General features: G+C 47.7%; 1 protein-coding gene, 1 long non-coding RNA gene and 1 pseudogene across 2 annotated transcripts; 1 reads left to right on the top strand and 2 right to left on the bottom strand.

Moving 5' to 3' along the window:
- Window positions 1-13,923: 13,923 nt before the first annotated feature.
- Window positions 13,924-15,128, bottom strand: LOC120677557. The gene is made up of 2 exons (XR_005676360.1): window positions 14,214-15,128; window positions 13,924-14,097 (listed from the first exon to the last, which is right to left on the bottom strand). It is a non-coding gene; the product is annotated as an uncharacterized LOC120677557 (long non-coding RNA).
- A 4,456-nt stretch (window positions 15,129-19,584) lies between these two features.
- On the top strand, window positions 19,585-21,936 carry LOC120677556 (ACT domain-containing protein ACR8-like). Its single transcript, XM_039958713.1, has 4 exons — window positions 19,585-19,973; window positions 20,050-20,232; window positions 20,340-20,987; window positions 21,096-21,936. Exons 1-4 carry the CDS (start codon window positions 19,875-19,877, stop codon window positions 21,459-21,461), a joined length of 1,296 nt encoding a protein of 431 aa, XP_039814647.1. The 5' UTR covers window positions 19,585-19,874; the 3' UTR covers window positions 21,462-21,936.
- Window positions 21,937-46,558: 24,622 nt separating this feature from the next.
- LOC120679743 lies at window positions 46,559-49,054 on the bottom strand (annotated as a pseudogene).
- Between the last annotated feature and the right edge of the window lie 23,035 nt (window positions 49,055-72,089).

Here is a 72,089-nt window from a genome sequence, read left to right as displayed (position 1 = left end):
GTACACTCACTAGTTTCGCTAAGCTAACTTTGCCACAAATTGAGATCTTAGGAATAGTAGGTTTGTTGGCATTTGTTTCTACTCCCGACCGTCACCGCGGGGGTAGTGTGTGTTTAAAATGTTTTGCAGGCATGAAGAAGCGCTCCCATGAGTTCAAGACCAAAAGAATTTCAATCAAGATCGTCAACATCGTCGAAACTCGAGAAGGACGCAGTTGTTTTCATCAATTTGAGAACATGTTCAGAGCTGTACAAGAAGCAAAAAGTTGATATTCATAAGCTCCATCAAATTCCCATTCCAACGCATTCAAGATCAATGAATTTCAAGACCCGAACAAGGAGATATGGCAAGAACATTGGACGTTGCACGTTCTGAAATTCGTCGGGACAGATTGCAGCGCTGGGATAAAATGGACACAACTCTCTTGTTCGGAATCAATTTTGGGCGAATAAGGACTCGTTGGAAAGGAAAATTCGTGCACTTCGCAATGGAGCAAGGTTTCAGTACAGGTTCTGTTCTGGAAATTGAAAGAAAAATTCGTGAAGATGCGGAAGCAATGGGACAACGGGGAATTGAAGGAGGCGACGACAATGAGAAGCAAAGATTGGGACCATGACTTAGTACAAGAAGAAGTTGAAGGAAATTGAGGCAACAAAGGTGAAGACACATTGAAGATGATATTCATACACATGAGGGAAGGACTTCAAGAATTTCAAGATGTTCCATCTTCTCCTTCCACGCCTAGCATCATGCTAAGCATGGGGGAGGATTTCGTGGACAAGAAAGAAAGACCTCATGGAGTAAGATAATCACGGTTGCCACAAGATGCTCATGATTCTTCTTTCATGCTTAGCACAATGCTTAAGTATGGGGGAGGCCGCGCTACACTTCATTACGAGCATCGAGAAGGACGGTAATTCTTCCCCAACTTTCTCTTTTTCTAAATGCTTGTACATATATGCCTTCAACCATAGATGCAACCTTTGTATATTTCTCTCAACCTATCACATGGCTTCTAGGAGGACAACCTAGTTTGATTTTTGTTTTCAATAAGTGTAGGATCACCATCACTTTGAGCTCACCACATTGATACATTTTGGCAATGCCTTATGCTTATGGAAAAATGATGAAAGTTGCTGCTTTGTTTTACCTACGCTATGTTGTATATGACTTGACCATTTGCTCTCAATTAAATGGAATTAAAATGATTAAATACCGGCTCTTTTATTTGTGGAGGTTAAATGACTAAATTCTCAACCCACATATTCTATGTTGCTCTTTGATTTAAGTCTACCGATGACTTTACACCTTGTGATTGCTTAATTTGAAAACTTAATTCCTATTCTATCTACATTTGTGAATCTCTTGCAAAGTTCTACCTACCAAAGCCTATACATACATATTCTTCCATGATGAAACCTTTAGATTGCAAACTTATATTTTGATGAGTTGGATTAAGATTGATTTCTTTGGTATGAGACTAAGAAGCTGGTCATTCCGTTTTTTTGTGTAACCTTCTTTTTGCTAGCCTATTTATCCATGCATTGTGAGTTTCTACTTCGGGAATCTTACAAACCTCGCTGGATATCCACCCTAAACCAAAAATATCTTTTTGTGATTACCTCCTTGACCACAACCCAATTTGAGCATGGATTATCATTTCGACGGAATCAAAAGAATCAAGGGCACCATATAAAGAAAATTTTTGGGAGACAAGGCTCTTCGGAGATTCAAGAGGTTCTATGAAGAAGAAGGTGAATTTGAGATACTTACCCTAGCTAGTTGGTTCTCCCACTATTCATACTCGAGGACGAGCATTCGTTCAAGCATGGGGGGATGGCTGGGTAAGTATTCTATGCTATCAAAAGTTCTAAGGAGCAGAAAAATAGAAAAATGAAAAAAAGGAGAAAAGAAAAGAAAAATGAAAGAAAAAAAAGGGAAGAATAAAATGCTCCTTAGTTCTTTTTGGTTTCATTAATTTTCCAAGTTACTTTGAAGAATTATTCCATACTCAAATCTTCCAACCATGTGCAATCCGATAACGAGAACTTCATTTGTGTCTCGGGATCATCCATTTGCCACTTACACATGTCCACCTATCTAAATGTGTGTGTTTCATCTTTCCCCCTCTCCAACATTATTTTCCAATGGCCTTTTTGACTAGTCTCGGTAATCCCATTAGATCTCTCTCTTAGTTTGATAATATTTCAAGTATAATGTTTTGCTAGTATTGTTTTTACCTACCAAGCTCCACATAAGCCTTCCACTTTTATATATGAGTAGAATAGGTTGAAAACAATCTAATGTAGACTTGAGCGACTTGATGAGATGAGTATTTCCATGATCTTTTGCAAGAGAACCTTACTTATGTTTGATATGCATTCTTTTGAAAACTCTTCACGATGAAACAAGGTAAAGGTTTGAAGTTCGCTTAAGTTTGAGAGCATTGCATTTATTTATTATTGTGGCTTGTTCTTTAATTGCTAGTCTATCTTCCATAATGAAAAAGTAGCCGGTCACAACATGAACTTAAATGCTAAATACTTGAGAGAGCAATATGTCTTGTTATGTATGGCTAAGTGCAGAGAGGACATTGAGGGGCAACGCTGATTTCTTTATAAGCAAAGCTCCTGGACTTACTCGAGGACGAGCAAGGTTTAAGCATGGGGGGAATGTTGGCGCTCCTTAAGTGTCCGTTTTATCCCTTGTTTATCCTTGATAATGGCATGAATTCAATATCAAAATCACTAACCGTCATAACCCCGGCCTAATTATTGGTCATTTTCACACTTGCACATATATTTTGGAGGAACTTCGTTTTTGCAGGTTTTTGGCCTATTTTGAAGCATGAAATGATGGGGCCCGTGATTGAGCACTAACACAGAGAAAGACGAAGGCCAAAACCCAAAAGGGAGGACCAAAGCCCATGTTGATTCGAAGCCCATTCATGCACATCCATCCTCCAAGAGAGCCCAAAGGACCGAGCCCACGACGATGAGATCAAGATACTTCGGGATTAAGCAAAGCAAAAGAGATATTTAAGGAAGGATTTTCCATCCTATCCTTCTCCTCGAAGAAATCTCGAAGATAACGACGTCTAAAGGGGTGCAATCGTGAAGGACAGAAACTCTAGAAGATGCGAGGAGTCTACACGCCAAAGATGAGACCGAGGCGATCCCGAAAAGGGGTAGGCCGGCCGGCCTAGGCCCATGGGGCCGGCCGGCCGGCCTAGGCCCATGGGGCCGGCCGGCCCAGCCCTTTTCTGAGGCGGTTTGCCTTCTCCTTCGACTGGTGGCTTCCTCGGCTTATAAATAGCTCGCACCTTATTCAACTCGAAGCATCCATCCAACCAGAACTCGACGAAAACCTAGGGCCAAGACCGGAGGGAGACGACGGCCGCCGCAAGTCTTCGAAGTTGTCTAGGAGATGGCTTAGGCCATCCCTAGCCGCCATGGCCTCCCTGCGTGGTTGTGTCATGGTGGAGTTCATGAGCTAGTTGGAGTCGTCAATGGTGTATATGCGGTGGTGACGATCCAAACGAATCTATTATGTGAGTAATGTCTTCATGTCATCCGATCTATTTAGCGATCATGTCTCTCCTCTTTCGATTTTGTTCTTGCTTTGGGTGCGCTTATTCCTAGATCTATTCTCGAGATAGATTGCATGGGGTGTTCTTGTAGCTATGGTGGCTAGGAGTTCATACCGAATCTACCCAAAGGGGGTTCGACTTGCTTCAGGGTATCCCGTTGAAAAGGGGGGCGTTGTGACAGGCCGTCTCCACAGAGTAGGTTGGGTATCGAGGGATCGGATTGGAGGTTTTGATTTAAAGAGGCTTTGGATGAGATGCATGTTGAGCTTACTCGTTTAGCTAGAACTACAACTAGAATGCGTGTGATAGGTTTAGTCATGCCTTCGGTCATGCTTTATCCTTACCGATGTTCATGGATGAGATCAACCTTCATACATCACTCATATCTATCAAAGGTTCACCTTTTATATGCAATTAATGCTTCATGTTAGGATAGATCCATTAGATTAGATAGAAAACCCTAGTAAGTTCATTGTCAATCCACGGATTGATAAACCTTGGGGGAATACTCTAAGGGAAAAGCTACCACGAACCGTGCGCTTGCGGTATACAAATCGGGGGCGTTAGTGAACGTCAACACCCTCATTTTCTTCCATCTCCATTGCGGTTTGGTCTTCTACCTCCATCTCGTCCACAATGCTATGTATCCTCTCTCCCTTATCAACAAGGCCCTGTGGTCCGATGTTTTGGTTCTCTATCTCTTCTGACTCATCTTGCTCAACATAGTTGGTCTCTCTTCGAATACTCGGAGTTGCTTGATCTGCACCATGTTGGATTTCATTTTGTGTCTTCTCCCGGGTTTGAACAGGAATGGCCAGAGGCCACCCACGCTCTAGAGCTGCTTGCATGTACTTCTGCCAGTCATTAGTGCTGTGTATCATCATCAATTCCCATAAATCACTTTCTACCTCCCAATTAACAAGAGACTGGACGGTAATCACATGTGTCTCCGGATCAACACGGAACCCACGCTGCAGCCACTTATATATGGAACCAAAACTCCTCTCTAGAGGTTTATCTATGGCGCTAGATGTGCACTTAAAGGTAGAAAGGTCTACTCCATTTGGCCCATACAAAACATTGTAGTCACCAAAAAATACTTGAAACTGCATCTTGCTCGACATATCTGTATATCACAAAATACTTATCGAGTTATACTCTTTACTTCACTACCTTATTCAATAATTCGTAAAAACTAAGAATGGATTTCAACTACAACATATAAGTATTCATAACTACGTGATGACACTCAAATTCTATACTGCATATGTGAAATTCTATTCTAAATCGTAATTAATTTATAAACACGTCTCTAATAGTACTGCAATTGTAATAATAAATGCGTAGTACTAATGTTCTAAACTAATTTACTACTACGTAACTAAAGTATCATTAAACTCCTACTTAAATGGTTCTACTATAGCACTAATTAAATTAAATTACTCTATAATACCAATGGAAAAATACATAAGTTAAATGTACTTAACTGCAGATCACAAGTGCGCAATCCGGCAAGGCTTCGCCGCTTCCCTTCTCCTCACCCCGCTCTTTTTTTCTGGATTTTTGGTGGAATTTTTGGGCTCAAATGAGGAGGGAATGGGGTCAAGGGCTTATATAGGGGGGCAGAGCCGGTCGCCCGAGGGGGGGTGACAGGCCCCCCCTGTCGCCCGGGGGGGCGACAGGCCCCCCTTGCCCCCACGCGCCCCCGGCCAGGGACCTCTTTGGAAATTAGAAGAAAAAAATTACATTAAGGTCTTGTCGCCCCTGGGGCGGGCGACCGGGGTATATTTTCAAAAATTTTCGAAACAGACATATATTTTTGAAATTTTATTTTTTTTAAAATATAAAAAAGAAAAAATTCCTCTATGGGCATTTGCTAGTGTTGTGATTGATAGGGGAATGAGGCTTGCTGTAGGATAGAAGGAGAGGGAGCTAGGCTGCTGGCCGACCAATCCGGCGAACGGTCGGGGTCCCACGCTTTTTTATTTGCAAAATTTTTTATCGGTCGCGATCGGTCGAGTGCCGGGCTGAAAAACACTCATTGGTCCCGGGTGCCTGACCCGAGATTAAAGGCTAGGCGGATCTTTAATCTCGGACTGGTGGCCCTGATTGAGAAACCGAGACAAAAGGAATTTCTCAACCGGGATTATAGAGCTGGTCTATATTAGTGAACATCAAACTATGGGCATGTTTGGATACGTATGGATGTTTGTTAGGCTTTGGAAAAATTAGCCATCAAAATAGAAGGACTAAGCATGTGATCTAATTGTTAACCAACCTAACATAATTATCAGCCAATTAGCAATCGATATGTGTTCATTTTTTCTTGGACCAGGTTGTTTTTATATGAAGTTTTTTCTTTTTTCTTTGCCTCATGTGGGGGTTTTTATTGTTTTCAACGGCAGTGTTTGTAATGGATGCCGAGAGGAATGACTCCAGTGGTCAAGGCAGTGACAATTCACGCCTAGCTCGGGGTACTGTATGTAGTTCCCCCTATCTTCGTGCCCAGAATAAGGAGAAGAGCAATGAGAAAATGAAGTTGAAGATTAGGAGGAAAGTTCTAAAGCTCAGCACTCCTGCTCCACCCAATACAGGAAGCCAGGATAATGATGAAGGAGATTCCAATTATGCGCCAGCTTCCGATGATGAGGTTGGTGATGCAGCAGAGGGGAGCAATAGAAAGGGCCTCCAAAACTAGTCGCGCGGTCTTGCATCTAGCCCCGCCGCAGCCCCCCTGGTGTTGCTATTGGCGCTGGTGCTGGTGCCGCAATTGACCCGAAGAAGAGGCTGCCTCCATTCGATGCTCTTCTTTAAAATTCAAAGAAATTGTCATAGCTCCTGATGATAATCTTAAATACAAGTTACTCAAAATATGCTTCATGTTATTCAAAATTACCAACCAAAGAAAAAACAAAGATAACATGAAATAGTGGGGCATGTGCCCTACCCCACAACATCAAACTACGACATATTTAGATACATATAGATGATTGTTAGGCTTTGAAAAAAATTAGCAATCAAAATAGGAGGACTAAACATATGATCTAATTGTTAACCAACCTCACCAGCCAATTAGTTATTACCTTCATTCATGCTGAACGACCCGATGAATCTGTTTTAACTACTTTATCATAAATTTTGTTAATTTGACCTTAAGAGAAATGACACAGTTTTATCTGTTAATGATCTGGTTATTTCTTGGTTTGTATGGAAAATGGTAAATTTGTTGGATAGATTTGTGGAAGGCAAGGTATGTGCAACAAGTCCCTTCATTGAGTTTTTTAGGCTTGTTGATGGCTCAATTAACAATTTCCTCTTAAGAAGGAGATGAATTTGAAGTTACCTACAAGATCATATTAGATTGTTGAGTCTGCATTTGGATATGGAAATTTCAAAGTTGCTCAACAAGCAGATTGGCCTAATTTCAAAGTTGCTCAACAAGCAGATTGGCCTGGCATATATTTTACGTTTTGCTTCTCCAAAGATGATGCTGATTTGTTAGAGAAGAAAAGTTAAGGAGTTGGGCTGACATTTGCGCTGGTGATCGTGGCCTAGCAGCAGGAGTTGAAGCCCGCTTAGCATGGACGAAGAAAAGGTTTTCCCGGGCCGGGGCAGACCACCACCGGCCTGACCTGAAATGAAACCAGCCTTGCCGAGCTGACGATGCCGAGGCAGGCAGAGGTGGCGTGCAGCTGTGGCTGCCGGCTGCTGGCTGCGAACCCCTCTCCCTCTACGGGGAGCTCACAGCTTAGCTTCTCCGTCCCCACTCCCTAGCACAACTGCTAGCTTTGGACCCGGGCTCATCTTTGCCTGCTTGGCAGCTGGGCTGTCGACCCAAAAACCGCTCACGCCCAGAGGAAGTGGTGGTGGTAGCTAGAAAAGGGCCGGCACGCCGGCCGCCGTGGGCAGGCCGTACGGTCGGCATGGCCGAGCATGAGCCGGCACGGCTAGGGAGCTGCCTGCCCCGGCTGGAAAGGTCCACCAGGACTCGAGGACGATGACTCGATGAGGATTGAGGACGGGCGGAGCCGATGGATCTTTGCCTGCCTGCCGGTCGGGTAGGCCGGCCACATTATGCTAGGCGTGCCTGCTTCATTCCACATCTGCTGCTGCTACTAGTCCTGCTTTTCCCTGGGACCGCCGCGGCGGCCTGCTGTTCGGCTGGAACGAGCAAGCCATGAGAGCAAGACTAATAGTCCCAGCCGGCTGCGGGCTGGGAGCACATGCTCACCAAGTCGCGGCGCGCCCATTCAATGCGTTGCAATGAGAGCGCAAGTGTTTTCGCCGGCTCCCAGCGGGCGATTTGGCAGACGCCTGCTCGCGCTCTCTCCTACCCACGTCGGATCCCAGCTGGCTCTCAGTCTCTTGTTATACTTGCTCTGAACGGGGCCGGCCGGCCGTGGAGCCGTGGAGGCGCTCTTGGCCGTGGCATCGCCGCCGTCGGCCCCACCGCTCCGCTCCGTCGGCCACCACGCATCAGCAGGTGGACCCGTGGCGACGTGCACTTGACAAGCAGGCCGGCAGAAAGCGGGCGCCGCTGCTCGTCAGCTAGCGATTCTCGACCCGAGTGGCCCTGCTTGGGTGGGTGCTTGGCTAGGCGCAGGTCCAGAGACAGAGACAGAAAACGTGGCGCCTGCCTGGTGACCGGGCGGGCACATGCCGTCCGCGTGCTCCTTGCTGCGGCGCGGGGCTGCCCACTCACCAGGCGCACCAGCTGAGGAGCACAGCACCGGCGCCGCGCGACGGAAAGCCTCGAAACCCGAGTGCTGCCGGCCCCCGGCGCGGCGACCGACCACTGACCCGACCGGACGGCAGCAAAGCGGGAGCCCAACGACCAACTGCCCGCCGGGAACTGATGAGGCCATCGATTGGGGCCTCCAACGGACCGGCGGCGCAGGACGCACGCCACCGCCGTTCCAAGTACGGGCACGGGCACGGCACCCAAGTAGGAGCTCACATGCCAAAGCCAGAGCCTGCGCTGCGGGCTGACGACGCTACGAGTAGCTGTGTCCACACCACCACGAGCCTACCCACCCTGGCCTCTGGTCTGTGCTCTTCTTCCTCTCCACTTCGGGTGGGGTGGTCACGGGAACGGGCGCTCGTGCACTGTAGCACACCACTCCTAGGAGGCTAGGACACGCCGGAAGAGGCGACGCCGATGCCGACGCCGACGCTGGTGGTGGACCGACACGCCGGCTGGGCCGGGTCGGTCTGCAACGCCACGTGGCACCATGTGTTGCAGCAGCCCGTTTGAGTTTTTGGCACCAAAGCGGAAGCAGGTCGACCACGCCACGCGGCCGGACAGGGGACACAGGCGTTGTTTGGTTGGTGCTAGAATTTTAACATGCTAGGAATAGTAACAACTTTGACCGTTAATTATGGTGTCAAACAAAGTCAGTTTACAAAATCAACTTCAAAACCTCTGCGCTAGTGACTATGAAGAATCTAACGATGCCTTTGACTGTGCAATTAGAGGATGATTACTGTAGCGAAAAGTTATACTCATATTAAAAAAGTTTTACAAATAGACTTTATTTAGTGCTTCGAGATTTTTTTTTGAAAAACGTGCACGCGAGATTCTTGCGGAACCAAACAAGCCACAGGACAGGACAGGCTTGCGATTTGAACGCCTGACGGGGGGGTCCGGCCAGGGCTCCGCGGCGGTTTTGGCGCCAACGCCCCTCCGCGCGCGCGGAGAGGCGTTGGCAGTTTTGGCGCCAAGAAACAGCAGTTGAGCAGCGCGAGGCGGGGTCAAAGATAAGATGGATCGGGAGTCGGGACTGGATCCTGCCGCCCTATAGCCCGCGTGCGCCCGTCGTCCTGTCTTGTCCGGGGGACCAGGTGCCAGCGCCGGCCGTGGCCCCGCCGGCGTGCTCCGCGCCGCCCGTGCTATCGGGATCCACACCTGGCCTGAGCTACTCTACCCGCCTACTACTCCAACGACCACTGCAGGCAGCAGCGGCAGCAGCAGTAGGGATGAAAACGGTCGGTAACAGTCGGAAAAACCCCTCAACCGTTCCCGCAACTGTATTTTTTTGGTCGAGAACAGAAACGGGAATGGGAAAATCGGACGGGAAAACGAAATCGGTATTACGGGATATCGGGAACGAAATCAATCGGTCGGGAGCATGCCGATTACGATCGGGAATCGATAACTCAAAACGGAAAAATACATACAACCACTTCAAACATTTAACTTGATAAAATAATTACAACTATACATAAATAACATGGAAACAAGACTCGTATAACTAAGAAACACAGGTAAAGTGAATCACGAATTCACAATTCACGTTGGAACACATGCAAACAACAATTCACATTTCCAACACAAGTAACACAGCCGACTACGACAAATATGGGAATTCCCGCGGGAATTTTCCCGGCTGAAAACGGGAACCGTGAAAACGGTCGGAAAAACACCCCAACCGTTCCCGTTCCCGTTCCCGTTCCCGTTCCCGCCTGTTTTTCCGTTTTGTTTTCTCATTTTCTCATTTTTTTGCGAAAACAGTTTACGGTCGGTTTAAACGGTAAACGGAGCCGGTCGGGGCGGGATTTTCCCGTCCCATTTTCAACCCTAAGCAGCAGCTGGAATAGTGATCGAGCAGTCGGGCAGCACGACGACCTGGCAGTCCGCCTCTCCGCTCGCCGGAGATGCGCTGTAGGGCTGGCGGCACTGTATCGTCTCGACTGCGATGGCGAGCGATCGCGCCGATGCCCGGCCGGATGCCGGGATTCGTCTACGGCTCTACGCCATGGCCCACGGGCCACGGCTGTGACGCGGCGCGTCCACGTGGCGAGGAACCAACGCTGCCCGCCGCGAGATCAGAGTCAGGCAGGTGCCTGTGCAAATGAATCCCGTCCATGGCGGCCGTGCCGTGCGTCCGATCCACCGCCGGATTGGGCGATGGGTGGTGAAGTACTCACTACTCAGCTCGTAGCTAGCACTCCATGGCGAAATCATGGCCGCGCATTCATGCCGATCCACCGCTGGCTCGGCTGGGAGAGCAGCAGCCGCCCTTGAGCGCTCGAGGAGCCGCACGACGAGCGTTCGGTGTCTGAACACCTAAAGTTCAGTCCCCCCGCTACAAAGCGGATTGAGATCCTCTCTATTCGGCTGGCTGCTGCTGGAGGCTGTTGCTGATTTATTGTGAGAGAAAAATACTGCTAGCTGGTTGGTGGCTGGTGCTGGTTTGGTGTGAGAGAAAAATACTGTTGCCTGGTGCTGGAGCAGACCAGAAAAATACTTGTACTGCAGAGAGAGAGGTGAAAGGGGTGAGAGCCGTCCGATCCGGAATGGAGGGATGGGATCGCATGCTACAGCGTGAACAGTAGATAAACAGTAAACATAAACAGTAGCTCAAATACTGCTCTTAAGAGTTTCTGCTACGCGCGGAACACTGTAGCACAAGACTCATTTTACTGTTTTGATTTGAGTACTGCAGCGGATCCGGTTCTAAAGAGCTAATGTGACCGAGACGTGCCGCGAGCCTGCGACCAAGTGAAACCATGCTTAAAGCTTGAGCCTGGATGAGCACTTTAAAAAATAAAAAAAGGTGAGAATAAATTTTGGTTTGTCAACAAGTTTGAAGTAGTGGGATCATTGGCCCGGAGAGTTGAAAACAGACGCGAGTCAAACGATAAACAAGTGTGTTCCGAAAGTCAGCTATGTTTTTTCTCGGGTAATAGAGAGCTTTATTGATTAATTGAAAGGATAACACTCGTTGCTGAGGAGGTCTTGCACGCGCCCTCGCCAGATAGTTATAACTTATATGAGTATTCCTTCAGGCTAAATGAGCTTAACTCATCATAATAATAACTTTGTAAGATTTAATTTTGTTTTTTTTGGCTCTCCTGCTAATCTAGCTATAGAAGTTGAAAAATTGTAATAATTAAAAGCTGTGTACACTAAACCGTAGAGGTCGGAAAATTTCATTATTTAAAAAAATGAGCTCAACTCATACCTTGGCTATACTTACTATGTAACAAGGTCTTATTAAAAAAAGTTTTTCCAGTTTTTTTTTGAAAAGATAATAAAAGTTTTGTCCAACCCCAACGGGGTGTTCTGATCTGGTTCGGTCGGAATGAAATGTTTTGCTGCACGGCTCCTCAGTCTTGACAGGGCAGTCGTGACCAAGTAGTGCTTGGCAGCTCCGGCCAGACAACGAGCACGTCCCTCCACGGCTTGACGCCGGTGAGGTGAGGACGTGAACGCTGCCGAGCCAAGCGGCAGGTTTGACTTGGAGATCCCGAGGTCTGGCGGCAGCCCGTCGTCGCCCACCGACTCCCGGCTCTCCACGCAGCAAAAGGTGGGAGCGGATTTTCAGCCCCCCGCGGCACGTGCGCCGGAAATCTGGACGACCGAGATGGCGCTGAGATTAGCGATGTGCGGGTACGGAAGGCACAGGTGGGCCGTATTTGTTAACAGTTGCTTCTATTTTTTGGCAGCAAAATACATTTTTAAAGCAGCTCGTTCCAGGCGTCCAGGTGACCATGTGGTTCGGCCAGCAGTACCCAAAGCCTTCCGGAGAGAGAATCTTTTAGAGAGAGAATCTCGGGCAGTAAAACTGTTCTTGTGCTCAGCGGTTCATCTTTCCCATTCACGAACAGGTTGCACACAACAACAAAAAAAGGTGCATGTCTATGAAAATAAACTCAAACTGATACACAAATTTTCTTCAACACAACAGTAAATCTTAAAATTCTTCAATTTAAAATATGAACATATTTCATATTTGAAATGTGAAATTTACCGAACTTGGTAGTGCTACAGCAACTAATTTTGTGCATTTTCAAATATAAAATCCGAAACGGTCCTTACACAAACAATCATGAAGATGCACACATTCTGTACATGAAGATGCACAAAAGATGCATTTCTGTATATAAACTTAAATGAAAATTTCATTACATAAAATAGATGCACACATTCGGATGCAATAATTCTTTTTAATGCATATTACAGTGTACTACACAACTAAACATATTCACTGTGTTCATCTGGCTATTTTTTTGTAAGAGAAAAATACTGCTAGCTAGCTAGTGCTGGTTTTGTGTGAGAGAGAAATACTATTGACTAGATGCAGCGAAGATGAACCGAACAAAGCCATTACACATGCATATATCATATCCTTTTGTATGAGTGCATTAGGTAGTTAATAAAAAAGTACAATTTAAGATATCAATTAGATTCATATCACCTTTCTATGAGTAGGTCGAGTACTCCAGTACTTGCCTTGCACACCTGACTTGATGCAACTATAAATAATAGTAATATAAAAATGCACATATCATTTTGCACAAAACAAAAAATATAAAAAAACATCGGGAGCTAATATGTGCATATTTTAGTGCAGATAGAAAATGTCAAAATTATTGAGATTTTCTGTGCACATACCCAAACATGCAATTAGCATGTGCACCAATACATAACTAAAGTTATATAATAAGCAAAAAGAAATTGTGAAACCATTAAGCATATAAAGATGTTCTTTGTGCTCATAGACCATCTCGAGAAATATTTACATCATGACGCACAAGTTTCTTCATATACAAGTACATGCACTGAAGTTTGTATCTCTCTCTCACACACACACACAGCAAATAATCTTACAATTTTAAATATAAGGATGCACATAGTTCTGTGCAAAAAACACAACTAATAGGTTGGTCAATACACATCACCAACTGAAGACAAATAAGTTGAATCGCTAAACAAGTAGGAGATCATCACAGAGCTCCAAAAAATGTGAAGTAGTTGTTGGGATTTGACTAAGCTAAATAATATGATGCTGAAATAGAAATCAAGCTAAATCAGGATAACATGTGAAATACATAAGGATGCACAATTAACTTTGCTCAATCGCACACGAAATCAGATTGACCAATGTGCAAGCACCGAATCAATACCTCATAGTACAGAGAAAGTTTATCTATCTAGAACTAGAACGAGAATGTGCAATTAGCATTGGCGCTAATCCATGATGAGTGCAATGGATAATCACTTTGCCTAGTAAACATTAGAGGAACATATCTCGAAGGAAGCCTGGACTGTTAGATAATTAAACATGAACAGATATTTGTATACATCAAATATTTGCAAATTCATGTTGTGATGCACATATTTTTTTGCATGCCAAATAATTTTTTTATGTTAGTCAACGTACAAGGCAGTGTTTGCCATTCACGATCAAATGACATCAGCCAACGATAGCTTAAAGTCTGCACACTAACCACACATGTACAACTAAACTTGCTGCTGCCACTAAATTTGCATCAATTAGGATTAGGACCGACTCGATAAGTGCATCTTAGTCCATCGAATAGGAAAGAAGTAGAGAACAAAAAAAGATCTTTAGCTAGCAAGCAAAGCAATGTCGCGGTGCAAACAGTCAGGATCTCGTCACCTTGAGCCGCCAGTGCACCTCATCTCCGCCGCATGAGCTGCCTGCTGATGCACCTCATCTCCGCCGTCATGAGCTACCTGCTCCTCCTCCTCCATGCTGCTGCTGTATTGAGTTACCAAATCATGATAGGACTCGACTCCAAGATCGAGATCAAGCCCCATCGATTCATCTTCAGCATGTGAGATTTCTAGCATGTAGGAGATAAAACAATCATGTACCTTCACTGGTTCATGATGTTGGATCTGCAAGCGAGGCTACTCTGAGCCACCACACACGCTCTCCCTGCCTCCCTGGGTATGCGCCTGCGCCGCTGTTGCCAGCTCTGGTGGCGGCGTCTCCACCGGGTCAAGCGCCGCTCAGCTAGCCCGCGTCGCCTCTGCTTCCTCTTCCATTGCAGGGCCGCCGCAGCCACCGCAGGTCCTCTTCCCTCCGCGAGGTCCACGAGGTGCGGGTCGGAGGGAAGGTGGGCGCGCGGGCAGGGGCAGGGAGATGGCGTTGATGCAGGCGCCACGGCTCGGGGGAGGAGCAGCTCCATGGCCTGGGAGGTGGGGAGGCCCAGCAGCGCCGTGAAGGAGCCCCTGCGTCCTCCTCTTCCTCCTCTACTGGCAGAGGACAGGATGGAGGAGCCTTGTACCATGGCGGAGGGGATCAGCGCCGCCTGGATCTCAGCTCCGGCAGCGGTAGCGCCGACGTGCAGCACCACCGCGCCCAGGCCGAGTCAAAGAAGGCGTCTTCTTGCCAGGCTCCCTGGTCTACGACACCGAGCGGGCGAGGAGGTGCCCGCACGCCGCGTCGGCAGTAGCAACTCCCTAGGGGCCGCGCCGAGCGGGCGAGGAGGTGCCTGCGCGATGGCCGCACGCTGCCGCGACGGGACTCCCTAGGAGAACTACAAGATCCCCTCCGCCTCCATGGATCCCAGCCATACACATCACCAACCTGTACTGCCGCTCCAATCCAGCCTCCAGGTGAGCGCTCAAACATGTTCACCCTACATCCGGTGAGCACAGATTGGCCGTCCACTCTGCTACCGCGCCAAGATCCCATGGCACCCCTCCGCCACGGATCTGATTGATCTCCAGTGCATCCATCGGACAGAGGATGGGAGGAGACGGAGACGCCTATGTCGCCGCCGCTGAAGAGGAAAGAGCAATATGATTTCTTCCAAACTAGGCCGCTCCAGCACATGGTCCTTGGAATAATTATTTATGCCTCGTGTGGGACCATACCCCACCGTAACTTCATTTTGCGCACACCCGTATATCAATTATTGTAAAAACAACCTGAGGCGGTACCCCCATCCCGAATGTTCCGGCCCACGGGCCTGCCGCACTCTCCGCCGCTCAGATATCCGGCGCACATGCCCTGGGGGGCTGGAGTGAATTACCGAGCAAAAGGTCCCTACCTGCTCTGGCTCCGGTAGCTGTAGCAGAGTACTACTCCTACTACCATACCTGCTCCACCACCGCGGGCGGGGATCACGGGGCGACCGACCGACCGACGCTCTAGCAGTGGCGGAGCCAGGAATTTGAGGCTGGGTATGCCAAGTTTCAAAGTAAATACACAATATAATAGACAATAAGTTATAATGATCATAACAAATCCATAATAGTAACCAAAATTTAAGTTCTAAACATGAATAATTAAACAATATTACAGAACAGTGGTCCGAGAGGGCCACCGGTCAGAGGAGGGCCTTGGACGTCGTTGTCTTGGCCGCCGGTGCCCGGTGGGCTGGTGGTAGGCACCTTCTATTCTTCACAACTCGCGCTAGCAGGAGAGGACGCAAGCCATGGCCCATGTGGGCGAGGACATGAGGTCGCGAGGCCGTCAGGTCTCCGATTGCCGATCACCAGAGTGGGGGAGCATCCGAGCGGAGAGCCACCGTCCCGTCGAGCACCGAGCACCGACTGGACGCGACTCGCATAGCAGGACATGAGCGGTACTCCACAGCGTTGAGATCACATGAGGGACGTAAGTTTCTGCATTTCTAGGCTTGGTTCGTGAGCTTTGGTGTATTGAGCCAATGAACCATATTTGGCAGTATAAGAGCAACTCCAAGAGACTCTCTATATCTTTCTTCTCATTGCTAGGAATAGAGATTTTGATGGAAAAATACCCTACAACAGTTTCTCTAAGTGGTTATCCAAATGTAGCCATCCCCTGTTCTGTATTTCTTGCTAACTAAAGATAGATAACGAAAATGGCTTTCTAGAGTGTACACAAGATATATAAAAGCTGTTGGAGAGTGAAAACATATAGAAAACAACTTTGATGTAGAAGGCTCTTCAAATGATAATTTAGATAGTGTGTTTTAGAAAGACTCTTGGAGATGCATCTATATATCTTTACTAGTATTTCCTTCCAAATCTTGGGTATGCCAAGGAATACAGGGGCATACCCCTAGCTCCGCCCATGCGCGCTAGCCCTGCTAATGGGGCTATACCCGCCCCAAACCCATTCCATCCCACGAACAAATGAAGTGAAAATTGCAACCCGCCCCTACCCATCCATTCAGTATCATTACCCGCCCCAACCCGCCCCATTGACGATGGGTAACCCACCTCCTCACCTATCTCCTCCCGAGTCCTTGCGCTGGCCATGCCGCCTCTGGCCGGGTAGCCCTGCTGTGCTTGCCGTCGCCGGCACCGAGCTCGCTGCAGCCGGCACGAGGCTGGGCCGGCCGTCTCCCCGCGCTCGGCCTCGCTCGCCGCTGCCGGCACGTCGCGCTCGTCCGCCCGAGGCCAGGCCGGATGTCCGCGTCGCGCCGCCGCCCCGCCATTGGCTGCGCCGCCGTCCGCGCCGCGCGCACCCGTGCACTGCCGTCGTCCGCGCGCCGCTGCCGACCGCGCGCCGCCGTCGTCCACGCCACGCGCGACCCCGCATCGCCGTCGTCCGCCGCCGCCGTCTACTCTGCTGCGTGTGGCCTAGGCGAAAGACTTGAGCCGGCTGCCGCCCTCCCGCTTCTCCGTCGAGGGCGAGTCGACGACCGAGTTGCCCCACTGCCGCCGGGATCTGGAGGACGCTGAAGCTGCGGTGTGCGGTAGATCCAGACCGCCGTCCGAGCCCGGGCTCGTCGAGACGGTGCTGCTCGAGCCGCCAGCTGCGGGTGAGGGGGAGGAGGAGCCGACGGGCAGGAAGAAGCAGTGGCGGCGGAGGAGGAGGAAGGGACGGAGCCCGAGGGTGGCGGGGACGCCGCGCCGTCCTCCGCGAAGGCCCCTGCGGCGACAGCGGCTGTGCGGGAGGCGGCCGAGCGCTCACCCATTCGTCCCCCATTCCAACCCGCCCCGACCCACAATTCCATTCAACCCAACCCGCCCCGATCCGCAAGCCTCTGAAACCCGCTCCCTCCCGCCTAGACACACTCCACAGCAAAACCCGACCCAAAAAACCCATCACGCCCCGACCAGTTAGCAGGCCTACGACGCGCACGTCGCCGCCGCCGCCGCGCCGGTCACGCGACGCCACGCCCCCGCGCAGGTGGTGCGCCGCACGTCGCCGCCGCCCAGCCCACGCCCACGCCCACGCCCCCTCCGCCGCGCCAACGGGCGACGGATCTCCGCCGGATCTCGGAAATCGCTTACCAAACACCACGTCGCCGCCGCAATCTGAATGGCTTCGCACGAACGAGCTGACTTTACTACGTCTACGTGCGATCCGATCCGACGGGTCCCCTCCCCGACATGCTCGGCCGTGACGGATCCGCCGCCGATTAGGTGTCCGGCGCACGCACCGCTCCGTCGTGGCCTCGTCGCCCTCCGGCCGGGATCCGCGCTCCCGGAATTAATGGCCGTCACGGCGCGCGCACGCACGCCGACGCTTCATGCATGGGTGCGCTGCTGCTGCATTTAATCGATCGGCCAATCATGATGGGGGTGTGCGTGTGGGGCCGCATGGCGGCGGTACTGCGTCGCATGATCTCCGCCATGAATGCACCACCACCACCGGATCCGTCGAAAATCCAGCGCCGCGCCGGGGGAGGGAGGGGGAGGGGGAGGAGGAGGAGGAGGGGACGCCGCATTTACTCCTCGCGCCCCGTACCTCTACCAGTACTACGTACGGTTACCGTACGCGATCGACCCGTAGCCGTAGGATTTCGCTGCCATTTCATTTGAGCGTTGCCATTGCAGTGCGAAACGGTAGAGCTCTACTCCAGTACACAAGGAATGCCATGGCAGCAAATGACAGTTGGAGTACACTTTAAAATTTGAGAATCAGGAGATTTTCTTTTTTAAAAAAAAAAAGAAACGAAGACAGACAGGGCACCCTTGACTAATTACTCAACTTACAGCACGCTCGTTTTCTTTTATTTGAGCTGCGATTGGCCCCTTGGTTGTCTTATCGACAGGCTCCATTTGTGTGGACTCGCACGGCAGCTACAACACAAAGTGCACTGCTGCCATGCCACGGTCGGCAGCTCCATTACGAAATATTCGCGCCCAAACTGGGTCTCTCTCCGGCGACCTTTGTCCGTTTATTTCCAGACCTTCTGTTCTGTGGTTACCCCAAATACGTACTCGCTTGGAGCTACCGGCACCACTCCAAAGTCCAAATACGGCAAGATGCCCGGATTTGTCCGCACCGCCGTCCTCTTCCGTCCGATCAAAACCCCAGCTGCAAACTACGCAACCGATGAGATACGATCTTCTCGAGTTCAAATTCTCGCATATTCTGCAAAAGCTACTCGATTCAAAAAAAAAGGAGCAGAATTGAAAAAAGGGTCGCCTTGGAGGCTCCGAAAGGGAAAGGGAAAGGGAAAAAGACGCCCGTGCCCCCGGCGCATGTCCGCCGACCGCCGCCGGTGCTCCGGGACCGGGCGTGGCGGGCAGGTCGGCCGCGGCAGCGAGCACGGCGCAATGACCGAACCGCCCTTGCCACCCCCCACAGCCGCGCGCGGCGGCGTTTCTGTCTATGCGCGGGGGCAGCAGGTGCCAGGAGCGGGAGCCCGCGCGCGCGCAACAGCGAGACGGGGGAATGGGGGAGCCGGGGCCCACGCCGACGAGACGACAGCTAGCTGGCGGGCGCGGGGACAGCCGCGCCAGCCTCCCGCCGCGGGCCAGCTGCCCGTGCTGTACTGCCGGGTAGCTGTAAAAACAAAACATTTCCTCTCGCTTGCCAGAGCTGCTGCCTTCGTGCCTCGTCGAGTTCGTCCCCACACCTCTTCTTGCACTACATTCCGTTTTATAAAAAAAAGGAATATTTTTTTCCTAATGACGTCGTTGAATTTGAAAACCATTCGAATTTTGAAATGTAGTACTTCTCTTCAAATCAAAGACAGAAAATTTAGAAACAGCTCGACCGACTTGGGTCGATCACAGCAATCACCAAAAATGCCGTCCGCACATAATTTTTCTTTCTTAGAGAAAATAAAAAACCAAAATGTTTAATTGAGCCGGACGCAAAGGGAAGGGAGCGTGCCAGCGCAAGGCAAGGAACACTGGAGGAGTGCAGCAGCCACCGAGCCACGCGCCGCCTCCACGTGGCGGCCCACCTGGCTCCCGCAGCGGCACATGTGCCCGCGCGGGGCCCACCACCCTCCTCCCGCCTCTTAAATTTCAGCGGCCGTCCCGTCCCGTCCATTCCCACCCCCCGCATCGCAATTCCAAATTCCAGCTCAGTTCCGGCGCGGAGCACCGAACAAGGCGGGACGAGCAGAGCCAAGCCGGGAGCGGGGAAGCCGCCAAGCCGCGGGCGATTCGGACGAAGCGCCCCCGTGTCGCCGTCGTCCTCGTTCGCTTCGTCTCCTCCCTTGGCCGAGGCTCTTTATATACCGGCGCCGCGCGGGGACGGGCTCCCCCCGTGCGCGGAGGCGGAGGCGGCGGAGGAAGAGGTTGGTTGCGAGGCTGTTGCTTGGGAGGGAGGGAGGAAGAGGCTCCGGGGAGATGGAGTGGCTCGACGAGTACGAGAAGCTGGTGATCCGGATGAACACGCCGCGGGTGGTCATCGACAATGCCGTCTGCCCCACGGCCACGCTCGTGCAGGTGAGCCGCCGCCCGGTCTCCTCGTCCCCTCTTGCTCGCGGCGGCGGCTGATTCGGTGGGCGAATCCGTGGTGCAGGTCGACAGCGCGAGGAAGCGAGGGGTGCTGCTCGAGGCCGTGCAGGTGCTGGCCGACCTCGACCTCTCCATCAACAAGGCCTACATCTCGTCGGACGGGCGGTGGTTCATGGACGTCTTCCACGTCACCGACCGCCTGGGGCGCAAGCTCACCGACGACAGCGTCATCACCTACATCGAGCAGGTAGGCCTTGCTCGGTTTCTTGGACCTCGCCGGCGCGCGGCGGCTGCGGCGGAAGGAGCGGCCTTCTCGGGTTTGTTTCTGACGGTGCGCGTGGCGCGGTTTCGCAGTCGCTGGGGACGTGGAACGGGCCCGCGCGGCCGGCGGCGCTCGAGGGCCTGACGGCGCTGGAACTCACGGGCGCCGACCGCACGGGGCTCCTCTCCGAGGTCTTCGCCGTGCTCGCCGACATGGAGTGCAGCGTCGTGGAGGCCCGCGCGTGGACGCACCGCGGCCGCCTCGCCTGCTTGGCGTTCCTCCGCGGCGAGGACGCGGACGCCGGCCGCGTGCCGCGCATCCTCGCCCGCCTCGGCCACCTCCTCCGCGGGGACCCCGCGGAGGCGCCGGGCGCGGTGGCCGCGGTGCCCGCCGCCGGCGTCGCGCACGCAGACCGCCGCCTCCACCAGCTCATGGCCGCGGACCGGGACCAGGACCGCGCGTTCCCGACGCCGGCCGTGTCCATCGACAGCTGGGCCGAGCGCGGGTACTCCGTGGTCACCGTGCAGTGCCGCGACCGCCCCAAGCTGCTCTTCGACGTCGTGTGCACGCTCCACGACATGGACTACGTCGTCTTCCACGGCACCGTCGACACCGCCGGCGACCAGGCGCGCCAGGAGTTCTACGTCCGGCACGCCGACGGGAGCCCCATCCGCTCCGAGGCCGAGAGGGAGAGGGTGTGCCAGTGCCTCCAAGCCGCGATCGAGCGGAGATCACTCGAGGTAATTTGAGCATCATCCGGCCATAATTTTCACGCCAAAACGCAATCCTTTTTTACTGAATTAATGAACGGTGATGCTAATGTGTTTGATTTTGGGGTAAATCTGCAGGGCGCGAGACTTGAGCTGTGCACGCCGGACCGGCCAGGGCTGCTGTCCGACGTGACGCGAACGTTCCGGGAGAACGGGCTGCTCGTAGCTCAGGCGGAGGTGTCGACCAAGGGCGACCTCGCCGCCAACGTGTTCTACGTCACCGACGCCGCCGGCAACGCGGTGGACCAGTGCGCCATCGACGCCGTCAGGGAGAGGGTCGGCACGGATCGCCTCGTCGTGAGGGAGGAGCCCCGGCCGCAGTTCGACCAGAAGGCCGCGCCGGGCGACCGGGACCACGGCGTCGGCGGCCTCGGGCTGGTCTACCTCGGCAACCTCGTCAAGAGGAACCTCTACAACCTCGGCCTCATCAAGTCGTGCTCGTGAGGCTGCCAACACTATCAAGATCCACGAACAGCGCACGGTTTACTTCTTTCTGCTGTCGAGGCGATGCCATGCCATTGTTGTACATAGAAGATTCAGAACGACAAGGAGAAGCTGCGACAGAAGGGGTGCGGTGTCGTTGACTCACTCTCGAGGTCTCTGAAAGCTCAGCTCAGCCATGTCTGATTCAGAGAACCGGACGTTCGTCAGATCCAGAAGCCGCGACCGACACAAGTAAATTTGGGAGGAGCAGGATGATGGTAGATGATAGCAGTAGGAATTTCTGTAGCCATGTACATAGACAAATTCGTTGTTGTCAGTACTAGCAGTAGCGTGTAGCTGCATTGAGTGTGCATTCATTGAGTGTAGCAGTAGCGTCTCTGGGCGCCGGGGCCGGACGATATTTGTTGTGATCTGTAATTCTGTACCCGGGGCGCCGCCCCTGTCAAGAACAGCATTCTTTGTGTTCGTTAAGCTTCGCCTCTTTTTGTCTGTCCTTGTTGAGAGTCCTTGTTAGGGAGTGACTGGTTGCTTTCCTGCAGATCTGCCCTGCTGGATCGATCCATCATGCCCAAATGTGGCTAATCCTAACCTTTTCATTTTAGGACCTGAAAAGGGGAAATGTGTGAGTGACTGATGCTTTGCTGCAGATGTTACTGGGGATTTTGTTGTTGTGCCCTAGTACTGAACCCAAATGTGGCTAATCTTGCTTTAGCAATTTAGGATCTGGAAAGGGATGGGGACGATGGTGCTTTTGTTCTGGTGGATTAGGTGTAGCTTGCAAGGGAAACAACACAAGGTGCCAGGGTTGGGCCAGGGGGGGAGTGATTTGTAATCAGAGTGGGGGCATTGCAGCTAGGCTGCCTGCTCCCTCATCGTCTTTTCCTCTTGTGGAATGTCTGATGAGGTTCACAGATCCTTCAGAAGTAAAGCCGTGGTTCTGCTACTTATAGCAAGTAGGGACAGGCTACTCCCTCTACTCACAAACAGGGCACTCCGCTGATGCTAAAATTGTGTACAACAATACAGTAGGAAACCAGAAGTTCAGGTTTGGATGCATTATTGAGTCACCTACCCGCTCGGTCAATTGGAGCTTGGAATGCCAAAATTTAACCAGAATTGAACCAAATTTTGTCCGCACTGCTGCTTGCTGCTTGCTGCTTGCTGCAAGTTTCTTGAGGATCTACTTGCCTTGGAACACACTTCTGAATTCTGACGAGCACGAGCATGCGGGAACTGAAGTGGATTGATGTTGAGTTGCTTTCTGCGCTTCCGATAGCAACAGCTCGAGCGGGATTTGGACGCGAGATTTGGGCGGGTTAAAGCAGCTGCACCAATGGCTTTACTCCGCCTCAAAGTGTACGACGTTTCCAGCGGAGAGGAGGGGCCAAAGATTCCTTCCATTAGTCAAACGCCGATGCCTCGAAAAGCAGGGGTTTGGCCTTGTGCCCCGGAGACGATCGAGCAGGCAGGCGCAATCACCCAACACCCTCTTGCTCTGAATAAAAAACCCCGCAGGCAGGCAGGCGGCTTTGATCTGCCCGGGAGCAGGCGTCACCGGCCGGCTCCAACAGCAAGAAAACAAGGAGCTGTGCTGTGTTGAGTTGGGATGGATGAACACCTCTTGACTGGATCAGGACAGACCCTCCTGCTGTGCTGTGTGTGTTGTTGGCTACTCTAAACAAACACCAGTGGAATTGGCAGATGGGAGTAGGAGTAGGTGGCGACAAGCGGGGCGAGACGGGCATCTGCGGCCAGCGCGACGCGAGGTCCGTCCAGGTCGCCGCCCGCACGGCACGGTGGCATCTCCGTCAGCGGTGGGGCGCTCGGCTCGGCGGCGTGATCTGCGGCGGCGGCGGCTTTTCACGCCGGTTGGATCGTTCTGCCTTGGCGCGTGCCGTCTGGGCGCATGCGTGTTGACCGGCTCGGCTCGATCAGGGCCTGGCTCTGGCTGCGGGCTCTCCATCTGTGTGGACTAGCAGGCTTCCATGTAGTGCGACCGGGCACGGCTCGAGCGTGACATCTGTAGCAGTCACAGCGAGAGAGAGAGAGAGAGAGAGAGAGAGAGGCCCAGTCATGCTCGTGGAGCGTCGATGCCATTCAAAACTGGCCGGGCTGATATGATGAGCGTTTAGCCAAGTGTGTCCGATGATCCAAAGTTAATTAGATCAATCAGAAAGTGAAGTTGGATGAGTATTAAATTTCACATTATATCAGGAAATTTGTTGTTTTCACGAGGTTATTATATAAAGAGAAAAAAGAAGTAGTTCCATTATATGAGGGATGAGTTTTATCACTATAATATCCATCAGTTACATTTACCAAACTAGGCGTATTGAAAATTTAAAAATTTGCATGTCGTTATATTCTTACTAAAGATTATACTTTTTTTTACTATATATCACTATGTTCATTATCGTAAGTTATGTCTTATTGTTGGTTAAAATAATTCAAATATGATCTATCTATAATAAGAATTTGATTTGTTGAGCTTTAATAATATTATGCATAAAATTATTCTTATTTTTGCTTTATTTTGATTGATGGTTGTTAGCTTTAGTTTTCATTAATAGGATATGTTTGTAAATGAACATAGCTAAATGGTATTTTACATTTAATTTTTCATAATGGCATTGTTGGGTAATTTTTAATTAAATATAGGGGTATTTAAGGCTAATTTTATTATAATGGCAGTGGTGGGTAATTTTTATTTTTTTATTTTTCTCCGATTAATGTGGGAATTTCTAGACCATGAGAGCGAATATGGAGGCTCCATTTCTAGGCCAAATAATAAGATAACTAGGCGTATAGTCCATGTATTTGCGCGGCTAGTATTGAAAATTCAAAAATTTGCATGTCGTTACTCCCTCCATACTCGAAAAGAATGTCGTTTTGGACAAGATTTGAGTCAAACATTGGAAACATAAATCATGAATAACTTTTATGTTGTTGAGTTTCAAAATATAAAAATCATATAAATAGATTTGTCTTGAAAAATACTTTTATAAAAATATAAATATATCACTTTGCGATAAATTTTTTTATAAAAATAAAAAGTCAAAATTAAGCTTTGAAGACCGTGTAGCTATCCAAAACGACATTCTTTTCAAGTATGGAGGGAGTATATCCTTACTAAAGATTATACTTTTTTTACTATATATCACACTGTTCATTATCGTAAGTTATGTCTTATTGTTGGTTAAAACAATTCAAATATGATCTACCTATAATAAGAATTTGATTTGTTGAGCTTTAATAATATTATGCATAAAATTATTCTTATTTTCGTTTTATTTTCTTGTCTATCGTGGGTGACCGAAACAAGCACATAAGTTGTGGCGGGGCGCCAGGTGGAGGTTAATGTTTAGCTATGGAGTTGCTAGATGAATGGCTGGATGCCTAAGCTCTTTGTGTCATGTGTTCAAATTAATACACGCTAATGAAACACTAGCTGTTTTAATATACACTAATAACACACTAGCTATTGTGATGTTTTATGTTTTGATGGGTGCACACTAACAAAATTTTAGCACTAGCTTATTTAAACGGAAGTGCTAAGGGGATGAGCTAAACTTTAGTCAAAATTTGAAAACTTTAGTATATGTATGTGTGAATATATGCTAAAATTTAGCACTCAACTGTTCCCTCAAACGAAGACTGCGTATCTTATCAAGTTATCAGGCTGTATATAATCACGTGTGTGGCCGCATGGAGCGGTCCGGCTGTCGGCTGCTTGGTCCACGCAAGCTCCCTTGCCCCCCACCTCCGGCTTGGTCCGACCTTGAGACCAGGATGCTGTCCTGTCCTCTCCTGTGTGATCAGCTCGCAAGTGTCGCCGCTCAGCTAGCCCGCTGACTGCCTCCTCGCTTTTCAAGGGACCGAAACTAGCGACCAGAGGGGGTGAATGGGAGCCGATCAATTTTTTTTCGAAATCAATCCGTCGGTGTAGCGAAAATGGCCTCTCATGCCATATTTCAATATAATGTTTTGGTGATTGATATAGACAACACAACACTTGAACTAATATGATTGTTAAGAAAACCATTCTCAGGCTTTTAGGTTCAAGTGATGACAAAGAGAAGATAGCCGTAGCTAGGCCCGTAGGGCCACCCCTACGAAGAGAGTGTGAAGAAATTCAATACACCGGTTGAACCGATGTTAAGAAAAAGACACACGCCGGTGTAATTGTCCAGAAACTGGAAACTGAAGATACACTCACCGGATTAACCGATGTTGGAGAAAATACATACGTCGGTGCATTGCCAAACGAAGACCGATGAAAATACATACACCGGTTGAACCGACGATGCATCGGTCAATTGCATCGGTTCAGTTGTCCGGAGAGGTGGTTTTTGGAGGAACGTAAAGAACTTACAATCACCGGTTAAACCGACGCTAATTTTACATACACCGGTTGATTGCATCGGTTAAACCGGCGATACACCGGTTAATTGCTAACGGCTAGTTGTTCAAGTAGCAGTTTACATACACCGGTTGAACCGATGATGGCTTTTGGGGTACATCGGATTAACCGGTGTTAAACACATTTCTGGCAGCTTTTCTCCAACGGCTATATTTGCTTGTGCTGCCTATATATACCCCCAAGGCCGGGTCATTTGAGAGTGCTGGAGTTCAAAGGAAGTATATAAGAGCTAAAGATCATCTCCAACCACCATAGAGCTTCATTGTACATCATATAGGCTTAAGCACACTTGTGAGAGTGCTTAGTGCTTGTTTAGGCTTAGTTCTTGAGAGAACTAGCTTGAGAGAAAACCTTGCTACGGCAAGCACCTTGTGTACTCGTCGTGTGACCCTCCGACTTGGTGTGGAGTGGCAACAACACTTTGTGCGGGGAAGGAGGCCCCTACTTGGTGTTAAAACTCCAAGATAGTGAAGACGGTGCCGTGGTGATGCTTCGAGATAGACGGTGGCGGTGACCTCGTCTTTGTGACTTGGCGTCTAGCCTTTGCTTGTCGGGAGCCTTGGAGGCGTGGCAAGACGGTGATCAAGCGAAGAGACTCGGCATCACACTTGTTCGTGTTGGACAAGTGGCCGTGGACGTAGGGAGGGACTTTGGTGTCCTAACCGAACCACGTTAAATCGTGTGTCTTTGTGTCTTCACGGGAGTTTGCATATCCTCTCCCTTACCGCTTTACTTACCGCATTACGTTTCCGCATTTACTCTTTCTTGCTTACCTTTACTTTCCTAGTTAGTTTGATTAGGATTGGCTATAGGTTGCAAGTCTTTTGGGGTAAGTAGAGGGTAGCATAGATAAACCTTAGTCATAACTAGCATGTGTAGGACGTGTTAGTTTTATCTTATGCAATTAGATTGAGCCCTAGGTTAAAAAGCGATTAGCGACCCTATTCACCCCCTCCCCCTCTAGGGTCGGACACCCCGGTGATCCTTACAGTCGGCCTATATCCCGAAAATCACCACAAACCCTCAAATCCTAGATGAGGTGTGGAGTAGCTATAGAAGAGCCAAACCAACACAAAACAGCCCTAGGATCGAGCGAGAAAAAGCACGGAAGCGATCGAGAAAAACTGCAGATCTAGCAGTCAGGGACCGGTCAGACCGTTTGCTCCGGGCGGTCAGACCGGTCGGGCTGGATTTGAAATTCCAGACCGGTCAGACCAGTTGCTGCGACCGGTCAGACCGCTTCTGCTCAGAACAGAAATCCAGCCCGCGAACTCGAGGTGATTTCAAGATTACTCGTTCAAATCATCACCAAATGGTCTCAAAATTTGCAGGGACGTTCCTGGGATAGAGACGAACCTCTCCACAAAAGGAATCAACCCAAAATGCAAAGGATCACAAGAATTTCGTGGGGGAAAGAGGTAAAAGAGGGTTTTCCAAAAAACTCCAAAAACCTCAATCCGAGGGACTCTTGAGTCTCGGGGGTTTAGCTCTATGCTAGATAGTCGAGAAGCAAATCATGGAGTCCCTAAACCCACCAAGAGAAAGCTTTAATCTCAAAACCACCAAAAGAGAGGAAATCAATCCATGAACAAAAGATGAACGGGAATACAAGAGAGCTGCTCAAAAGGGTCCTCCATTTCATTCAAATTCATTGTGATTTACAGAGGAATTCACCTATACAAGAGCTAGACCTCCACCCATTCATCCACCCTCTCAAATTTGTGGACATAGCTATAATCTAGACCACGTTTTCCATGGAGACCTCGGCCTAACCCTAGAACAGAGAGAGGAGCAAGGAAAAACAGAAAAGAACTCGTGGCTTGGAGGCTCACCTGTCCAAGGGGGCAGGTGAGATGTATTTATACGACCTTGGGGGCGACCGGTCAGACCGGTCTCACAGACCGGTCAGATCGGTCCCTTCCCAGAAATGTCCTCCACCCTGACTCGTACACTAAAACGCCCGTAGGGGCAAAACCGGAAAGGGTACAAGATCTCATCCGACGGCAGAGTTTCTTTCTTCGACTCGAAGCCTTCTCCGCGATGCCGCCACGTCGATGCAGATCTGATCCGCGGTTTTGAGGGGTCCGCGAAACCCGGTGAGGTGGCCGGTTTTGTGAAAACCGCTAAAACTCCACGCGTGGGAAGATTCCCGCCTCCACGCCATGGCTCTGGACGCCGTTCACTCCTCGGCCTCCTGACGGCCCTAGACGCCGCCCGACGCCCGTCACCTCCTCGCCCACAGCGAGGCCCTAGACGCCGTCGACGTCCGTTCCTCCGCCAGTCCCGAGACCGACACCCGTGCCTCCACGACTTGGCGTATTCAACAGCCGTCCGCCAGCTTGGTTTTGTGGCGTAAACCAAGAAACCCGCCATCCACCGGTGCTTGCGCCCTCGATACAGGAGTGGACGCCACAGCTGGCGCCCCGCACGAGCTCCGGTCCCGGCTGCCCTTCACCGCCGTCCACCGCACGGTCCATCGGCCACTGCACCTCCACGGCAGCTCACCGTCGACACTCGACGCCCGTATACCTGCAACCAAAGACCAAGCACACGATCACATCACACGGTTGACAATTCACTTATCACAGCCAGGAGTGAGTACTGCTTATTCCTCACTCTTCTCTCCGATCATCCCAACCATTCAGTACCTAACCTGACCACGTGGTCGCAGATGACCGCCGTTCGCTAATCATCACGGCCGGCCGCACCTGCTAGCGGCTCGTCGGAGGTTGGGACGCTGGGTGAGTGCTTGCAAGGTGTTGGTTCAAACGCCTCGCGGCCCTTCTTCCTTTGATTTCCGGGGTTAGTTTCGCCGTGGACAAACGACGACAGATCCTGGGAACTGTTTCAGGCCCAGCCATTAAGCACCTGGAGGTTCCGAGGTTTCCACTGTGCCTTCTGGAACATCTTTTTTTTTTTGTTTTATGAAACTGCTGGAACATGTTTTGGAGCCTAATAAAGTGTCACAGCAGCGTACTTGATGAAGCAAGTGGAAGAATGTAGGGAAAATTCGATTCATGCCACCACAACTCCGTGAATGTAAGCACTCACTCGGCCTGAAACATTTATCTTGGTTCGAATAAAACCCAATACATTCTTATACAAGATGGTGCTGTGTACCAGGCCAGCTGTATACAGCAACATAGTACGTATTTCATAAAAAAAAGGATTCTAGTCATATGTGATGCACACAAGACTTGATTGTTCAAGATAAAAAGACTTGACAATGCTGTAGTTGTTGGTGATATGCCCAAGAGCCCATCATCACAATACGGTTTAAAGGCCCAAGAGGATATTGATCCAAGAGGGATTAGGGTTACTAATGGGCCTATGAGATAGAAGCCCATTAGTACGCCCTATATATACGAGGGAGGGGCTAGGGGGGAGACCCCGGTGAGCTGCGCCACCTCCCTAGCCGCCGCCCCTCCTTGCCGCCGCCCCTCCCTCTCTCTCTCGGCCGCCGCCCTTGCCGTGCGTGCGGTGCTAGCACACCGACGCCCGGCGTTTCATCCCCGTACGTGTGGACTCCGTGGAGGCGCTGCTGCGCTGATCGGCTGCTGGGATCAAGTACGAGGAGCTCGGTTCGTGGTACGTGATCGACTACTTCCTCTACATCGACGCGCGACTTCTTCCGCTGCGCTGCGCGTCTAGTGGTAACGATCTATGATCTTCTACTCGCAAGTATCTTGGGTATATGCGGTAGTGATGCTAGCGTAGCCTACCCGTTTCCCTACAATTGTATCAGAGCCATCTTGCGTAGTTTTTGGTCTGGATCTTTTGCATATAGGTGATATGTTGTTGTAGTAGATTGGATCTATTACTTTTGCACGGTTTGATTAGATCAATTGGTCATAAGGGGTTAAAACTGGAGCGAGTTGATTGCACGGCATGTGACAAAAGATTAGTTTGTGTTCTTTCTCTGTTATGCATACGACATGTCCCTACCGGCTGGAATCACCATCGGGACTAACTGTGTGCATAGTCAGCAGATTGAACCAACAGATCGAGGTCATGTGTAGATGCAGTCTTCTCAAGTGCAAAGTTTGCACGGTCAATGTGATTGACCTAGTGAAAATTGAGGCATTATGAATGGCTCGGATTTGAGGCGATGCGATCACTCTGATGAGATTTTCATAGGGATTCCATAGATGCGATCTGTGTAATACCGTGAGGTTTTCAGGGACCGCCGTTGCTTTCTCGCTGTAGCGGCTTCCTAAGCGCTACTTTGGTAGAACACGTCGTACGCCTAACTTGTTTTTGTAGGGTGTGATGTGAATGGTATGGCCTCAATGTCATGTGATGATATATGTGATGATTTATGCGGCCTGCGTGTCGCAAGTTAACACAACCGGGTTGAGGTTGCACCATTATTGTATAACGACCTGCGTGTCGACTTGTGATGTTTGAATCCTCATGTAATTATTTCACTAGCTATTAGATGTAGTAGCTTAGTATCTTTTCATGGAGGCTTCAATCATGATGGCGATGATGATCACCACAAGACAGGACGGATGGCAATGGAGGTCATCTTGGAGCCATGGCGATGGAGCCCATTGTGATGCAAGAGGCCATACTATTCACAATATAATATGATTATATGCCTGTGATGTTTATTTTCCAGTCATACTATTCTTTCATGCTTTTACATATGGTGGATGCTTTAATCATGATAGAATAGCTTCCCTCAGAAAAAGTTGAGTTTTTGATGCCTTTTACCAATAGCTGCACCTATAAATTTTGATCGTTGTGTGGTAGGTTTACCAAAGTAGAGTACCCTCAGCTATCACTTTTGTATAGGGTGGATGTCGGATATTCGCAAGCATAGTATTGGTTTACTCAGCAAAGCTATCAAAACAGTTTTGGGCTTTAAGGCATAGGGTTGGGGCCGGGGCATTGGATGCCACCCAACAAACAAGAGTCGCATAGAGATGTGATTAGTAATTTGTTACTTACCTATATCACTAATTTTCTAGCCGTGATGCTAAAGCTCACTAGAATTTTAGTGATTATGGATCTTGAACCACTATATGTCATTAGAGGGAAGATGACATTGATATAGTAGGTTGTCTTTTGTTAAATCAGTTAATGAAAGTCTTTACATAAACTTAGTGCTGAAATCTTGCTTTACTTTAATGTTGTAGATCATGTCTGCCAGTAACAATTCCGCTTTCAATTTGCGTTCTGTTCTTGAGAAAGAAAAGTTGAATGGACCAAACTTTATTGATTGGTACCGCAACCTGAGAATTGTTCTCAGGCAAGAGAAAAAGGAGTATGTTCTTGAGTAGCCATATCCTGATGATCTCCCTGACAATGCAACTGCTGCTGATCGCAGAGCTTATGAGAAGCACTGCAATGACTCACTTGATGTCAGCTGTCTGATGCTCGCCACCATGTCCCCTGATCTGCAGAAGCAGTATGAGCATGCGGATGCTCATACCATGATAGAGGGGCTGCGTGGGATGTTTCAGAACCAAGCCAGGACTGAGAGGTTCAATATCTCAAAGTCCTTGTTTGCGTGCAAGCTGGCAGAAGGTAGCCCGGTCAGTCCTCATGTGATCAAAATGATTGGTTACATTGAGACTTTGGACAGACTTGGTTCTGAACTTCACCAAGACTTGGCTACTGATGTTATTCTCCAGTCGCTCCCGGCGAGCTATGAGCCTTTTATCATGAATTTTCAGATGAATGGCTTGGATAAAACATTGAGTGAGTTGCATGGGATGCTAAAGACAGCAGAGGAGAGCATTAAGAAGAATCCCAATCATGTGATGATGATTCAGAAGGGTAACAAAAAGAGGAAGCGTTGGACGCCTCCTAATCCCAAAGGTAAAGGCAAGGAAAAGAGTTCCAGTGGTGAGTCCTCGGGCTCTAAGCTAAAGCCAGCACCTAAGGCCAAATCTGGTCCTACTTCTGAGGATGAATGCTTCCACTGTCATGAAAAGGGACATTGGTCTAGGAACTGCAAGAAGTACTTGAAAGAAAAGAAGAAGAAGAAGGGAAGTGAGACTTCCACTTCAGGTATAAATGTTATAGAAATAAATATTGCATTATCTTCTAGTGAATCATGGGTATTTGATACTGGATCGATGATTCACACTTGCAAATCGTTGTAGGGTCTAAGTGAGACTAGAAGATTTACAAGAGGCGAGTTGGACGTTCGTGTCGGCAATGGCGCAAAGGTTGCGGTATTGGCGGTCGGCACTTACCACTTGTCTCTACCCTCCGGATTAGTTTTGGAATTAAATAATTGTTATTGCATTCCTACTTTGAGCAAGAACATTATTTCTTCTTCATGTTTGGAAGAAGTTAGTGATTTTAAGATTGTAATAGAGAACAAATGTTGTTCTATTTTTTGCAATGGTATTTTTTATGCTCATTGTCCTTTAGTGAATGGATTATATGTTCTTGATCTTGAGGATAAATCTGTCTGTAACATTAATACAAAGAGGCTTAGACCAAATGATTTGAATCCCACTTTTATTTTGCATTGTCGCTTAGGTCATATAAATGAGAAGCGCATTGAACAACTCCATAAAGATGGATTGTTAAGCTCATTTGATTTTGAATCATTTGACACATGTGAGTCTTGTTTGCTTGGAAAGATGACCAAAGCGTCTTTCGCTGGTCATAGTGAGAGGGCAAGTGAGTTGTTGGGACTTGTACATACCGATGTATGTGGACCAATGAGCTCAATAGCCAGAGGTGGACCAATGTTTCTCTCAAAAGGATTTAGTGGGAGCAAGGTGCAACTTGAAGAAATTCAGGAAACACCTGAAACTATTTCAGCACCCACTGAAGATCCACGGGATGTGCAAGATGTTGCACAACCCGTAGTTGAGGCACCAGCCCCACGAAGGTCTATAAGGGCACGTCGCGCTACTGACAAGCTCAACCTCCTGATTACGGAGGAGCGCCACATATTATTGATGGAAAATGATGAGCCCTTGACCTACAAATAAGCAATGATGGGACCCGACTCCGACAAATGGCTTGAAGCCATGGAATCCGAGTTAAAATCCATGCATGATAATCAAGTTTGGAACTTGGTCGATCAAATTGACAGTGTGAGACCTGTCGACTGTAAGTGGATTTTTAAGAAAAAATTAGACATGGATGGAAATGTTCACATCTATAAGGCACGATTGGTGGCGAAAGGTTTCCGACAAATTCAAGGTGTTGACTATGAGGAAACCTTTTCACCCGTCCAATGCTAAAGTCTGTTCGGATTCTCCTAGCAATTGCCGCATATTATGACTATGAGATATGGCAAATGGATGTCAAAACCGCTTTCCTTAATGGACATCTAAGTGAGGATGTGTATATGACACAGCCTGAAGGTTTTGTCGATCCTAAAAATGCTGGGAAAATATGTAAGCTTCAGAGGTCCATCTATGGATTGAAGCAAGCATCTCGGAGTTGGAATATTCGTTTTGATGAAGTAGTCAAAGGGTTTGGCTTCATCAAGAATGAAGATGAGCCTTGTGTTTACAAAAAAGCTAGTGGGAGCGCACTTGTGTTTCTGGTCCTATATGTGGATGACATATTACTGATCGGAAATGATATTCCAATGCTTGAAACCGTTAAAACCTCATTGAAAAAGAGTTTTTCGATGAAGGATTTAGGAAAGGCGGCTTATATTCTGGGTATTATGATCTATAGAGATAGATCAAAAAGGCTAATTGGATTAAGCCAAGACACGTACATTGACAAGATACTGAATCGGTTCAATATGCAAGATTCCAAGAAAGGTTTCTTGCCAATGTCACATGGCATTACTCTAAGCAAGAGTCAGTGTGCTATGACACCTGATGAGCAAAAGAGGATGAGTACGATTCCTTATGCTTCAGCTATAGGGTCGATCATGTATGCTATGCTTTGCACGCGCCCAGATGTTTCCTTTGCTCTAAGTGTTACGAGCAGGTATCAGTCAGATTTTGGTGAAGCTCACTGGACAATTGTAAAGAGTATCCTTAAGTACTTGAGAAGAACTAAGGATATGTTCCTAATATTTGGAGGCGAAGATGAGCTCCTCGTAAAGGGTTACACCGATGCTAGTTTTCAAACAGACAAAGATGACTCCAAATCGCAATCCGGTTTTGTTTTCTGCCTCAATGGTGGGGCAGTGAGCTGGAAGAGTTCCAAGCAAGATACGGTGGCTGATTCGACGACAGAGGCCGAGTATATTGCAGCTTCCGAAGCTGCAAAAGAAGCTGTTTGGATCAGAAAGTTTGTTTCTGACTTGGGTGTTGTTCCTAGTGCGTCCAGTCCAGTGGACCTCTATTGTGATAATAGTGGTGCCGTGGCACTAGCAAAGGAGCCTAGAACAACTAAGAAGTCCAGACATATACTGCGGAAGTATCACCTCATCCGTAACTTTGTTGAGAGAGGTGATGTGAAGGTTTGCAAGGTGCACACGGATTCAAACGTTGCTGATCCGTTGACGAAGCCTCTCCCACAACCAAAGCATGAGGCGCACATGAGATCTATGGGTATTAGATACTTACATCAGTGATTCTAGTGTGCGTGGGAGATTTTGTGTCATGAGTATGTTTATGTAATGATAAATAATTGTTATTTGTTCCATGGATGATTATTTTTACATTGATTATCAAGTATGTGACTTGTTCGTGAAACTCTTTGTTGACAATGATATGATTCTAAATTATCCCTAGTTTATGTCGTTGTGTGGGACAACAACGACGTTGAGACTAGCACATGCATTAATTGATGATCATGTTTCACGGATCATGGATATGGAGATATCGGATTAATGATGTGGACACATATTGGTGAACATGGTGTTGGATTGACCCACTCCAAGACAATGTTGGGATTGTTATTTTGTATGTGCCATCAGTTGTTCTTGAGTGTTATACCTACTGGATTCTTAGACCTGAGATCGCCATTGTTTCTCACTGTATGTAGTGGTGCATCTTGGGGCTACTAAACGCTACTCCGTGACTGGGTAGTTACAAAAGTAGCTTACAGGTGTGTCATGAAACATGGAATGGGATGTGAGTGGATCAAGATGGAATTTGCCCCTCCTAGATAACGGGAGAGATATCTCTGGGCCCCTCGAGATAGTTGGATTTGAAAGTGCATGGCCATGCCAAAGTGATTAAAGAGTTAATCATGATGATTAAAGGTTAGTTATGAATAGAATCCACTATTAGATCGAGAGAATGGTCGAGCTATCACAAAGGTGGCACGCATCTCGCTTTGAGCTTGACTGGTATCGTGTGGCAAAGAGATCGGTGTATGAGTATATCTAAGGTTCGGCCGATATGATCTTTATGTGTATTTGTGAGTCCTTAACAAATATAACAAGTAACTATTTAAATTCAGAATTTAAAAATAAAAAAATATTTGACCAAAGAGTCCATAATGAATACGATTAGAATAGCTAATAGCTAAATTCGGAATTTAAAAATAAAAACAATTAGCACCCATTGAGAAGATCGTCGTCCATCCACCGAGAGCGTACGAGACATGAGTATGCATTAGGATCATCTTCACCACATTCTGCCACTGGCAGGCTAATGTAAAGATGGTGCCCAATTCCCAGTGGCCGCAGCTCATGATCAATCCGAGTTTTATTCATTCTCACCTTATCCCTATGTGGCGCCAGTAAGTTTCAAAAAAAAAGGTGGCGCCAGTATTCCGAGAATAATCTTAGGCCACGAGACCTATGTATGGATACGTAAACCAATATGTTATTTGTTCATTGAAAAATAATAATCGCGTGCTGCAAAACGGCTGCTGACAGAGATGCAGCAGGGTGGAGAGCGTTGGCAAGCACGTAGAGCGGTAGAGGGCTTCGCCGCCCACGACGTGGTGGTGCTGACGTTGCTACTGCACATCCAAGCACAACAACATGTGCAGTTCAATGCTGGCGACCTTGGCCACCTAAAGAGTCCTTAACAAATATAACAAGTAACTATTTAAATTCAGAATTTAAAAATAAAAAAAATACTTGACCAAAGAGTCCATAATGAATACGATTAGAATAGCTAATAGCTAAATTCGGAATTTAAAAATAAAAACAATTAGCACCCATTGAGAAGATCGTCGTCCATCCACCGAGAGCGTACGAGACATGAGTATGCATTAGGATCATCTTCACCACGTTCTGCCACTGGCAGGCTAATGTAAAGATGGTGCCCAATTCCCAGTGGCCGCAGCTCATGATCAATCCGAGTTTTATTCATTCTCACCTTATCCCTATGTGGCGCCAGTAAGTTTCAAAAAAAAAAGGTGGCGCCAACATTCCGAGAATAGTCTTAGGCCACGAGACCTATGTATGGATACGTAAACCAATATGTTATTTGTTCATTGAAAAACAATAATCGCGTGCTGCAAAACGGCTGCTGACAGAGATGCAGCAGGGTGGAGAGCGTTGGCAAGCACGTAGAGCGGTAGAGGGCTTCGCCGCCCACGACGTGGTGGTGCTGACATTGCTACTGCACATCCAAGCACAACAACATGTGCAGTTCAATGCTGGCGACCTTGGCCCCCGGGATGCGGCATGACGGCACCATCAGGTAACCCGCTGCATGACCTCTTAGGTGTGTCCAGCTTTAGCGAGCATTATCGTCGATCTGACCCAGGTCGTCAAGGTTGACCCGGCCATCCCGCCCAAGATTGTCTGTCCTCCTCGGCCGCGATGCCGAGGGACTGAGGAACCATTAAAAGAAAGCCACCACAGGTCGTTAAGGTCGACCCGGCCATCCCGTCCAAGATCGTCTGTCCTCCTCGGCTACGGTGCCGAGGGACTGAGGGACCGTTAAAAGAAAGCCACCACAGGTCTTCAAGGTCGACCCGACCATCCCGCCCAAGATCGTCTGTCCTCCTCGGTTGTGGTGCCGAGGGACCATTAAAAGAAAGCCACCACAGATCGTCAAGGTTGACCCAGCCATCCCGCCCAAGATCGTCTATCCTCCTCGGCTGTGGTGCCGAGGGACCGAGGGACCGTTAAAAGAAAGCCACCACATTTGCTAAAATATATTAAAATTTGCATGTTATTTTAGAAAACTAAAAATTTATACCGTTGCATTTATAAAGATCTATCTGTTTAGGCTAACACAAATAATCTATACCAAATACCATAATAATTGCCAAATATGTTTATTAAATAGCTAAATTCGAAATTTAAAAAATAGAAACAGCTTGACCAAAGAGTCCATGAAAAATAATATTAGAATATCCAATAGCTAAATTAGAAACTAAAAAAATGAAAATAGCAATTGGAAAAAGAGTACAAACAAAAAATATAAAAATATTAGCAATTGACTGAAGAGACCATCTTTAATATGACTAATGAGCAAATTTTGTATTTTAAAAAATAATATATCAGTAGTTAGTTTGTATACCGATTAGGAAGGAAAATAGTTTAATAAATTGTATATGTCAAATATAACTAATAAATAATAAATTTGAAGTTAAGAAGAAAAACTACGAATTCACTAAATACTTCATATCAAATATAATTTATAAATAGTTAAATCTAGAATAAAAATAATAAAAAGCAGTTAATTTGTATATGAATTTTAGGAAAAAATGTCTACATAAAAGTATTTGTGAACTACAATTAATAAAGAACTAGATTTGGAAATAAAATAATAAAAATAGATATTTTGATTTATTTTAAGTTGGGAAAGAAAATGACATGTGTGAATAGTCCATATAGAGAAAATTTATTTAAGCTATGTTCAAAAGTATGGGTTCAATCGTCAAGATAATAGATAAATATTTACAATATTACTTTTATAATCATCTAATGTTTTAGGTTAATGCAAAAGGTTCTATAAATATATTTAATATATGGGTTAACTTGAAAATAAAAAATAGAAAAAATGTACTATTTTACTTGAATTTGGAAGGAATAAAAAATATAAATTCCATGTAAATATCAAATGAATATATGACTATATTACAAAATATATAATGAAAAATGATGTTTTATTTCCATTAATATTTGGAACCAAATTAGTTAAATAAAAGCACATGTCCATTTGCGTATGTGTACTGCTTGCTTCACCAATTGTCCAGTATCGTGTAGTACATCAACTAAGTTATAGTAATTGCTACCTTCTAACATCAAGCTTTACTCTACAATATAGTTTGAAATACATTACGAATCAATCGTCATAGATCAGTAGCTAGGTTGAGGCTCGACCATGGCGTTCATCGAGCCTTGATGTGCACTTACATCATATTGGCAACGTCTCAAACACCATTGCTGTTGATGATACCACAAGTAATCCTTGTGATTGTTAGGGTGTATTTGACTGGACTTCTCTAACATCAGATGAAGTCCTACCAAATAAGTTAAAAAGATTAAACAGCTTCACACAATAAGTCCACATGGATTTCCAAAACAACTTACAAAAGAGGGAAGCAGCTAAAAAGCGGCTTCATCGACTTATCCTCTTTCCTTTAGCTCTAAAATATTCTTAGAATTACCAAATTATCATTAAGCAGCTGATTTCCTAAATATTTTTTTAAAAAATAACTTTGACTCAAAAAAGTAGTTTTATAAATGAAACCAAAGCTAAAACTAATTTTGAAGGTTTTGAAACCTACCATACAGACCATCATTGTGCAATTTATAGAGCGTGCTAATAACAACCATGAAAAATCATTGGAGTGGCTGCGAAGAAGCACAACTTAACAGTAGTATCTTATATGGAACAACTACGATGAGAACAACGAAGAAATTTTTTTTAAAAATTTCTCGAATTCCAAGAGGGTGATGACAAATATACAGACTCTGTGTTCGACTGGTCAACTTATGGCTGGTCTGGACTGGAGGTGTTGTAGCCCGTCGTAGCCAACGAGCAGCCAGCTTGCTGATTCCGCCGTGGACTATGTGAGCGAGCCGTGGACTCCATTTTGGATCCGGACTGAGTGAGCGAGCGACAGACGGCGATCGAGACTACTAATTGGCAAGTTGGTTAACCAAACGGCTGCTGTCTTCTAGCCGAACAGCTGAGCGGTGTCAGCCCAGCCGAATTCAGCCCAAAGAACTTGCAGTCAGCCGAACAGTGTAAGAGTGGTGAGCATAAAGGAGAAGTTTGTACCTTGCCAGCATTAATACTAAATTTGTAGACCACGTATGGACGACAAGTGACAAAAAAAATAGTCATATACAGAAAAGAAAGAAGACTACTTGCTTTTACTGGTATACACCGTCAATCAAAAATTTTAAAAATATTCATACAAATAATATTAAAGCATGAGCATGAAAATATAAAAATATATGTTTGTACATAAGAGATTCTATTTTCTCTTAAATTCATGTTCCAAAAATATTTCATAAAATATAAATGATGTAAAATGATATAGATGACCCTCAATTTGAACTATTTGGAAAACAAATTACAATAACATTATCGAAAAATATAGAGATTAGAAAGAAAAAAAAACTAGCTACCCGCGCTATTTGCACGGGTCACCTTACTAGTTTAATAGATGGGAGTGTGTGAGATAGATAATTTAGTTATTAGTTATATAATTTATTTTTAAAATAACTCTAATTAGCTTGCGTGGGAGCACAGGTTGACATGCTAGTAGTCCTATGTCAGACAAATTAAAAAGAACAATTCAGATTGGTGAAGCTGAATTGAGTAATTGTAAAAGAAGAAGCAAGTTATTCTTTCAAGGAATTGGTTAATCTGACATTATGAGAGGAACGAAACAGTTAGGGAAGGCGATTCAAAATAATTTACTCCTGGTGGTTATTGCATGAGCTTCGTTATATGAAAAATCACCTTCATCAGGGGTGCAGTCATCGAGGATGTAAGGATTCCCCTGCAGGTATCCTTTGTCGCACCGGCAGGCATAACCAGCATCCCGAAGCACTGAACTCTCGCAATGGCTGTGCTCGCTAACACAAGCGCTCCTCCTCCTGTCTTCTTCTTCCTTGGGGCATCTCGTGTGGTCGGTGATGCTCCACACCAGTGGAACCATGACAGTTATGTTGATTCGATCCCATAGGATGCTCGAATTAGAGACTTTTTCAGTCACACCTCTTTTGTGAGGCACAAATTGGAACTCAAGAGCTTGAACAGGTGTTTCAGAAAACATGCATGTCACCGCCGACACCACAATCCTCCATGTACAGCATCTCTGCAACCGTTTCGTTGGGGACGGTAGCGCAAAGTGAAAGTGGGCTAAAAGAACCTGTGTCCTGATCTTTTAAGAGTACATCCAAATCCCAGCCAATGACGTCAACTACAACTAACATGCCCATTTTGATAATCGAAAAGGAATTCCCTGGAGGCTTGAGTGACATGTTGTAGACATGAACTCTGGATCTTATGGGGATTGTTTGGGAAAAGGAGACATGAAGAAGGTTGTAGCTCATGATATCAAGGAGATCAAAACCACTGGCTACCTCAATACTGTCTAAAACCTCTATGGTGCCGTCGTGTAAGAACAGTTTAGGAGGCTGACCGGTGCTGTTGCAAAAGAGCCTGAAGTCAGGACCTCGGAAGCAACCAGGTCCTACGCCGAATGGGTACTCAAAGCTCAGGTTGCCACAGCTCGTTGGGCAGCCCGCGAGCGTGGCAGCCGAGGGAAGGGTGGTGCCATTGGAAGAAGTTGTACGGGCACCATGGCTTTGCAGGGATCTGCTAGTCTCTAACCTTCTGGCCATGGCTTTGTGGACGGTGGCCAGGTGGCGAAGAGACCCTCTCCTTGCAACTGCTGATGCTCGTGCTTCTGCCGCCCACAGGGATGCAAGTGTGAGCAGAGCCAACATGGTGTTGGAGTAGCCCATATTGCAGTGTAGTGGCCGGAGAGCTCAACGAGCGGAGAAGTTTGAGAATTGGCTGTGTTCAGGATGACCCGCCTCTATGTATAAACGGGCCGGGCATGGAGATAGAAGATCGACAACCACAGGTGTCAACGTCGGTCAACACGCGGAGATAAGAATGTAACCGCACGGTACGTCTGCAGAATAGTCTTACCCTTAGAACACGGCGTCGAACAGTGGATGCAAATGTCCAAGCAAGTGCACATCATCATCTCGAACTAGCTAGTATACCTCTGACGTATTTTCAACACCAACGGTTTGTACAAGTGTGATTTCAGTCAAGGCACTCATCACAATAGTGTATGGAATTAATACCATGAAATTCCCTGTAAACATTCCCTATTATTTGTTAGGCATTGTGCGCAACACGCTGCAGAATGTCATTCTTGATCAAGCCGAAAACAAGTACAGGTTGGAGACTTGTGCTCATTGCCGCGTACATTTTGCCTTGATTAAATTGTACTACTAGTTTACAGTTTAAGTCATTAGACCTGCTAAGTGTGCTATGATCTTACTATTACTAATTGCAAGCTCCTTTGAAGCCTTCACATGAAGCCACCTACGATCCTAGGTGGACACTTTAAAAAATAGAAAATTTTTATAAATTCTCGCAAAAATTAGAAACATCCGGCCATCAATCCAACAATTTCAATTATAATAACCATCAGATCTGTTATCTTTCCTAATAAATTACCCCCTGTGCCATTATGAAAATAGACTAAAGTAACATTTAAATATGTATCTAAATTACCCACATTTGCCATTATAAAAAATCTAAAGTAACCCCTAATTTTTATATAAATTACCCACACATGTCATTATAAAAATAATACAAATATCCCCCTAAATTTGCATAACAATGATCCAATTATATCATAATTATTACAAGTTAAATTACTCCTAAATCTGAATCTAAATATTAAAGTGCACCAATATAAAATTCTAAATTACTATTTCTATCATTATTAATATATTATTTGTATTATTGTTTATATAAAAATACTACCAACGATATATGGCACTATATATTCATGTATGATAGAAGAGATAAGAATCCCAATTCGCAAACAAATAGTTCAACTAAATATATATCGAATAGCTATTATGGTGTGATGCAAAATAAAATCTATTGTAACTAGATATTAATAAATATATATTTTAGAAAGTTGTTAGAATATTTAATAGATGAAAAAAGGCATGAGATAGGTAATTATAATTATTGATCTTATTTTTTGTAACACCCGTGTTTTCAAATTAGGAACCTAATTAAAATTAATTATAATTTGTATAGGTTCGATAAGAGTTTGTTTAATTTATTTTGAATTTAGAGCATTTATCGCAAGCTAAATAAATTATTTAGCCATAAAATAAATATAAGGAAAATAGGTGTGTGCATTTCATGCTGGTTTGCATCTTTATTTGCTTGGTGTTCAACTTAAATTCGAATCCTCGGATTTGAATTTAAATTGAAGGTGTTCGAACCGTTTCAGAATAATAGAGAGCCTTTCCTTTTTCCCTATCCCGTTTTCAGCCCGGCCCATCTCCCCTTTTTCTTTTCTTCCTTTCTTCTCCCCTCGCGGCCCAGCCCACTCCGCGCCTTCCTTCCCTCTTCTCTCACCGACGCGTGGGCCCCGCCCGTCGGAATCCTCCGTCTTCCCCGCGTCGTGCCCAGGAAGGACTCCGTCGAGTCCGACCTGACCCCGTGCCGCTGCGGCCTCGGCGTGGCCCGCACGTCAAGGGGACGTCCGCCCCTATAAAAGCAATGCCGCCCCCCTGGAACACCAAACTCGCAGCCGTCGCTTCCGCCCTCGCAAAACCCTAGTTTCCGCGCCACCGCCATTGTTGGAGCTTGGAGCTCCAAGCCACTCTGCCGTTCCACTACTCCCCGTCGACAATTTCGCCACCCCGAAGCTTCGCGTAGAGGTGAGGGAGCTCTCCAGCTCCTTTTTCCTTCTCCTTCTCGCTCTGCTTCGCCTGCATTAGTTCGCCGGCGCCGCCGCTCCGCCATGCGCCGCCGCAAGCCCGCTCCGCTCGCCTCTACCCCGCACAAGCCCAGCCATCGGGTTCGCCGCATCGCGCGCGTGCTCCCCGTCCAAGACCCGAGCCAAACAGAGCCCCGGACGGCCGATCCGGCCAAGTCCGGCGGACCGCCGTCGCGCGCCGCCGTCTCAGCCCGCCGCCGGCCGTTCAACGCCGCCGCCGCTCGCCCCAACCCGCCCAAGCCGTCCGATCTCGATCCAAGGGTCCAGATTAGATCCCATCTAAGTCAACCCAGAGCCACCCGATTTCAAATCAACGGCCCAGATCTGGTCATACCGGTCAACCATGTCTTTTTGCAAATAAACCCCTCGATTTTTCAGAAATAGAACCCGCCGTCCTTAGTTTTTCTGAGCTAACCCCTGGGTATAAGATTTAATTATGTTTTAGCCCTTGAATCTTGTTTTAGCCATAACTTTCTCGTTTTAGATTCGTTTTCGACGATTCTTGCGCTCACGCGATCGTTGCAATGGGTAGTATAGTTTAGTAACCTCTTTTTGTACTGTTTATATTGTCTGGTGTACTGTTTCTTATTGTTTGTACTTGTTTGTTTGTATATGCGTGTTTGGTGCGATAGACGATTCGCAGTTCGAGGAGCAGCAGCAAGATCAAGACTTCGGAGGACCGGACCAGCAGCAGTTTGAGGAAGGCAAGTGGATCCTTGATCATGTTTTTGACCCATGAGATCACCAAATCAATCACATTTACTTTTAGGTACATGCATGTGTCTATAATATGATGGGAACCGAATTAAGGATGTGCCTAGTGTATGTTTACCTTTATCCTTGATCAACTTGGGTTTAATTTCATGTTGGGTAGCTATGCTAGTTGCTATACTTTGGGTTATGGTTGGTTAATGATGATACAAATGTTATACTTGTTTTTATTCCATGTTCATGATGCTTAATGTTGCTAATTAAGAGTATATGATTTAATTGGAACATGGAGAACCACCCGAGATAACAGTGCAACCACAATACCATATGGCTCTGGTCTTGGCTAAGTAACTAGATGATCTATATGTCGTGCCTGGAGCGAATGATTGGTGGATTCTTTTTTTTGGGTTATCGTGCTTTGAGGAGCGGGTGAAGGAATTGAAGCTTCATCTTCTGAGGCACCGCAGAAAGTAAGGGACCAGTGCGTACATATAGTGATTCTTTGGAAAAGCCTCGTAGTGAATGCCTAGCCACTCACCAAAGGAAGTGTTTAAGGGCTTTGCAAACCCGGGCGACATGGGAAACACGAGTTGTGGGTAAAGTGTACAACCTCTGCAGAGTGTAAAACTGATATATCAGCCGTGCTCACGGTCAAGAGTGGCTTGGACCCTCACATGATAATTGAACTTGAAGTTGATCTAAATCGATGCTCTAATTTATGGTTATTGTTGTTTATCTTTATATATGCTTATCTTGTGGGTTTAATGGTATATACTTATATCTAGATAATGCTTGCTAATAAAATATGATCAACTAAAATTGCTGAGTGCAGTTAAACTGTGTCAGCTATTCCTTGAATTATCCTTGCATGTATTATAGTTGTTTCCCTACCACTTGTTGAGTACCAATCATAAGTGTACTCACCCTTGCATACTTGCTGCTCAGACCATAATAACAACTGTCCGGAGTATCCAGAAGACTTCGAGGATTTCTAGGCGTATGTCTCCCAGTCATCTGCCTGTGCTGAAGAAGATTCCGCTGCTACTCTATAGACGTTTACTTATTCGCTTAAGACATTCGGTTTTGTAATAAAGTCTTTAATACTCTCTTTACGCTTGCAATCGTTGTGATATTCACTTTATGGTCAATCATATGTGTAAATTGATCCTGGCGCACATGTGAGATGCATTCGGTTTGCCTTCATAAACCGGGTGTGACATTTTTATATTAATTCTAATTAGCTCGTGCGGCTGCACGGATTGAATAGACTAGTTTTTGCTAATTAGCAATGGCGCAGTGCCAATCAGGCAGAAACCACGCGTGCATGCCAACTCAATAATGCTCACCATGAGCAAGAAGACTATCAGATCTCACCTTATATTTAAAATGGTTATATCATTTGCAGCTGCAAGCAAGCAAGCAAAAAAGTGACTTCATGTTCTAGAAAAAAAAAGAATTTAGCCTGCAGTCAAGGCTGGGTGGGTGTTCATTTCAGGGTAAAGTATCTTCAGCCTTGTGGAAACTACAAAATGCTACACTTCTGTTGCAGACGACCAGACTAAGTATGTGACTGTTGAAGCTATGGACTTTTATGACACTATTTTAAATTTTTTAAGAAAGAACTTTTTTGAAACAAAGGTCCTAATAGTGCAGATGTTGTAACTGCACTAAATGCGTTGTTATTCCTGCGGTCATTGTGCAGTGTATTAAGGTTCAGATAAGAACACTGAAATGAGATCCCGACCAAATGGGTGAATGTGCAAGCTTAGTGAATATGTGCAGTGTCCTTTCTGGTCAGATGCAGATTTGCAATTCCTCCTCAAAATTATAGCAACACTTAAAGATGATGCAATAGCTATCTTTGTGCCATACATTGTATGCGACCACTTGACATCTACCGTCGAATCATGGATTGACCTCAGAAACCAGGGCAATCGAAATGTGTGGAAAAAAGACAATGGTCATTTTGAGTCTATTTAATGGACAAAATTTATTTACCGTGGTGCATTGGCACCAGGGAAGCTCCACATGGCTTCGCCCCTTAGGATGATCATCATAGCCTTTTGGGAGACTGAAACGTAGCTGAAAATGTTGGTATGGATTTTGTTGCCGGCCTTCCTGGATGAAGCTGAAGTGCTGAACACAGGGGAATAGCCTGGTACAGTCTGGAGAGAGGAGCAGGTCGCACAATCACACAATGGCGGAGGAGGCGCGCGTTCTTCGTGGTCCGGGTCTCTCTCTGGATCGGGGACACAGGTCAGGGGCAACGCGTTCCTGCCGGAGGAAGCAAGCAATGGCGCCACCGGGAAGGAGTATGTTGAGGCTAGGAAAGCGCTTCCAGGGATGCGGCGGCGCTCCGGCGAGCCATGGCGTGCGGCGAGCGAGGCGTCCTGGCAAAGACCAGGGGGGCGGTAGCTCGAACACCGTCCGGGGGTGGACGGTATTTCCCCTGACCCTCGGTAGCGGTCGGATCGAGCACGTGCTGTCCAGATCGGGGCACGGAGCCATGGACTAATAAGCGGCCAGGGACTCGGTCGCCCTCCTCAGCCGCGCGTCAGGCTGGCGCACGGGGGAGCGGCGCGGCGGCGGTGCCAAGGTGGAGGCCGTCGGACGACGAGAGCACGATACTGCGCGGCGGCGTGGCTCGGGCTCGGAACCCTCAGCCGGAAACGAATTGAACCCATCTTGGACTTGGCGAAAGCGTCCGTGGGGCGGCTCCGATCCGAGAACAAGCGCCATCTCCTGCGCCGCCATGGTCGCACGAGCCTCCACCTCAAGGACCGCGACATGCCGCGTGCGGAGACAGTGAAGCTCGGGCGCTTGCTCTCCGTACCGTGCGCCCGATCTTTTGGAGGTTGGAGCAAGTGGAAGAATGTAAGCAAACGCTCACCTGAAACATTTATTGGTTCGAATAAACAGCAACACAATACGGATTGTAGTCATATGTGATGTAACAAGACTTGATTGTTCAAGACAAAAAAAGACTTAGATTGTTTTTTCGCGATCGCCTGAGCACGTTTTTCATTAAAAAGAAAGTAGTTACAGACACTTGATGAGATCACCCGCTTGATCAACACAATAGTACAAATGACCAAAAATAGAGAAACACTGAAAAAACACACACAAACAACACAGCGATAACACAAACAGTAGCAAAGCAATACAGAGAGAAGACAAAAGGCACGACCCACACCACTAGCCTGATCCCTACATCTGAACATTGGAATTGTAGCTGGTAATAAACACAAACGATGCATCTAGCGAGGTAGGCTGGCTGATGACAGAAACTCTCGCTCCAAGCTCGAGCCATTGTAGCTCCTCTGAGGTGCTGCAGCATAAGCCCCATCGTCCAGTTCAATAGACAGGGATTGCCGCCGAGAAGCTACGACATTTCTTCTTGTCAGCAACGGATGGATGTCTTGCTCGTCGTCTCCCGTGTCAGATCGAGACGAGTTCATCCTTTCTGTAAGTAGAAGCTGCAGTGTTATGTCCCCTTGCTTCATTGTAGGCCTTTCTTCGCCTCGAAGCTTCAAGCACATCTCTGCAAGGGAGGAGACTTTCTCAATCTCTTCCTGGGTTGCTTCCTCGAGAACATCAGCAGCTACTATCTCTGTAATCGACCTTGTTCTCATGTCTGAAAGGAAGTAGTTGCACAAGTTCTGCTTTATCCCTGACTCTGTGGTAAAAACTGGTTCTTTTCTTAGAAGAAGCTCGAGAAGTACCACGCCGAAGCTGTAAACATCACTTTTCTCATTTAGCCTCCCGGTCTGGTAGTATTCCGGATCTAAGTAGCCGAATGTGCCCTGAACATTTGTAACAACATGGGTTTGGTCAATTGGGACTGATCTTGAAGCGCCAAAATCTGAAACTTTGGCAGTGTAGTTTGCATCCAGGAGTATGTTAGAGGACTTCACATCCCAATGGAAGATCGATATCGAGGCAGCGGAGTGGAGATAGTATAGGGCTCCTTCAGCTTCACTGGCTATCCTTAGACAGTCGTTCCATGATAATGAGAACCCGCTACTTGAACCGGCATGAAGAATTTGGTGTAAAGAACCTTGGGTGATGAAGTCATATACTAGTAAAGGAACTTCACTTTCAAGACAGCACCCAAAGAGTCTCACTATATTTCTGTGATTTATTTGTGAGAGGATTGCAACCTCGTTGATGAAATTGCTAATCTCACCGTCCTTGATTGCCTTGGACTTCTTTATAGCTACCACTCGTTGGTCAGACAAAATGCCTTTATATACCGTGCCATGCCCTCCATGGCCAAGAATACGTGTTGGATCAAAGCCATTTGTTGCCTTTTCTTGCTCCTCTAAGGAGAAACTCTTTGTCTTGTCACTTGCATTTTCATCAGACGATATTAATTGTTCCAAGAGAATGCCCTGATTCTTCTGAAAATAATTCCTTCTTAGTTTCTTCTGAGTGTTTCTTTTCCATCTTTGAATCAACACTAATGCACTTAAGCCAAAAAGAAGAATGCCAAAACCACAACTAAGCCCAATTATAATACCTACAATTAGAATACCCCTTAGACCACAGTTGCATATATAATATTCGATCCACTTTTCTATTTCGCAAAAAGAAAACACCTTTTCTGCTGCAAAATTGACCAATTACGAGACTCACCCAGGATGAGATTTCTCTTTGGTGTTGAGATACACTGCATTGTTTTCGCATCATAAACTGTATGACCAGGACACTTGGTGCAAGTGAAGCTTCCATTAGTATTGTGGCAAAGACCTTCGCAAATCCCCAGTGTTTACTGACATTCATCAATATCTACAACCATATTCAGATGTAAAGTAACACAAAACTCATGCGTGGAAAAATGTGGGAAGAGTAAAATAAATGAAATATCTCCAACTTCATTATCATGGGGTGTCACCTAGATTCTCGTACTCTAGAAATGAAAATTGAGCCCTCTAAGCTTGCTAGATATACCAAACACCTCAATAGCTCCTCTACCTGGCGAAGTGTCATGTAGAGTATCACACACCCTGTCTCTGCCCTTGCTATACATCGTGTTGGCCTCACCTCCTTGTGTTGGGAGAGAGCTCAGACGTCGACGATGATGAGCACAGTGAAATGCAGCATCCTAGATTCTTATGTAGTGCAGAAAAGTGAGAATATTACTGGGAGGGAGAGATTATTTACCGTGACAATCATCTTTGATGTAAGGATTTCCTTCAAAACCAGTTGAGCATTTGCACCGGTAGCCAACATAGCCTTCTGAGGAGCTTATGACACTTATGCAAGTGCTGTTGTTACTCACACAAGCATACCTGGATGTGTTCTGTTTCGCCACTTGGCAGGTTAGATTAGCAACAGCCCACTGTACAGTGGCTGATTCCAAAGGGTCAACAAACAGGTCAGGTTCTTTGGAAGATGCCATAATATCTAGTAGCGTACTGAATTCCGCTTCTACCAAACTTGAGTAGACTTTGATGCCGACAAGACCCTCGGTCACATCTATGTTAGTCACACGAAAGAGGTCATTGTATTGGAGGACCGAATGTGCAGGGTCAGAGCAGTTGAGCTGGAAAAATCTCCTTGCAGAGCAACCTTCTTCAAGGCCAAAAGGAAATGGGACAGTAATGTTCCTACACTGGCGAGAACAATCCTCCTTCAGTGGTTTCGGATTATACCCTGTCTCCATGCAAAAATTTAAATCACTGAAGCGATCAATGGTAACACACAAAAGACATGATAGTTCTTTTTCTAAAAGGAAAATTTATTAATATCAACTTATCAAGTAGGTTACATCTAGGTGATCCAACAATGCATAAATAAATTCCCGACAGGCATAACCGGCAATCTTTATCTTAATACAATAATGTTTAAAGATGACATCACATTCATCTAGAGGATCTACAAATTCTCATAGTAATCTGAAAAAGAGAAGCATTTGCACTGTCAAATTTTATGAAGATTTAACGGTCCAAAAAATTCAAGAGTTCATATCAAATACAATTAAGAAATAGCTAATTTAGAATTAAAAAATAAGAAAAATTAGAACATGACTAAAGAGTTCATGCCGGATATGGTTAGTAGAAATTAGAAAATTAAGAAAATTAATAGTCGACCAAAGGGTCAATATCAAATATGACTAACAAATAGATAAATTGAAAAAATTGAAAGAAATAGTAATTAATATAGCTTTGAAGAAGCAAATTAGGAAGGAGAATAGCTGAAGAAATATTATAATCTATCTATTATATTAACTCACAGTGCCCGTGTGTTGCTACATGTAATATAATTTTACCTGGACCTACATGAGACCACTAGTTTTGTGCCCTTTCACTCCGTGTACAGGTTGTGGTGTGATCACGTGAGGCATTGATTTTTTCCATATTCTGATTGATTTGTCCGAGTTTCGATTAGGATTCGGATTTCGATTAGAATTCCGATTGATTTATCCGGATTTCAATTAGAATTTTGATTGATGGACCAAGGAACCATTGCGTTCTTTAGAAATAATATAGATAAGGAGTGTTAAAATAAGGCACCACATTCGCCAAAATGATGTACAAAATTCCCATATTAATCTAAAAAGGAGAAGGATTTACACCGTTGAATTTTATGAAGATTTAACAACCAAAAGTAACTATGTGTCCATATCAAATATAAATAGTAAATAGCTAATTTTGGAACAAAAAAATTAAGAAAAATTATGACATGAGTAAAGAGTCCATACTGAACACGTTTGGCAGATAGCTAAATACAAAATTAGAAAATGTGATCACGTTTTGTAGGATTCGACTAGAGGAAACAACGTGCACCGTTAGGAGTGCATCTTCCATGACTATGGTATAGCTATACCTAAGATAATATGGGAGCATGCATGGGGCTATGTCAATGGGTGATTGAAGGACAAATAAAATAAAGTGCCGCTACTTCTTGCGGTATATATTGAGCAACACACCTATTTTGTTTCTAAAAGTCTAGGAATAATTTATCATGCACTGTAACTAAAACTCAAGAAGTTGCCCGGGCACCATGGCTTTGCAGGGATCTGCTAGTCTCTAACCTTCTAGCCATGGCCATTGAGGGACCGAAACCGGCGACCAGAGGGGGGTGAATGGGAGCTGATCTAAATTTCTTTCGAAATCGATCCGTCGGCCTATATCCCAAAAGATCACCGCAAACCCTCAAACCTAGGATATGAGAGAATAGCTATGGACTAGCTATCTCTAGGCACATCGCCCTAGGAAGCTACGCTGAAGCAAAACGAATCGAAACGCAGAACCGGACTGCAGAGACCGGTCAGACCGGTGCAACTCCCCGGTCCAACCGGTCACACCGGTCAGACCGGTGGAAGGGACCGGTCAGACCGGTCGCTCCCAGAAAGCTCGGGAACAAGACTTCAAAAGTTGAATCTCGAGCAAACGAAGTCTAAATCCAACGAAACTTGGAGGTGTTGGGATCTCTACTTTGTAAATGCCCAGACAGGGAGCATGAACAGTAAGAAGGGTGGCAATGAAAGTAGGTGTCGAACTCTCCAATAATGATCAGAAAATTCAACCCTTTACACTGTGGAGAGAGGGGGCTATTTATACCTCTAGCCCTCGGCCAGGTTTTCCTAAATTGCCCCCTCCCAACTCATTTACAGCTCATTCTCAGCCGGTTCCGGGGTAAAATTACAAGGTGAGAGATTTACAAATCCGACCTTCTCACGTATTCGGAAGGTGTACAACTCCGACCTTCTTACATATTCACGTTTTACTCACACTTCTTCAGTCGACGAAGGTTACAATAACCTTCGGGTACCTCCGGGAGTTTGGGCCATGAAGGTTCCATCAACGATCGACCAGCCGCCATCGTTCCCGGCCGCGGGCTCTTTTCCCGAAGGTCTTGATCTTCGAGTTTATGCTTTCGGGTGGCCGTTCGTCACCTTCGGCGCGGTGGAGGTGATACCCTTCGGACCGAAGGCCTTGGTGTTTGCGCTTGCGCTTCTGGGCAGCCATCCGTTACCTTCGGCCTTCAGAAGGTGATATCCTTCGGCCCGAAGGTCATGGTCTTTGAGCTTGCGCTTCTTAGTGTTCATCCGATACCTTCGGGTACGCTTGGCTCCATTTCATTGTGGCCCTGCAAACAGGTTAGGGAGCATTTCCGAGGGTGAGGGCTTGACCTGAAGGTCCAATCCCCAACAGTAGCCCCTCGAGGACGAGGTCCGAAGTCGACGGTCCGAACCCTTGTTAATGAAGCAGATTGCGTGTAACCTTCGGGAAGCTCCCGAGGAAAAACGTCTCCCGAACCGTCGGCTGCAACGGTCGGTTTTTGTTGTGTACGTGTCGTTGTCTGATTGCGCCGCTTGGGCTGCCGTCTCCTCGGTTTTACCGCTGGAACTGTTCCTTTTCACCGCCTATATAAGCGGAGGAGAGGGGGTAAAACCTGTGCCCTCTCGAGCTTTGCTATCCTTCGTCGCTTTTTGCTATAAAGCGTTTTGTCCGAAGGTTCTTGTTTCGTGCGTGGTGAAGCTGCTTGTTTTTCTCGGTGTAAGTAACTTTGCGGCTCATGGCTCGCACTAAACAGACAGCGAGGTTGATCGAAGGTTCGTTTGAGTATTTGTTTATAATTTGACTTTGTTTTTTATTTATTTTTGTAGTTATGGCATTCATTAAGAGGGCGGTTCTCCGTACAGACTCTGGTCCAGCTTCCAAAGGAGAGGTGGGTGGTTCGCAGCCTTCTCAGCAGCAACAGTCCAGCGAGAGCCTTTCGGTTGTTTCTGCGGACGTGTCGAAACTGATGGCTCCGGAGAAACGTAAGACTTTGCTTTTCGAGCCATCTGTCCTATCTCAGAGCATGATAGACTTCTACGTTACGAAGGGCTATTTCGCCGAGGGGGTTTGTCGCCCTCCGGGGGCAGAATTGATTCCTGTACCGGAGACCGGCGAGGTTGTGGTCTTTAAGAATTTTTTTACAGTGGGACTTAGACTTCCGATGGATCCAATTGTGCCGAAGCTTTTGGAGCCATTCAACCCGAAGCTGCACCATTTCACTCCGAACGGGATTGTTACATTGTCCGAATTTCTGTGGGTAGTGCGGAGCTTCGGAGGGGAGGTGTCTGTGGATGCGTTTTGCAGGCTTTTTCACCCGCACTGCCAGCCTCGTAAGGTCTATGTAGATGATGATGCCGAGCTTAGCGAGGTTTAGAACGGCTGCTGCACCTTCGTTCCTTGTAAGCCGAACAAAAGGACTGGCCTGTTGAAGGTTATGCTCTCGACAGCTTACAAGAACAAGTGGGAGGGGAACTGGTTGGGATACTGGTTTTACGCGAAGATTGGCTTCCCCGATCCCGAAGGTTCTAGCGATGACAAGTATCTTCTTGCTTCGGACATTGAGATGTTCGATCACGTTTATCAGCCTGCCTTCAGCAAACGAGGGTTAGGTTTCAAGTCGTGTCTGAAAGCTTTCATGACAGCTTGCCAAGTTTGTGGTGGCCGGGATGTTGTCGAGGAATTTCTGGCTGCCAAGGTTTGGCCACTGGCTGCTGGCTGGTCTCTGTTGAGGTTCGAGCGCAAGCGCTTTGTTGGCTTGAAGTACGATGTGATTTCTCCGATTTTTGGACTTCGGAGACCCGAAGGTGCCAGTGACGAAGTTATTGTTGATGAGCTAGAGCGTCGGGCTGCGGAGATACTGGGGCCATGGAACAAAAAGGAGTACCGTTCTTTGGTGGTGGTGTGCGGAGGGAACCTTCGGTTGAACCGTTGCCTAGCTGAGATGGGCGTCGCTTACGAGCCTCAGCCGGTCCCGGCTAACGCCGTTCCAAGGATGACGCCGCCGGGGAACGTAGGTTCGGAGGTTCCTGAGGCGAAGTCTAGAGGGAAGGCTAAGGTGGAGGTGGCGGGGAGCTCCGGGGCTGCCGGTACGCGGGGGCGCGGTCGTGATCGGAAACCCTCGAGCACGAAGGTTTCAGTTGCGCGGGCTGAGAGCGCCAAGAGAAAGGCACAAGATGAGGAGGTTTCTTCGGGCGACAGCGGTACGCCCTCATTTATGGAAGAGCTCATGGGGACGGTGGGCGGGGAGATTGTAGTTCCCGAAGGGAGGCTTTTTAGATCCCATTATGATCTTAGCGATGAGTACGGGACCATGCTTTTCGGTTCCGGCCGTCGGGTTGAGGTGGCGAAAGCGTTGATTAATCTTCATTGTTCATCCGAAGGTACGACGAAACGCCGGAGGATTCAGAGCCTCGTCAAGACTGGGGCCAAGCCTGCGGACCTTCCGAAGCCACCCGTGCCGAAGGTTGCTGCCTCGACGGCTGATGTCCTAAAGGACTTGGCTCCAGCGCCGAAGGAAGCGCAGCCTGTTCTTGCGGTGAACATCGAGGAGGGGGAGATCTTGGTAGGCGAGACACTGATGGCGCTCAGGGGTGGAGAGGCTCGTGGAGGTTCCTCTGCTCCACCTTCGGACAAAGAGGTGGAGGCTTTGGAGGGGATGACCTTCGACGAGTCTGGTAAGTTTCACCTACTTGGCTTTTCTTTATTACCTAACTTGTTCGCCGCTCTCGAAGGTGTTTTTACTTATGTTACTTTCTGCAGCTGTATCGGCGTCGATGCAGCAGCTCTTGGCCGTGATGCGCGGGCCTGGCCCGACTGGGGTTCTCCCTCCCGAGAAAGGTATGGGGTCTTGTTTTATTTTTGTCTCTTAATCAATTTTTAGTGTTCTCGAAGGTGATTTTGTTTTTGATTTAGGATTTAATGCGGCGGTGGCGGAAGTGTCTACCTTCGACACTGCTTTCATTGTTGCTGAGCTGAGCAAGAAGCTTGCCCACGCCAGCCGTGCTTTGATGCAGAAGGCCAAGGCAGACGCGGACCTTCGGGTGGCGAGTGCCACCGAAAGACTGAGTTTGGCTGACAAGCTCCGGCGGGCTGAGGCGGAGTTTCTCGTTTTGAAGGACGAGAACCAGCAACTGAAGGCCAGGTGTTCGAGGCTGGAGTCTGCTGCTTCGGATAACGAGAAGGTTCTTGAGAGCCTACGGAGGACCGTTGAGGGGGATGCGAACGAGAAGGCTGCCCTCAAGAATAGGATCACTGAGCTGGAGTGGGTTCAGGCGAAAGTGACTGAGCTTGAGCGGGTCTTACCCGAGGTCGCCAGATGGGCCGAAGGGGTGTACCAAGAGTACAAGAAGGCTCTTGCTGCCCTTGGAGCGGAGCCTTTGCCTTTGCCTGAGCCGGTCGAAGGTCCCCAAGTTTTCTTCCTGCTTTTGGATTGGTTGCTGTCGGAGTTCGAGGGCCTCGGTGAAGTGATGAGTATTGCAAATGACAACGCGGCCTCTGTCTCCTTCGAGGGGCTTGTTGGAAATCTTCTTCGTGCCGGCGCAGTTGATCTTGCCTGACTTGATGATTTTCAGTATGTACCCTACGAAGGCTTGGCAGCGGAGGTGGGAAGAATTCAAGAGGTGAAGGTTGCATTTTTTGAGCGGTTCTGGGAATCTTCTGGCAAAGTTGCCGTTCGGACTCTGGCTGCTGCAGCTGCTGGGGTAGGGTTGGTTCCAGCAACCTTTTTTTGTTTTTTGTTTTGTCTTGCTATTAATTGATTTCGTCTCTTTGGTGTAGGAGGCGACTCCTGATCGGCCTTCGGAGACCGTCGGCACGCCCGAGGACAGCAGGACTCCTTCGGGACGCGATGGGAACGTATCGCCGAGGGCTCAGGTCTAAAGATTAGCTTGTGGGGATTTGTTTTGAGGACTTGGAATTTTTTGTAAATATTCCCATACTGCAGGATGCAAACAGTGCCAGGGTATTGATGAGCTGGGAGGCTTTCAGCCTTGCTCATCCTGGATGCAGCGTTGCAGAGTACTTGTGCTGGTCCGGTCGTGATTCATTGTAACTTTTGTTTTGTTGTCGGAATGCTACCTTCGCGAAGCTTTTCAAAGTGTATGATATTCTTTCTAGGCCTATTATTGCACCTTTCGGGTTGCCTTTCTGTGCGTATCCTCCGATTTGTCCTTCTGGATGCAACCTTCGAGATGTTTTGTTCTCATCCTTTTAGGTGCTCTGAAATGTTCATCCTTCGAGATGCTTTGATGAGTGCATCCTTCGAGATGCTTTGTTCTCATCCTTCGGGATGTTCTAATATGTGCATCCTTCGAGATGCTTTGATGTGTGCATCCTTCGAGATGATTTTATGTGTGCATCCTTCGAGATGCTTTGATGTGTGCATCCTTCGAGATGATTTGATGTGTGCATCCTTCGAGATGCTTTGATGAGTGCATCCCTCGAGATGCTTTGTTCTCATCCTTCGGGATGTTCTGATATGTGCATCCTTCGAGGTGCTTTGTTACACTTCGTTAGTGGTGTTACACTTACTGTATTCTTCGGCTTCGTTAGTGGTGTTAGGACCCGACGAGTTAAGTGCGAGAGTAATTTTAAGAAAAATGTCTCCCCCCTTACTCGCTCTTGGTTCGTTGGTGCCCCTATTTCAAAGGTTGGGGGTTGGTGCTTTTGTGCATTAGTGCTTTGCTGGTCGTGTCCTTCGGTTTACTTGTTGTTGCCATAAGAGGCAATGCGCGCAAATTTTGTTCTTGGAAAAACGTCTCCCCCCTTACCTGCGCGTTGTTGTCTCATGGGATTGTCGAATGATGGATGCCGAGGGTTCGGAAAGAAAAAACGTCTCCCCCCTTTCTGGCATCCGTCTTTCGATTCTTTCGAGTAGCTTTTTTGCCGTAGGTTTTTTTGTTCGGACCACTTGTAAGGTCGAAGTCCTTGTGTTTTTGCACTTGTTGTGCGTTTGCTTTTTTGCCGAAGGTTTTTTGGTTCGGACCACTTGTAAGGTCGAAGCCCCTTGGCGTTTCTGTACTTATTGTGCGTTTGCTTTTTTGCCGAAGGTTTTTTGTTTCAGACCATTTGTAAGGTCGAAGCCCCTTGGCGTTTCTGCACTTATTGTGCGTTTGCTTTTTTGCCGAAGGTTTTTGGTTCGGACCATTTGTAAGGTCGAAGCCCCTTGGCGTTTCTGCACTTATTGTGCGTTTGCTTTTTTGCCGAAGGCTTGACCTGAAGGTCCAATCCCCAACAGGAGGATACCTTCACAACTGTCCCGTGAACATATCCCCAAGAGATCTTTCCCAAAAGATTAACAGATCGTGAGAAATCAAGGGAAGATCAAAGATGATTGGGGTTTTCTCAAGAACTCAAAAACTCCAATTCGGGAGAACTCGTGATTCTAATGGGTTTGGCACTAGGCTAGATGAATCAGAATCATCACAACGAGTCCATCAAAACACGAATCGAAGAGCTTGACTCCTCCAAATACGAAACACACCAAAAGAGGAGAATTCGAGCCCAAAATGCAAGAGAGGAAGGGGAGGACGAATACTCAGTACACAAGGGTGAATCTTAACCAGATTTCATCCATAAATCTTAGAGGAATTCACCTATACAAGGCTAGAGCCATCCGCCCATCATCCTACCCACTAATTTGAGAGATTAGATAAACCCTAACCCTCGTTTGCGTTGGAGTCCTTGGCCCTAACCTGGAGCAGGGGAAGGGAAAAGGAAAAATGTAACACCCAGTTTATAAAAGGACATAAACCGAGCAATCATATACGTGCCAGGATCAAGTCACACGTATATACAACAGAATGAATAGTATATCACAGCACATATCACGTAAAAAGATATAGTAAAGCGAATATGAATGTTATTTATTACATTAATGACAAAAATGTCTGATACAGCGGAAGCGAAGTACAAATACGATAAAAACTCTCTGAAGCTGAGCAGGGCGCCACAGGGACGTCGACTGGGAGACGAACACCTAGAAGTCCTCGTAGTCTTGGTAGCGCTGAGCGAACTCCCTCGCGTCGGCAGGAACTGAGCAGCAGTAGCGTATCCAAGAGGAAAAAGTAGAGAAGAGGCAAGAGTGAGTACACAACTTGTACTCAACAAGTATAACACAAACTATGAGGCTCTAGGTTGGCTGACTGATTGCATTAGCTTTTAAGTCTTGGCAAAATTTTATTAAAGCTATTTACTACAAGTTGATGAATTACCATAAACCCAGTTACATAGTAATTAATCATGTTACTACTGAGAACCAAACCGAAACCACCAAGGTAACCCCGAGAGGCACCCCCCTCGTCGGAAGGAGATAACCCCACTAATCAAAAGGAGGATCTGGGCCGCTCATGACCGTGAGCACGGCTAGTATACCAGTTTTACACTCTGCAGAGGTTGCACATCTTTACCCACAAGTCGTGAGCTACGCTAGTTGTTCATCACACTTCCTTAGGTGAGATGACTAGCAAACTCACTACGAGGCCTTTACAAAGAATCTCGTTGGTAAGGAATAACCGCGAGGGTTGGATCGGCGACTATGTAGCAGGTCTAGTGGGCGTCAAGAATACCACAGACGAGGCCACTTAGTATGAGGGACATAGAAGCTTACCACCCTTGCCCCGCAGGTAAGTTACTCCAAACCAAAAAGACCTAATTATTATGCCAAGACCGTCCCATTCCAGTCTTGTGGTAGCGCTGTTGTCCCAGGTTATCGCTCTATGAACCGGTCCTTATGGAGAGTGGCCAACCCAGCAGTAAGCACCGTGCTAGCCCCCTAAACCATGTTTCTAACAAAACCAATTTTAACGAGACGTGAGCCCCTCAAACGGGCCACTCTCAGAATTAAGTTGCATATACCATTAATCAAATTAATTAAAAAGGACCATTATGTGTTATAGCGCGGCACCTAGCACAACTAAACAAAATGCAACCCAAAGGATATATAAAGGATATAAAGTGGCTAGGAAATCCTTATAGGCATACAATATTAAAATGCAGTATGAAAATGTATTTAAAAGTGATGGGTGTTGTTCATGTTATACTTGCCTTCCTCAAACTGTTCCTGCTGCTCAAACTGCTCAAAAGATGGCTCCTGGTACTGGTACTGGGGCTCCTCAGATGGATCAACGCCTACTCACGATCGCAACGCCAAAAACAAGTCCAGCACATACACATACATACAAATAAAGGCAAATACTAAGAAACAGTACAACAATACATAAAAATAGCACACTAAACTAGTCTAAAACTATTCTACGCGTTACAACGATCCCGTGGACATAAAGAACGCCTAAAACGGAGCTAGGACGCGAAAACTAGAGCTAAAACAAGGTTCAGGGACCTATTTGTAAGAAAACTGGAGTTCCAGGGGTTTTTTGGGCAAAACCGAGGACTAAAACATAATTAAAGGGTAGTTCTGGGGTCTAACTTGCGAAATTACCCAGCTAGGACGGCGGGTTCTATATTTAAAAAGCTCAGGGGGCTGGGCGTTAAATTTTGGACTAAACAGCAATTTCTTTTGAATATAGGTGGACTGCGGGTTGATTTCGGGAAAATCGAGGGTCTCTTTAGAAAAAGAGACAGGCCGAAAGGGTATCTTTGAATCTGGGCGCTTGGATCTGGATCGGATGGCTCGGATTGGATGGGGGCTCAATCTAATCTTTCGCGTTGATTCAAGATCTGGCGGCTCAGGGTGAAAGGGGCGTGCGGGGCGGCGCTGTCGCCGGAGCAATGGTCTCCGCGGTGGCGAGCTCGCCAGAGATACCCAATCCGGCGCTCCGGGGGTCAATCCGAGTGGGGCTTTGGCCTGGGATGGAGTACGCGGCATGCGTAATCCACCTGGGCCTCGTGCGCGGGGCGGGGAGGCTCAGGGCGACGTGCGCCAAGGCGGTGGCGGGTCTGCACGGCGGCGGAACGACGGCGAGCGCCGTCCTAGCCTCGGAAAGGGTCCACAGGCCTCTAACTCAAGCACATAACGACTGGTAAGGTGCAGGGGTCCTCACCGAGGGTTCGAAACTGGCGGGGCGTGACGCAGCGGCGCCAGCGGCGAGATCCGGGCGATGGTCGCGGGCGGCGCTCGCGGAGGAGTCGAAGGAAGGCGTTTCCCGGCGTCTGAGCTCCACGGCCGGGTGTGGCGTCGTGCGACGAGGTTGGATAGTGGGTCAGGGAGGCCGGAGATGGGCCGGCGGTGAGGAATTGTGGCGAGGCCAGAGCTCACCTGAGGCGGTACGCCGGGGCAATTCCGGCGCTGCACAGGCCGAGGTCGGGGAAGAAGGGCCTGGCGAGGATCCTGGGCGCGCGGCAGAGCTGTTTCGGTGGTTGGCAGGGGCTGGAAGGGCACGGTGTGGCTGGTCCGTGGTGGCGCAGGGAGGTCTGCGTGGCGGAGCAGGGAGAGCGGGTGAGGCTAGGGTTTGTGGCGGCTGCGGGGTGGCTAATGGGGCGCAGGGGGTCGCGGGGTACGTTTAAAGGAGGGCGCCGGGGATCTCGGGGAGGCGTGCCCGGCATGATCCCGGCGGAGATCGCGGGCGGTCGTTGCTGCGCGGCCGGGGAAGCGGGGAAGAAGGGACTGACGCGCGGGCCCGGGCGGTCAGACACTGTGAGAGGAGCGCGCGCGCTGGCTGAGCGGGGAAGTGGCGCCGACAAGCGGGGCCGGCTTGTCAGTCGCGGAGGGCGCGCAACACAGGCGTGGGCGAGCCGGGCCGTGCGCTGGGAGGCAGGAGCGCGCGGTGCGGAAGGAGCGGGCCGTGCGGAACTGGGCCGCTGGGCTGCGCCAGGGAAAAGAGGAGAACGGGCCGTGGAGAGAGGGAGAGGGAAGCCGGGTTGGGTTGAGCACATGGAGAGGGAGGGGTGCTGCGGGCTGGGCCTCAAGCTGGGTTGGGCTGCTTTGGGTTTGGGTTTGGGTTTTTGTTTTCCTTTTCTAATTCTAACTCTATTTCCAATTTCTATTTCTAACTCAAACTCAAGCCAAATGAATTCAAATTTGAATTTGAATTCACTCTAGCACTCAAACAAATAAAGCAATGCTCCAGCATGATGCACAAACAGGTTAAACCTAAAATAAATTTTAATTACTTATGCAACAAAATTAGATTAAATGCAAGCTAAGCAAATTAAATCCTACAAAATTAAATAAAACCAATTAAATTTATTATTAATTAGGAAATTTAAATTAGGGTGTTACAAAAAACGAAAAGGATTCGAAAAGACTCCAGAGAATCAACTAGCCACGGGCTGGTGGGGGTATTTATACCCGCAGAGACCGGTCAGACCGGTTCCACGGACCGGTCAGACCGGTTGTGTAGACCGGTCAGACCGGTTCCAGGGACCGGTCAGACCGGTTGGTCTGCAGCATCCCCTTGTACACGATCTCATCTGATGGCTGAGGTTCTTTCTTCAAAACGAAGTCTTCTCCGCGATGCCGCCATGTTGATGAAGATCCGGTTCGCGATTTTGAAGGGTCCGCGAAACCCGGGTAGGTGGCCGGTTTTGAGAAAACCGTCAAAACCCCACGCGCGAGAAGATTCCCGCCTCCACACCGTGGCCCTAGACGCCGTTCCCGCCTCGGCCTCTTGACGGCCCTAGACGCCGCCCGACGCCCGTCACCTCCTCGCCCGCAGCGAGGCCCTAGACGCCGTCGATGCCCGTCGCCTCCGCCAGTCCCGAGACCGACGCCCGTGCCTCCACGACTTGACGTCTTCAACCGCCGTCCGCCTGCTTGGTTTTGTGGCGCAAAATAAGAAACCCGCCTTCTGTCGCCGCTTGCGCCCTCGATCCAGGAGTGGACGCCACAGCTGCCGCCCGGCCCGAGCTCCTCCATGGCAACTCTCCGTCGACACTCGACGCCCGTGTACCTGCAACCAAAGACCAAGCGCACGATCACACCGCACGGTTGACAATTCACTCATCACAGGCAGGATAGAGTACTCAACATTCCTCAATCTCCCCCTTGATGAGTGCATTGTCAACACACCACCTGAAACCATAGAAGTGATAAAATAGAAGCAAGAAAGTGAAGAACTCAAGCAAGTGACAAAAAGCTCAGAAAGTCAAGAATAGTCACTTACTCAAGCACAGATCGATTCCCTAAGACAAGGGTAACGGCTCGACGCAATCGATCAAAAGCCAAAACATGACTCCTCAAAGACAGAGGTAACGCTCGACGCAGTCATGCTGAAAGCGGAGGGAAAGCGAGGAAAACTCAGGAGCCAGAAACAAAGCAGACATTCCCCATCCCTCTCACAAGTGCAACTCTCACAACATCAAAGCCTTGTGCGCAACAAGTTTCAAAAATCAAACAAGTCTCCCCCTTGTTTGATCACTTCTCCCAAAATTCTCCCCCTTGTTGGCACATGCACACATCAAGCCTAAAAGATGCCTAAAACTCCCCCTGAAATCATGCTATGCAATGAATGTCGTGCAGAGGGTGTACGTGAAACACTCAGGCATACACAGATATGATCAACTAGTGAGAGGCATGTGTGCTTCATAAACAGGAACTGAATCTAGCTCAACAGGATATATCAATCAATTCTAGAGCTAGCAAGTTCAGTTCAGCAAAAATAAAAGCATCACCCATGATCTAGCAACAGCAAGTAGGAGAAAGAAAGCAGTGCTAGTCAAACTCATACAAGGTGATCCAAAGCAGCCAATATATCTTATCATGATTCAATTCTGCATCTCAAACTTATCAAGCAAGTGATTTTGCCAGAGGTTGAAAGCTTGTCATGCTTTACTTAGCAACGAGGCCAAGCCTATGCCAAAGGCAGTCAGAAGCTTAAGACACTCGCTTCAGTCATGCACAGCCTTGCCCGGGTTCTCACTAGTGCTATGTGAGCCATCCCGAAAGCTCGATCAGTGCGATAAGCAATCCCACCTGGATCTTTTCATTCCATTTCAGACATATTTTAAACAAATTTAACAATTTTAGCTCATGTCAAAGATTACAAGCCACACTAGCATGAATAAGATAGCAAAGCATATCAATACATCCTATCATGCTAGTAGCCAAGACAGGGTGACCATGTTTTCAGATTTTCAAATCAAAATAGCTTAACTTAGATGATATGACATATACTGTGGAGCAAGCTATACATGATCGAGTCTAAGAAACTACACTAGCAAGCACTAGAAGATCATAACAGTATATACAAGAATGCCAGTGCAGTGTAGCAATGCAAAATGCAAACATGTACAATGCATATGCACAAAGCAACTACTAAACCTAGAAAATGAAGAAAAACAAATAAAACCTACAAAGCTAACCAAAGAAAAGTCAGCGATCAAAAGGGGTAACAAACCCCAAGCTCCCCTCGTAGGCGAGCAAAGGTGTCCTGCTCTAGCGGTTTGGTGAGGATATCTGCGGTTTGCCTCTCTGAAGGGACATGGATCAAGTCTATGTGTCCTCTCTCATGGCTATCTCGCAGGAAATGGAATCTGATATCTATGTGTTTGGTTCTGGAGTGTAGGACAGGGTTCTTTGCAACGCTAATGGCTGACATGTTGTCTACAAAGATGGGAACCCTACCGAAACTCAAACCATAATCCTACAAGGTTTGTTTCATCCAAAGTATCTGGTAGCAGCAGCTAGCAACGGCAACATACTCAGCTTCTGTGGAAGAAAGCACTACGCTAGCCTGCTTGCGAGAGGACCAAGACACCAAAGATGTACCGAGAAATTGACAAGTACCGGATGTCGACTTGCGATCCAACCGACACCCATCGAAACCGGCCACAGAAAAAACCACCAAAATCAGAGAAGAATCCGCAGAGTACCAAAGACCAAATTCAGGGGTGAATTTCATACACCTAAAGATGCGTTTCACCACCTGCCAGTGGGAAGTGCGCGGAGAAGCCTGATACCGCGCACAGAGGCAGACCCCGAACTGAATGTCCGGCCGCGTCGCCGTCAGGTACAGGAGAGAGCCGATCATGCTCCTGTACTCCTTCTGGTCCACCGCCTCGCCGTCCAAGTCCTCATCAAGCACCGTCGATGTGCTGATCGGAGTCGGCTGAGGAAACAAGTCACTCATGTCGAACTTCCGCAGCAAATCCCTGGTGTACTTGGCTTGATGGACGAACGTGCCCTGGGAATTTTGCTTGATCTGCAGCCCGAGGAAGAACTTCAGCTCACCCATCATGCTCATCTCGAACTCTCTGGACATCTGCTCAGAAAACTTGGAGACAAGAGCGTGAGAAGAGCCACCAAAGATAATATCATTCACGTATATCTGAACTAATAGAAAATCAGTGCCAGATCGCATGAGGAACAAAGTTTTATCCACACATCCCATTTTAAAATCCTGAGCCAGCAAAAATGTTTTCAGTCTATCATACCAAGCTCTAGGTGCCTGTTTCTGAAGTGCTTTCTGAAGTTTATAAACACGGTTTGGAAACTTGGGATTTTCGAAACCAGGGGGTTGTTTCACATAAACCTCTTCTTCGATAAAACCATTTAAGAATGCAGATTTCACATCCATTTGGAAAACTTTAAAATCCTTGGAAGCAGCAAATGCAAGAAAGATTCGAATAACTTCCAAACGAGCAACAGGGGCAAAAGTCTCCTCAAAATCAATACCCTCTTTTTGGCAAAACCCCTGGGCAACAAGACGAGCCTTGTTTCGAACAACCAACCCATCCTCACCCTGCTTGTTTTTGAAAACCCACTTCGTTCTGATGGGATTACAAGCAGGTGGAGGCTCGACTAAAACCCAAACTTGGTTTCTTTCAAAAAATTTGAGTTCCTCATGCATGGCATTGACCCAATTAGAATCAAAAAGAGCGTGTCCAATATATTTGGGCTCAAAAGAGGCAACAAACGCTGAATGAGCAAAACCTGCGATACTCATTACCTTGGACCATGTGACTCGTTCATTGAGGTCACCTAGCATCTGTTGAGGTGGATGACGACGCTGAATGTGTCGAGGTGCTTCCCGCGTCGAAGTCGCCTCCTCCTCAACCAAATCTGGTGTCTCCTCAGGTGCAACTGGTGAAGTCTGAGTCACCTGCTCGATTGGCCCCCGGGAAGTAGACGTAGTCGGGTCGGGGCCGTCGTCAGCGTCCGAGCTCGTGGCATTGACGGCTGGGTCCACAGCACGCGTGGTAGCCTCAGTGTCGCCCTCCGCAGCTTCTTCCTCCTCATCTTCAAAGATGGAGGTGCCGAGCTCATCATCTCCTGCAACTTCAAAGATAGAAGAATTGCACGGTGCAGTCTCGTCGAAAGTGACTTCACAAGTCTCTCTGACGATGTTAGTATCAATAATCAACACACGGTATGCTCTGGAATGAGATGCATAACCGAGAAAAATGCCATCAGACGAGCGAGACTCAAACTTATCAAGATTTCCTTCTTTCAGCACAACACACCGGCAACCGAAAACTCTGAGATGGTCAACACGGGGCTGGCGTCCAAATCGCAACTCATAAGAAGTCTTGTGCATGAAAGCACGCAAGAAAATACGATTGGACACATAACAAGCGGTGTTAACCGCCTCAGCCCAGTACTTTCTAGGAGTCCTATGCTCATCGAGCATCGTCCTCGCCATCTCAACCAGCATCCGATTCTTCCGTTCTACAACTCCATTCTGCTGTGGAGTGTAGGGAGAAGAGTACTGGTGTTCAAGACCTTGATCACTGCAAAAGGTGTCAAAACGAGCGTGTTTGAATTCTGTGCCATTATCACTGCGAATTGCTCTCATGGCCTGGGGTAGCTCATTTTTCAACCTCAAGATCAAGTCTCGAACAAACTCGAAAGCCTCATCCTTGGTTCTCATGAAAAAGACCCAAGAATAGCGAGAAAAATTGTCCACAATCACAAGAACGTACCACTTCCCACCAACTGACATCACCCTAGAAGGACCAACTGTGTCCATGTGTAGCAACTCTCCAGGGTGAATGGTCATCACCTGATTAACAAGCGGATGAGAAGTAGCAATCATCTTCCTGTGGCGACACGGATGGCAAACAAGGTCCTTTTCAAACTTCAATTTGGGCAATTCTCTGATTAGGCCAAGTGAGCTAAGTCTAGACAACAAGTCGAAGCTCAAATGTCCAAGTCTCCTATGCCACTTCCACAGATCAGAAGAAGGACAAGCCAACAAGCAACGAGAAGGGCCAAGAGGAGTTCTAGAAAAGTCAACCAAGAAAACCCGATCGCGAGGTGTAATCCGGCAAACCAAACCTCCTCTGGAATCCAAAACACGCGAACAACCCTCCTTGAAGCGAACCTCAAACCTCTCATCAAGAAGTTGCGAAACAGAAAGCAAATTGAACCCAAGGTTCGAAACTAAAGCAACTTCTCTGAGGGTAAAACGATCAGAAACTCGAACAACGCCAAGTCCACGTACCTTTCCTCTTCCATTATCCCCGAACACAATGTACTCCTTTGAGCGCACCGGGGTGAGGCTGGAGAACCATTTGTCATTTCCGGTCATGTGGCGCGAACAACCGGAGTCCATGATCCACCTGTTCTTCAAGCCTCCAACCTGCACATCAGTAGTGAGACAAAGGGTGAGCAAATGTCTCAACATTGGGTTAGCAAAGTGAGAAGCAAACCAGTGTCGAGCCATTTGCTCTACAGAAGGGTTAGCAAAACCAGGCAAAGCGTATCCCCCATCCCGTCTACCGCGTGACTGACGAACACCACCGCGAGGAAAGTGTGGTGCCCCGAAACCTCCTCCAAAGCCTCGGTCCCATGGTCCATAGCCGTACTGAAAATGACCAGGAGTACGACCGGCAAAGCGACCACCCGCTGGAGCACGGTAAGCACCACCATCTCCCTGACCTCCACCTACACGGCGTGCCCTAGCATCTTGCCTACCACCACGCCGAGGAGGACCATGCACCCGAGCAGAGTACATGTCCGTGTTCCGTCTCTCCTGCTCACGCCTCACAGCTCGCTTCCTTCTGAAGCAAAACTCCTCCAGGTGACCTTCTCTGTCACAGAACTCGCAGTGGTACCTCTCCTCTCTCTTGGGAGGTGGAGGCCTAGCCTGCGGACGGGGAGGAGCAGCCCTCTTCTTCTGGGCAACCTGAGCTGCGGCAGCAGGGAGCGTGTCGAGGGGATTCCTCAGCTCATTGGGCTTTGGAACCCAAACCTGCTTCTGTGGAGGTGCTTTTTGTGGTTCTTTCAGCACACCATCCACGGGGTCAACAAGCGAAGGCTGCGTGCTCGAACTAGCAGTGTTTAGAGCACTCTGAACTCCAGCAGCCTTGCCAATCTTACCATACAACCTGTCAAAGTCTGACTTCGTGTAGGTGTAACCGACCCCAAAACCATCACCACGCTTGAACTGCTTAATCATCATGCCCAATTGCGGCTCACTAGCAGAAACCCAACTGAGAATCGCCCTAAGGTAGGTATTCTCATTCTCCAAATTGGCTTTCTCTACCGCAAGGTTATCCAAATCAGAGATCAAACCAGGGCAAACAGAGTAGTCAATAGGTGGGCTAGACTCCACGACCTTAGTCTTCCGTAAAGACTTAACCAAGGCGTTCTTCTCATCTAGCTCCGACCTTAGCGTGGGACAAAGCTTACAAGCACCAAGCAGAACAGGCCTAGACCTAAGCTCCTCTAGTTCACACACAACAGTAGCAAACTTTGACTGTAAAGAAGGTAGATCAGCTTTAAAGATAGGACACTAATCACATTCAAGCACATCACTAACAATGGGAGCGTCCTTAACCAGTTCAAGTTCATACTTGTCCTTAGCGAGCTCATGAGACACGTCAGCAAGCGAAGTCTTAGCAACATCTAAGTTCGCAACGTTCTCATCATACTTGGCACAGAGAGCAACAAGATCGTTCATGTGAGATATGCAGCCAGCGCACTCATCCTCACCAGATTTCTCCCTAGCACAAGCCAGCTCAGCCCTAAGCTTTCTACGCTCTCTAGCTGCTTCCTTAAGCAGCCTCTTCTGGTTGTCGAGAGCGGCGTACAACTCCCTAACCTCCGTATCAAGTAGGTCGATTGTGGAGTTTACCTCTGAATCGATCTCGGATCCAGGAGAAGAGTCGACGTGCGTCGGTGTAGCATGTCCACCCGAAGACGCATGAGCACCATCGTCTTCGCCCGCCAGGGTGCAGAAACCCTTGCGCCGACCGGCCGCCAAGCACATGCCGATGAAGCCGGTGCCTTCCTTGTCCCGCTTCTTCTTCTTCTTCTTGTCGTCGTCGTTGGAGGTCGGTGAAGAAGAGCGGTCGGTGTCGGAGCTCTTGTCGAGGTCGCTGAGCTGCGCCAGAAAGGCCTTCTCCCGCTTCTTGGCCTTGTACTGGAAGCACTTCTTGAGCGACTCCTTGTCGAAGCGTCCTCCCCGGTCACGACTGTGGTGCTTGTTGCGCCGACGCTCCTTGTTGGAGCCTCCCTCGTCGCGGTCGCGGTGGCGGTAGTAGTTGAAGTGGTTGTTCTGGCCACCGCCGGACTTCTTGGGGCAATCGGTGATGAAGTGGTTCAAATCGCCGCAGTTGTAGCACCCGGGGTTCTTCTTCCTCTGCCTGTTGTGGTAGACGCGCTGGAACTTGCTGATGAGGAGGCACAAGTCGTCGTCGCTCAGCGTCTCCAGCTGCTCTTCTGTAACAGAAGGCAAAGAGGCAAGAGAAAAGCCAAGAGCAGAGTTAGCGTTAGAGCTCGATCCACCTGGGCCAGTCACAAGAGCGATGCTCTTGGAAGGAGGGGCACCATTGAGCTTGGCTCGTGTCTGGTTATCCAACTCTGTGGCCTTGAGCTTGCTGAAAAGCTCGTTCACGGTCAGAGTCTCATAGCCAGCAGACTCAATGATCATGTTCACCTTGAGATCCACACAGAGCGGTCAAGTGCGTAGAGCAGCTTGAGGGCCTTCTCATGCTCTGTGTACTCAAGGGCATCAGCAGATCTATTCGCATTAACTTTGTTCACAATTGATTGAAACCGACTGAACATATCGCCAATGCTCCCACCCGGCCCTTGTGTGAAGTTCTCATATTCACGCCGGTGAGTCACAAACAGTCTGGCCTTCACCTGAGATGTGCCCTCGTGGTAGTTCTCAAGGCACGTCCAAACTTTGTGGGCTTCCTGAAAACCCTGGACGCGTAAGAACTCCGCACGAGAAACGCCAGCGAACAAGGCATTGACAGCCTTGGCGTTGGCCTCGTGCTCGGACACCTGAAGAGGTGTGGTCCGAACGGCAAGCGCCTCGTAAGCCTGGTTCCTGGTAATATCCCAGACCTCGGCTCCCATGCTCTGCAAGAAGGCTCTCATGCGAACCTTCCAGTAGGCATAGTCCTCGCCGGAAAATACCGGGATCTTCCCAAGACTCGTCATGGTCGCCAAGTGGTTTTCGAACCGGTTAAGGTACTGAAAACCTCAACCAAGCTCTGATACCAATTGAGGGACCGAAACCGGCAACCAGAGGGGGGGTGAATGGGAGCCGATATAAATTTCTTTCGAAATCGATCAGTCGGCTTATATCCCAAAATATCACTGCAAACCCTCAAACCTAGGATATGAGAGAATAGCTATGGACTAACTATCTCTAGGCACATCGCCCTAGAAAGCTACGCTGAAGCAAAACGAGTCGAAATGCAGAACTGGACTGCAAAGACCGGTCAGACCGGTGCCACTCCCCGGTCAGACCGGTAGAAGGGACCGGTCAGACCGGTCGCTCCCAAAAAGCTCGGGAACAAGACTTCAAAAGTTGAATCTCGGGCAAACGAAGTCCAAATCCAACGAAATTTGGAGGATACCTTCACAACTATCCCGTGAACATATCCCCAAGAGATCTTTCCCAAAAGATTAACAGATCGTGAGAAATCAAGGGAAAATCAAAGATGATTGGGGTTTTCTCAAGAACTCAAAAACTCCAATTCGTGAGAACTCGCGATTCTAAAGGGTTTGGCACTAGGTTAGATGAATCAGAATCGTCACACGAGTCCATCAAAACACGAATCCAAAAGCTTGACTCCTCCAAATACGAAACACACCAAAAGAGGAGAATTCGAGCCCAAAACGCAAGAGAGGAAGGGGAGGACGAATACTCAGTACACAAGGGTGAATCTTAACCAGATTTCATTCATAAATCTCAGAGGAATTCACCTATACAAGGCTAGAGCCATCCGCCCATCATCCTACCCACTAATTTGAGAGATTAGGTAAACCCTAATCCTCGTTTGCGTTGGAGTCCTTGGCCCTAACCTGGAGCAGGGGAAGGGAAAAGGAAAAATGAAAAGGATTCGAAAAGACTCTAGAGACTCCACCAGCCACGGGCTGGTGGGGGTATTTATACCCGCCGAGACCGGTCAGACCGGTTCCACGGACCGGTCAGACTGGTTGTGTAGACCGGTCAGACTGGTTGGTCTGCAGCATCCCCCTGTACACGATCTCATCTGACGGCTGAGGTTCTTTCTTCGAAACGAAGTCTTCTCCGCGATGCCGCCATGTTGATGAAGATCCGGTTCGCGATTTTGAAGGGTCCGCGAAACCCGGGTAGGTGGCCGGTTTTGAGAAAACCGCCAAAACCCCACGCGCGGGAAGATTCCCGCCTCCACGCCGTGGCCCTAGACGCCATTCCCGCCTCGGCCTCCTGACGGCCCTAGACGCCGCCCGACGCCCGTCACCTCCTCGCCCGCAGCGAGGCCCTAGATGTCGTCGACGCCCGTCGCCGCCGCCAGTCCCGAGACCGACGCCCGTGCCTCCACGACTTGACGTCTTCAACCGCCGTCCGCCTGCTTGGTTTTGTGGCACAAACCAAGAAACCCGCCTTCCGTCGCCGCTTGCGCCCTCGATCCAGGAGTGGACGCCATAGCTGCCGCCCAGCCCGAGCTCCTCCATGGCAACTCTCCGTCGACACTCGACGCCCGTGTACCTGCAACCAAATACCAAGCGCACGATCACACCGCACGGTTGACAATTCACTCATCACAAGCAGAATAGAGTACTCAACATTCCTCACTTCTGGATGGTGATCGGATGGCAAAGTGACCCGCTCCTCGCAACAGCTGATGCTCGTGCTTCTGCCGCCCACAGGGATGCAAGAGTGTGCAGAGCCAACATGGTGTTGGAGTAGCCCATCTCTCAGTGTGGCCGGTGTGCTCAACTAGCCGAGAAGTTTGAGAATCTGTCTGATTGCGTATTTGGATAAACACATCACACATACCCTTGCTTGGCTCGTGTTCACGATGATCCGCCTTTATGTATAAACAGGCATGGAGATAGAAGACCGACAGCTACAGGTACGTGTCATTGCAATTTAATGTCGGTTAACACGAGAAGACAAGAATATAACCACACGTTACGTCTGCAGAATGGTCTTACCCTTAGAACAAGTCCGCCGCGCTGCCACCACGCACCGGCCACCTCTATCCTCCGCGCTCATAGGCCGCAGCACCGTCCGGCCGGCGGCCACCCGCAGCTGCAGATTGCAGCCGGCAGCCCCGCGCTGCAGCCGCTCGGGGCCCGTCCGCGCGGCGCCACATGTAGGCCGCAGCACCGTCCGGCCAGAGGCGGCACACGTTTAGTTTTTTTAAGCGTTTACAATACTAATTAGGAGTATTAAATATAGACTAATTATAAAATTAATTACACGGATGGATGAAAAATCACGAGACCAATCTATTAAGCCTAATTAATTTATCATTAGATATGGTTTACTGTAGCACGACATTGTCTAACCGTTGCGTAATTAGGTTTATTAAATTTGTCTTGCGATTTTGCCCGAGAACTATGGAATGAGTTTTGTCGGTTATCCACATTTAATACTTCTAATTAGTGGTCAAACATTCAAAGTTATTGCAGCGCAGGAAAAATTATGGGAACTAAACAGACCCTCTAAAGTCTAAATCTTATATAAAATCTTATATAATATATATATATATACGCTATTTTTCTTATAAAATAAAAACAAATATACTAATATCTTTTTAATTTAATATGTTTGATAATTATCAGAGAACATTGACAACTAAAATAATAGTTTATTTGTACTTTTAGAATTGATTTGATTACCATAAATTTGCATTCCATAATATCCATTGGCTCATAAAAAGATACTTCTTCGAGTGTTTCTTAATTTAAAATCATCAAGACGGTATTGAGATCAATAGTGTCCAATATAGTCTTCTCGATGTTGCACATTACCAAGCCATTTAATCTTTCTTGTGACATAGTTAATTTCAAATAGTTGTTCAACAACTTTAGTTTTGAGAAACTTCTTTAAGCTGAAGATATAGTCACATGTACAATTAAGAGGATTCGATAAGCAATCAAATATTTGGATAGCAATCTGCAGCCGTAACAATCTTCAGAATCTCAAGCGCTGACATTTGTTGACGCGAAAGATCAACACACCAAGCCTAAGAGCACTGTTCGCCAAGCTCAGACTGCAACTGCTTCAAACCGAGGCGTGCCGGTCACTTTGACCTGTAAATTGACAAGGAATTGACAAACGTTAAATTCAAGAGCGTAACGGCAGGATTTCTGAATAACCCTCACACAGCGTATCGGCAACGGCTGCCGATATAGAAAACGGCAAAGCGATCGAGATAAACTAGTATTAAAGCGATTTGAGGGAATCTGCAAGGGCTGCCAATGTAGATAGCGACAATCGGTTGGATCTAACCGATGTGTGCACAAGACGATGCAAAAAGCCACGAATGTGTGAATTTAAGCAAAGCTACGCTTAAAACAGATCTAATCGGCTTTATGGGATTTAGAACTAAAACAAGAGTTTTACAGCCGATCAAACGTATTCTGAGCCAGGTAGGTTTGATAAAAGCTAGAAAGATAGGAAAACATATAGATCTAACAAATATCGGTAATTTGTGAATAAATCTAAACGAAGCAACATCGATGCGCCGGTTGAACTAAGGCTTAGATTTAATTGATAAAAACGAAAGCTTACCAGCAAACCAAGTCGCTCGAATGTGAGACGTCCTTGATCAGCTCGAAAG

The sequence above is a fragment of the Panicum virgatum genome, chromosome 6N (assembly GCF_016808335.1).
Source record: "Panicum virgatum strain AP13 chromosome 6N, P.virgatum_v5, whole genome shotgun sequence".
In the NCBI taxonomy this organism is placed as follows: domain Eukaryota; kingdom Viridiplantae; phylum Streptophyta; class Magnoliopsida; order Poales; family Poaceae; genus Panicum; species Panicum virgatum.
The sequence above is the reverse complement of the archived record's forward strand: the minus strand, read 5'-3'. Positions and strand labels throughout refer to the sequence as shown.

Excerpts from the sequence above, each read along its gene's own strand:
- LOC120677556 (XM_039958713.1), top strand. The coding sequence starts at position 19,875 with ATGGAGTGGCTCGACGAGTACGAGAAGCTGGTGATCCGGATGAACACG. Across the intron at positions 19,974-20,049 it reads CCACGGCCACGCTCGTGCAG|GTCGACAGCGCGAGGAAGCG; the intron begins GTGAGCCGCCGC and ends TCCGTGGTGCAG. Across the intron at positions 20,988-21,095 it reads TCGAGCGGAGATCACTCGAG|GGCGCGAGACTTGAGCTGTG; the intron begins GTAATTTGAGCA and ends GTAAATCTGCAG.